Raw genomic sequence first — 72089 nt, forward strand, 5'->3', positions numbered from 1 at the left:
TCTGAATTTCTATTTATTATATTGGCTACCATTTCCCTTATTATCATTAAAAATTCTTGCTTCCCTTTCCCTTTTTTCCAAATACTGTTTCTTTCAATAATTTATTCACTTTATTTTCCAGTCTCATCTCCATTATTTTCATAAATATCTTATAATCCACATTCTTTAACACTATTTTCTGCCAGTTCCTTATATATTCTTTTTCTCTTTTTAATATAAATTTTGTAGCTCCAATGCATATTTCTTCATCTTCCACCCATTTTTCTAACCATTCATTTAACACCTATACAAAATACTTCTGCCAATCTAACATGTTCTTATACATGGAATATTCAATCCCACCCAGCCCTGTAGCAGATTCCATGCCCACTGTCTTAAATACACTTTCCATTTCTTTCACGGTTAAATTCTTTTCTATTTCTTTATTATCTTCGATAGTTAGTTTTTCCACTCTTCTCTTATGCCCTCTTTCAATATTATATATATATATATATATATATATATATATATATATATATATATATATATATATATATGTGTGTGTGTGTGTGTTTAAAAGTCTTATTTATATAATGTTTTATTGAATTAATTATTTCCTTTTGTGTTTTGGTAATCTCTCCTTTTTCTTCCATTTCTGTTATTATTCTTTTCTTTTCTTTTACTACTTTGTTTAAATATGTCACATCTTCTTTCTTTCCCTGCAAGAAATACCTTTGGTTAAAAAACATTGTTTTTAATTTTTAATGATTAATTTCATAAGCCATCATCCCCATATCCTTTATTATATTTTTAATCTCCTTGACAGCTTTCTGATTAACTTCTTTATACTTTTGTTTCTCTTCTATTTTTTTTGACTTTTACCATTCTATAAAAAAGTATTTATACTTTTCCTTAAAACATATCCACCAATCTGTCCAATTATCATAAAACTGTCTAATACCTATGTGAAGGCTGCCAGCCCAGCCAGCTAGAATTTTGTAAATAATTCTATGTCATCTGTGAATAGTAATATGATCTGTATGCTTGCCTTAGAAATGTAAGAAAACTATATGTTCTGTACTGATCTTCAAGACTGCAACCACAGTGCACCCTGCTGGAAAAGAGCAGAAATGTGTATAAACTATATGCCTATGCAAATGTATGTGCTGATGGCAAAGTCTGGAATATACAGAGTTAACTTGCAAAACTCTAAGAAAATAAAAAGTTTTATGATATGCTATAAAGTTAGTTTATCTCAGCTAAGTGACAGAATGTCTGCCACTAGAAATTCTGTCTGGAAATAGAAATAATTACAGGTTTATAAGGTAAAAGTTTTACAATTCCCAGTTCCAGGCAAGTGTCTAAGAGATAAGTGTCAGCTTCTAAGTGATATGTATTCTTGACACTGAGGTGTTATATTTTAAGTTCCTGTTGGCTTGGAAGCTAAAAAAGCAGAGTTAACAAGAATTATGTAATTTGAGATGACCAGGAGTGGCCTTAAATCAACTGGTATCCAAGCCAAAAGGGCTCCATGGTGTCCCCACCACACCACTTGGTGTCCTATCCTGGTCTACCTACACCAAATAAATACTGGAAAAATGCCCCTGCTAGAACAGTGCCCTAGGTGGCCACCTAGTTGGCCTATGCCTAAGGCTGGCTATTAAGATGACCCAGCAAAAATGTTTAATAACTTAAGAACTACCTCAGAGAGAAAGTCAGTGCATTTTGTATCTTGCTCTGGACCTGTAAACATCCTGTCACCAGCACTTGTCTTTGCTCTGCAAGTAAGACTTAGATCATAGTATTTCTTTTAGAGATAGATAGAAAATAGTAAGATCAGTCTAGATGTTTTCTGTATTTATGTGAGACTGTCCTGCAATGTTGTTTTAAAGTATTCCATGTGATTCTAAACTCTATTGTCACTATATTGAGTTATTGAGTACTGTCCTGTTCTTTTATTTATTATTAAATATATTTAACCCTTTTAATTGTAGCTGGTTTTGTTTAGAGATATTTAAGCTCATAGAGTACTTGCATGTATTTGGTAACACTGTACAGGCCACTCTTAAATAGCCTTAAAGTCTTGGACACATTTGGAAAACAGTAACATTACACAGTAGAATTGGTAACCCTTTGGGAAGGACCTTATTAATAGCTGATAAGTAAGAGTGGTTGGTGGCAGCTGGCACTAACTTGTAGTCTGGGCAGAAGGGGGCATAGTTAGGAAACTGTGCCAGCTTTCCCAGAAGTGTATGTGTGCTTGTATATAAATCAAATCTCAAAGAGTGTGTGTGCATGTGTCAGCTACTTGGGCAGGGACATGAAGTACTGGTTGGACAGAGAGGGTGCTAGATGTTTTGGCTTGACAACTCGGCTGAGATCTTAACCCTATCGATGTGCCAGTGGGGAGTCATACTGGGGATCTAGAGAGAGAGAGAGAGAGAAACCAAACCCAGACTGTAATTTCTGTGTGCTCTTAAGGGAAATTGTACTTTACTGTGTGTGTACTTGTTATCCTCCCAATGTGAATGTCCCTCAGTTGTGTTAGTGGTGAAGATTGAAGCTCCTTGATTACTGGGCCAGTGCAGGGGCATCTCAACCTATATGATTATCTTCTAAATGTCTAATTATTTGCCTACCTTCCTCATTTAAATCAGTTTAATTTATTGTTTTAATACCTCTACCTATTTTATATACCCCTCTTTTTCCTGAATCTCTTTTCAAATTGCCACATGATTTGAAAAAAAAAAACTGTTGCTCTTATTCCTTTTTTTTTTTAAATTTTAACCTGTCCAAAACAAAAAAGTAATCAATTTCCATTCTCGGGTTTCCTCTTTTATAAGTCCATTGTTTTCCATCCCATACATATAATTTTCCACTTTTCAGCATCTCTTTTATTACCTTAACATCAGCCCTTTCTTTTCTCATTTTCTTAAATCACAATTGAAATCCCCTCCTATTATAGTCTGCATACTGATGCTCACATAATCAAGTATTTACTTAAACATTAACTCTCTTTCTTTTTGCTTGACATATGCATTACTTCAATAATTCTATATACTTGCTTTTTCTATTTAACATCCAATACTGTTATTCTGCCTAATAAAACTAAAGTAAAATCTAAAATTTCTACTGAGTTTTTAATTAAAAGTCCAATGTTTGAACATGTTTTGATTCCTATATTCCAAATAATACTTCCTTCCCATAATTCCCTTACTTGCAATCTCTCCCCACTGACAAAATACTTGTCTTCTAATATTATAATATCCATATCAAGCATTTTACACCATTCTAATACACCTAATCTACTTTTAATATATATTTATACTATTTACATTTACAGCTAGAATTCTCACTTTAAATTATATTATGTACTTATTTCATCCTTTGACATTTTTATTTTCTCTCAAACGTGCATTCTTAAGTTTTCTTTTTCTGTCCTTCACTTATTTATCAATTGAATTCTTTTTACCTTTATACATCACCCACATACTATATACTTCTTTGCTTGAATTTACTATTGTTTCCTCCTGTTCTTTGTCACCTCTTACGTAGTTATCATACTTTCCTTGTCCCTTATTCACTATCTTTGTATGTATTTCTTATATTTCTTCTTGTATCGCTTCTATTTCTTGCATACCTTCTTGTTCATGTTCTTCCCCTTTTCCTACAGTATTTTCTTTACAGTCCACACATGAATGTCATATTAATTCACATTTTACACATTTCACTTTACATTTTTTACTTCATGACGTACTTTACCACAAATATAGGATTTCTCTTATCACAGTAACTGACAAAATGATCATTTTTACCACACGAGAAACACATTTTCGGTTGCTCCCAATATTTTGCAAACCTTCTATTCCATTCTACATTTATCACACTTGAGTATGAAATATATTTTCATTTGCAATATGACTGTACATTCCCAGCCCCAGTCCATAAACCTTTATTATCATATATTTTTGTAATGTTCATAACTTCTTTACATATAGTCTTTAGATAGTCCTTCAATATTTCTTTTTCTACTTCAATTTGAAACTGCACATGTATTTTCTTATTTGTCTCTTTATTAAATGCTTGCATGACAAATACATTCCAAGGACTATCATTTTTCTTAATTCATATTGTTCTAGAAATGGTCCCTATCTTGTTCTGATTCAAACAAAATGTCACAAAAAGTGTGTTTATTAATTTGAAGAACTGCTCTTACCTCTTTGTGAGCAATTCCCAATGGTACAACAAACTTGTCCCATATTTCATACATATTGAGTTCTTTCTCATTCTTACTGTTTATCCTTACAAGGTAACTCTTCTTTCTTTCATATATTTTTTTCTTCCTTCTTCTCTCCTTGTCTCATGTTTGTGCATATGGCCTTTTCACTTATTTCCTTATCTCTTCTACTTCTTCTTCCTGGATTCTGTCCCTAATTTCTCCCCATGATGATGCTGAATTTTCACTTTCTGGTTCACCATAAATACATGACTCCTTAAGACCCACGTCTCACAACCCTCCCAATTGGAGGATTGTAATCATACATTTTTGTTGTGTTCCACCATCTTCCTCACTTAATCTTTCCTGGAATAAACATTCAGAGTCTTGTTAATGTTCACTTACCTTCCCTTCCTTCTCTTTCCTCTCTCCCTTTTCAGTCACTTTGACTTATCCACTAACTTATCCACTCCTCCTGCTATTTTCCCCCTCTGCTATCAAAGCTGTTTCAAAGGCTCTTTTGCCTTCACACAAACACCTTCCATCTCTCGCTGCATTATTCCATTGTTGACTTCTTACACAAAACACCCACCCACCATACTCCTTCTTGCTTCTCCAAGCCGCCTCTGTGCCCAGACCATAAGCAGGAAGTGTCACCAAAAGCATAGTCCCTATAAGCTAAAGAGTAGTGGACGTTCCCCACTGCCCTGGCAAAATTTTGTGTATTAGTATAAATACCACTTCTGGTCAACCCTAAAAATAGGCCACTAGCCTAGAGGCACTAACCTGGTCAACAAATGATAACTAAAATAATAAATAGATAAAAGTAAAAATAAAAAAAAGTACTCAGTTTGCTTTTGGTTAAACCACAATACTTAAATTTTTGCTTAGAAGCTCTTGCATTAGTTTTATTTGTATGTAATAAATTGCATTTTTATGGCTGTTGATCCAAGTTGCTATAAATATGCACATTAGTGGATTGTGATTTCACTGGGCATTTTGACACAAGTTATAAAGTCGTGAGACTACCCTTATTCCTACCTATTTGAGAATAGGTGAGAACAGAGAAAAGGAGGCAGACAGACAATCTTGTGGTATGCTGGTATTTTGGTATGTGTGGATCCCTGTGTCAAGATGGGTATGGCAGATTGATTACTGCACATCATAGCAGCTAAAGCCATGATTATGTTAATTGATGAATACCATAAGAACAGTACCACCATTTAAACAACTTACCAGGAAGGAGGAATTTGAAGTCTGTTTTACTACCTTCAATGATATGCCCACCAGGAAGGATGGGACCCAGTCGACTTGGGCAGAATCTTATCAACCCAATTAAGTAGAGAAACATAGACAGTATTCATGAACATGAAAGGGTGACTGGATAACAGTTCTATGATAAAGTTAAAACGCCTTTACCTACCAGGGCTGTTTTTACCTTAGAGAGACAAGCTCAAAAGTTTTACATCTGAATATTTTCTCATAACAAAATAATAATGTCACAATAATCTGATTTAAAGCATATAGTTACTTTGTAAATTATATCAATTGAAAATTTTAAATGATTTTATATACTTCTTTAAGAAAGTGGGTGTGTCAAACTGACCTGAAGGACTCTGGTAGTTTTGGTACTTTAGTAGAAAGAGAGCTGTACCATAAAACTGTGCATATATTTGAGCAGTCTAGATATGAGGTGAAACACATATCAAACATTTGTAATAAGCCTGAATTAACAGCTGTAGACATACTGTTTTTAAATATGAGAAGAAAAGATGAGATAGCTATATTTTGTACTAAGCATAGTAACACTGCTACATCTGACAAAACTATTACTTCTGAAAAGCATCCTACTAGTTATGTTAGGCCTATGGAATGTGGTAAATTATATATATATATATATATATATATATATATATATATATATATATATATATATATTATAATATACGTTGTATATATATATATATATATATATATATATATATATATATATATATGCACATATGTATTATAATATATGTATGTGTATACACACACACACACACACACACACACACACACACACACACACACACACACACACACACACACACACACATATATATATAGATAGATAGATAGATAGATAGATAGATAGATATGCATATTTTATAATATATCTTTTGTTAATAGCAGGTGTCTTGAAGGACATACTAGACTCAAACAGTATGATCAGACTTTTAGAGGGACAGTATGAAGGTCTAAAAGAAATCCTTACCAAAATTTAATTGAAGTAGTATGCATTAATGGAGATACGTAACAGCATGAATGGTATTAAATTACTCTGACAGATGAACAAATTGTGTTGGGGAAGGTGGGAAGGTAGTTCATCTTGTTGTGGCCATTCACATTTTGACACACCATCATTATAGGAAATATATCTGACTTTATATCTATAAATCTGACTTTAAAGAATTGTGGAGACAAGAAGAAAGTAGGTCTTTTGATTGGCAACCTTATCAGTGTAGGGATAGGTAGCAACAAGGGAATAAGCCTACATATGTGTTTCTGTGTATCTTAAAAAGAGGGAAGAACCACCAGCTGCATCTATTAGAGTGTATGAATTCAAGAAAGATGAAAGTTTGCTGTTAGAAAGCCATCTTCTTCTTTTTCTTTCAGCTTTTCCCGGTTAGGGGTTGTCACAGTGGATCACCTGTCTGCTCATGATTGGCAGTGGAGTTTTACAGTGTCGAGTTGCCAGCCCAGAGCACAACCTTCCACAGAAGGCACACACGCACACACTCATGCCTAAGGCCAATTTAGAGTTTCCAATCTACCTACAGCATGTCTTTGGGATGTGGGAGGAAACCAGAGCACCTGGAGGAAACCCACATGACCACAGGGAGGACATGCAGACTCCGCACAGAAGGCACCACAGCTGAGAATTGAACTGGAGAACCTCTTGCTGCATCCATTAGAGTGTATGAATCCAAGAAAGATGAAGGTTTGCTGTTAGAAAGCCATAAAGGTACAAAATGTTGTCAGTGGACAGAGAGAGAAATGAAGAACATACTTAAAAAGATATGTCAGCTTGCATCTATATGACTGATACACAAAATTATTGCAACATACTATGACGGAGCAGCATGTAAAAGCAGAAACAGCAGAAAGAACAGACTTACAAACTATAGATATAGAAGCCTGAAAGTGTTGCCAAGTACATACTAGAAATGTCACTGTGACCTAAAAATATTGCAAAACAAACATTAAAAGTTGTTAGCACTGACTATGAATGTTGCAAAGCTGGAAAGAAAATTGACTAGAAGCAATGAACAGAAGGAATCACTCTCTGAGAGGGTTTTTTATAAGGGGTTGAAGTTGGAAAGTGTGGAAAACACACATCTTGAGCAGAACTGTAAACTTTCAATCAAGCTAAAACAAAATGCCCCAGAATGGAGAATTCAAAGCAACAGGTAAGTGTTGAGTAGATGAAATGTTAAAATAAAACAGAATTAACCATAACAGTCAATGAGGGAGAACAGATCCTGGTCAGAGCCCTAAACCCACTTGTGTCAGCTGGCACATTGGGTTAAAGCTGTGAGCTGTTGTTTTTGTGGTACAGGGTTTTAGTCCCTCAGCCCTCATTTGTCTACTTTGCTACCATGTGCAACTCACTTAAACAGACATTGCTCTTGTGTTGTCCCTGAAATGGGATTTTATATGTATGTGTGTGTGTGTGTGTGTGTGTGTGTGTGTGTGTGTGTGTGTGTGTGTGTGTGTGTGTGTTATTATTATCATCATTATCATTATTATTACAAAACAGAAAACTAAAGTGAATGAACACTGTAGGTGACAGGTATTGTCAAGTAAGGAAAAAGTAAAAGTGTAGACACAATGGCTATTATTCATTAAGGTACAATGACATGTATGCCTCTGTGTACATGGCACTGTACCGTTTTCTGATTCAAAATGTAACAAACACTCAACACCACTGGTGGACACCATTATTGATTTAAAACTGTCAGAAAAATTAATTTACACCTGTTTTTTTTCAAACAAAAGGAAACAGTTATGTACGTAAACACTTCTTTAAGTTGTAGTAGTACATTTAACCCCCACAACCACACCCTCTTTTAGTAATTTAAAAAATTACGTGAATTTGAATTCAAAGAAACGCTTACTGGTGGTTTAAGTAAGAAAATCAACAGTCTGACAGATGGTAAATATTTATTATTAAAGAATATTTGTAATAACAAAGAAGTGAGGGTGATGAAACCTGATAAAGTGGCGGTAAAGTGGTCATGAATAAAAATCATTATTTAAATACAATGAATAGTATGTTAGTTAATGAAGTGTATGAAGAGGTGTCTAAAAACTGTGTTCAGTGGAAGATTTTTTTTACTTATGGTCAAATTGCTAGAGAGGCATATTTAAAAGTTTAGATGACCCACCACTTACACTCATAGTAAATGCAGGTAAATCTGGGACACACCCATTAACCAAACACATCAAAGTTAAGTTACAAGGATTTATGGGGACATTTGATCATTTATTGAATGATTCCTGGGATTTTTTTAAATTAAACTAAGGGGAATAATTCCAGGCTCAGGAACAAATTTATGTACAGTTGATGTTATTGATTTAAGTAACATGATGCCACATGAGGAAGGTTTAAACATTTTTAATGAATTTTTAGTAAAGAACACTGATTTAAGTCAAAATGAGATTAATATTTTAAATACATTGATGGAGATTGTACTAGAACACAATTATATTTATTTTGAAGGCCAATACTTTTTGCAAAAGAAGGGGGTTGCAATGGGAACAGCATGTGTCTCCTTATTTGTGGATATTGTCATGTTGCAATGGGAGAAGAAAGTGATTTTGAATAGTATTTTTAAGCAGAAATGTATTTTATACTGTAGGATGATACTCATGCACAATTAGAAGCATTTATTGATTATATGAATTCTAGTACAGATTTTTTTTGAAATTTATCCACAATATAAATTTTGACAAAATCAACTATCTAGATGTGGAGATTAATAAAATGGGAACAGGAAAGGATTAATTTCAACTATTTGTAGAAAATATACTTGTTCTAACACTTTGCTGCATTATAATTGTGGGCATTCGATATTTCAAAAGAAAGGTATAGTTAAGGGACAGTCTGTTCATTCAATCAGAATAATTTCTAAACGTTAATACTTTTTTATTGAATGTGATAAAATGATTGAGCACTTTAGCACTAGGGACTATCCACAGGATTTTATTATTAAGATTTATCAAGAGGTGGTCTCAAAGAGGGAATCAGGTTTTTATAAACCACTAATTCACTCAGGAGAAATTACTAAAACTAGAAGAAATTATATTGTTGCAAATTGTGTTTTGATTAAATCATTTATAATGACTTTCAGTTAAGACAGTGAGATTATTAAATGCATTATGCTAAAAATGGACTATGTTCCCTACAAATGAGGAAGCAGGAGAAACAGTTTGGAAAAGACCAACATTTGTCTGTAGAATAGACAAATCTATTAAAACACTATTAGACCAGTGTGATAATAAGGACAAAAAAAAATAGAAATAAAAGTGGAATTTTTAAGTGTGGGTGTTTTTCTCAGTGCTGTTATTTAAAAGAAGGAGATATAGTGAAAATATATAACAACACTGTAGTCGGCAAAATTTTATTATAACTGTAATACAGTAGGAATTATTTAGTTAGCAGAATGCCAAGACTGTCCTGCTTTTTATACAGGAAAACTAAATGAAAATTTAAAGAATGCCTATACGAGCATACCCACAATATTGCTAAGAAAATAAGAATAATGCTCTTTGTAAACACATTGAGCTAAACATAGGACATAAGTTTTTATTTTTAGGCTACACAAGATTGGTATAGACCCTAGAGGAGGGCCTTGGAATGATTCTTTAGAATTAATTCAATTACAGTGGCAAATTTGATTGAATACATATAACCCTCTAGGTTTGAATGAAATGTTGTCTTTAGGTAGTATTTTAAGAATTAAAAGTTATATTAGATAAAAGGTTTTATATTTATAATAAGGTATTTTGAATGAATTTAAATAATATAGGATTTTTTTAGGTTGAGTTATATAATATTAGCACTTGTGTTAGACTATGTTTTATATATATATATATATATATATATATATATATATATATATATATATATATTTACACTTTTTATGTATATGTTTTTTAAGAATTTATTCTTGCTTTAAGTATTGTTGACATCAGAATGTTATGTGAGGATTTAAACTGCATAATGGAAGTGGTTGGTTATTCTGAGGAAGTCCTTGGTTTAGGAGGAAAGCACTAAACAATTGATAATTTTTGCTTTTTAATTTTTAATTGTGTGGAGATACTGTCCAATAAAGCTCAAATTTTGTCAACCCAGTGGAAGTGGTTTTCATCTGGTTCCTTGATGTTCAGTGTTTGTTGCATTTTGGTTCCTGGTTCTACCTTCAGTGTCCTCTTTCTGATTCAGCAACTGCCCTAATATGGTGCTGCACACTCTTCTATCATGAAGATGTGCAAAGTCATGTAGGGTTGGCCTTGCACCCACAGTGAATGTTAATCAGACATGTCAGCTGAGCGGCATATGCTATTTAGTGATGTGATCTCTCCACAGAACCACCTGCAGGAAAGCATCTACATGGCTGTGCAATTTTAGATTAGCACAGCTGTCCCCAACACATCGTGGTATTGAAAACTGCCAAAAGGCTGTGCTCCCTTGCATACTATGTTTGTGGTATGGGGAATGGGGAGTGGGAGGTTGCATTAGACCACCAGAGATTACTCCTAAAGTGCCATACCAGCACCGATGACAGTACAGAAATTGAAGTATATAATAAACCACAATGGATTATTAATGGAAGTGACATACCAGCACCAATGTCAGTACGGGAACTGGGGATGCATTAAACCACCAGGGATTAATCTTAAAGGAAGTGCCATACTGGCACTAATGGCAGTATGAGAAATGAAGAATGGAGGAATCACTAGACAGTAAGGATGCCTTACACTGAAGTGCTGTACTGGAAATGACTTCACATCAGGGGCCAGTGGGTGGGGACACACTTGACCAGCAAGGCAGAATAGATACTTCAACTAATACAGTAGTGGGGTGAACCACAGGAGGACATATAGGTTAAGGACAGGCACTGGAATTGTAGTGTGTATGTGTGTGTGTGTGTGTGTGTGTGTGTGTGTGTGTGTGTGTGTGTGTGTGTGTGTGTGTGTGTGTGTGTATGTGTGTGTGTGTGTGTGTGTGTGTGTGTGTGTGTGTGTATACATGTATTTGTGGGAGAGTGACTGGGGTGGAATGACGTTGCCTGTATAAGCAGAAGTTTATTAACACAACATGCAGGTTAGCAATGATTTGCATGTTGTAGTAGTAAATGAGATTCAGAGACATGCATATTAGCTGATAATGAGATCTTACTTCACTAACATGTCTATGAATCACAAACGGGCACATCATCTAGAAGGCCAGTGCTTGCTTGGGCTAAAGGGAAGTCTCTGTGTTCACCAGTGGGAGTGGTTAACACTGAACAGCCTGCCTGTCCCTGGAGGAGTGGTTACTGTCTAGAAGCTGTAGTTTTATTGGCCATTTTGGGTCAATTCTAAACTCCTTGCGCTGTCTCTCTTAAAACCCAACAACTCTCTTTTTGCGCAGTTTTGCACACTGAGCAGCGTCGGGCAGTGCCACCTAAACAGGTTTAAATTATTCCAGGCTCCACAAAGTCTGCTCTTCACTTTTTCCCTTAGAACTGTTCAAACTCTCAAAGTAATCACTCTATTCTCTTTCTAAAGCCCTGCACTTGCTCAGCTCTTATAAGGAAACACTAACTAAAGCACTACACCCTCCTTGACTTCTCATAAGTATTAGGCTCCTGATTGGTCCTTCCTGATCAAGTGAAAAATCAGTTCCCTTCCCTAATCTGATCAGTAAAAAACAGTTCCCTATACTAATCTGGTATGTCCAAGGGTCAGTTTCAAGGTTACTCTCCAGTCCAGCTGGTGAATCTGGGAATTTTGAGGCAATGTTACAATTGCCTTATGTACACAGACAACCTTCTCCTTCTTCCAACAAACTCTAATACATGTAAGAGATGCAGTTACACAGCCAAACTGGAGGCAGAGCTCTCTCAACCCAAGACTGGCACAGGCAGTCAGGAGGAAAAGGTAACCACCCGCACCACAAATCCAGTCTCACACAGACCTATTGCATCTGCATACCCAACACATAAACACACAAAAACATACTTGGAGGCTCTAAATAAAAATCTGCCTAAACAGCAAAGACCTCCTAAGCAGATATCCAAGCAACAGCCACCCCTCAACAATACCCACGAATCACATATCTCACAAAATCAATGTGCCTCACAGTCACAGCCCTTAAGGCCAAACAACACACCAAATACACTTGTTATAGGGGACTCTATTGTCCGGCACACTGACATCCCACTCACCAGACTGAACAAGGAGAAGGTCACTGTAAGCTGCCTGTCGGGTGCCAGGATCCGCCACATAATGCAAGCACTCAGGTCACTCCAAAGCAAGTACAAGTATGACTCCATCATTGTCCATGCTGGTGTGAATGAGAGACGTACCTCCCTGGACTACATGAAAAGAGACATAGAGGAGCTCTCTGGCCATGTAGCCCAGGCTGGTATGACCCTGACCTTGAGTAGCATCTTGCCCTCACCAAGAATGATGCCCCAGTATAAAGACAAAATGATCAGTTTCAATAATTGGCTAAAGTATTGGTGTCATTCAAAGGGGATCCAGTGTCTGTCAGCCTGGGATGACATGCTCGACAAGCCACGACCTGTCATCCTTAGGCTTTCGTATACTGGCCAAGGCTCTTGCCACCCCCATAGTCCCTTTTTTAGGCAAGGCTCAAAGGACAAACCCACCTCCATAGACAACCCAAGGATAAAAAAACTAAAGGTAATGCTACTCAATGCCAGAAGTCTAAACCTCAAGATGCACACACTCGAGGCTCTCCTCAGTATGGAGAGAATCAATGTCTGTGCAGTAACAAAAACCTGGTTCAAGGCTACTGAGAGCACCCCAGCACTACCAGGTTATAACTCATACCATGCGTTTTGGCCCCAAAACTCAGAACAAAACACAAAAGGAGGGGGAGTATCTATATTCATCAAAGATACCTACACCTCCAGGTTAGTGGCTCTGCACAAAGCATCGGAAACCATCCATGTGCAACTAATAGAGGGCAAAACTGCCTTTCAGTTTGTAGCCTGCTACAGAACACCCTCCCTTTTACAGGAACCCCACTTGGCATTCCTGAGAACACTGGAGAATATGAAGGTCTCTCCAAACACTATGTTATTGGGTGACTTCAACTACCCAAACATTGACTGGGAAAACTACTCAAGCCCAAACATCCTCACCCAATGGTTCCTTGAATTTATAAACTCTAACGCGATGGAACAACTGATCACCACTCCCACAAGAGGGAACAACATATTGGACCTGGTCATCACCAGCATGGGGACTCTATGTTCCACACCAGAGGTAAACCCCTCATTGGTAAGATCAGACCATAAACAAATTTCCCTGGACATCCATATCCCGTCCCCACCCCCAGCCAAGGAAATCACTGTAAAGAATTTCTCAAAAGCCAACTTTGCACTTCTCAAGACTGAGCTGGAATCCTTCAAAGTCCCTGGGCCCGAGGATAATACAGCCCAATCCGCAGAATCCTTTACAAATGCATTCTATGAGCACCTGCAGGAATGCATGGATCGTGCTATCCTAAATAAAACCAAGACTCACTCCTCCAAAAACAGGAGACCGGTCTGGTGGACCCCGGCCATAAATAAGCTATACAACATAAGGAGGAAGCTACATGACAGAGCAAAATCTCAAAAAAGGAAGGCAACTCTGATCAATATTAGCAAGAAACTTCGATCCCTCATAAAATCATCAAAGGCCAGTTTCGAAAGAAAAATTGCCCTAGACACTAAAGATAATCACAAGGCCTTCTTTAGTTATGTCAGGAATATGGGTGGAAACTCCCAGATATGCTCTGAATTGTTGCATAACGGTACAAAATATACTGAACCTACAGACATAGCCAACATCCTGGCAGACAGATTCAGTGCAAACTTGCCCCCCCCCCCCAAAGGAGCAAATGTTTATCCCAACTGAATGTAACCTCCCTGACATCACAGATGCACAGGTGAAAGCTGCTCTCTCCAAAGCAAAAAACACAGCATCTATGGGACTGGACGGTGTCTCAGGCTGTGTCTTACACGAGCTCCAAGAAAAACTGAACCCTCATATTAAGTCACTGTTCAAACTTAGCCTTACTACAGGATATGTACCCAAAGAATGGCGTACAGCTACAGTGGTCCAACTCCACAAAGGTGGTGCCACAATGGACCCCGGGAACTATCACCCCATAACCCTGACTAGCCTGGTCTGTAAAGCTATGGAGCGTATTATCATGGAACTCATAAACAAAGACATTGGGAGCCTCCAGACACTGGACCCTACCCAATTCAGCTTTGTTAAGGGCAGATCTTGCCTCTTAAACCTAGTTGATTTCTTTGAAACAGTTACCAAAGCCATAGATGAGGGCAAGGTAGTCCACACAGCCTACCTGGACCTCGCAAAAGCCTTCGACACAATACCTCACTCGGGCATCATAAATAAGCTTACCAGCTTAAATATCAACCCCTGTATCACAAGATGGGTTGCAAACTGGATCAGAGATAGAACCCACACGGTCAGAATTGCAGGTGCCATGTCCAAATCCAAACCAGTTACAAGTGGTGTCCCACAGGGCTCAGTTCTGGGACCTCTCTTGTTCGGTATATACTTCTCTGAGGTACAGGCTAACACGGGGGTGATTATGGTTGACAAAGTTCGCAGATTACTGCAAACTGGGGGCCATAATCGAATCTCCAGCTGACACAAGTATCCTCCAAGAGGGTCTCACAGAGACGGATGCTTGGTGCCAGAGCCACGGCCTCAAGCTAAATGCTAAAAAGTGCATAGTCATCCCCTTTGGGAAAAACAAGGTGCCCACAAATTACCACATCGGTGGTAATCCATTAAGTACGGAAGAAGTATTTAGAGATTTGGGGACCAACGTAGATAGTAATCTCTCCTTTGATAATCACGTTGCCAAAGTGGTTAGAAAGACCTTCTATATAGCCCACCTTATCATGAAAGGGTTCGCATCTAGTTCAAGAGAGGTCATTGTGTCACTCATTAGGCCCATAATTGAATACAATGCCCCTTTTGGGATGTACCTTACCCGACACCTGCAGCAACTTGAGAGACCCCAAAAGTACCTCACCAAGAGGATCATGGGCTACAAATAGATGTCCTATGCAGCTCGACTAAAGAAACTCCAGCTCTACTCAGTTGCTTACCGCCTACTCAGAGGCGATCTATGCCTGATGTACAAAGCCATGTCAAACCCAAAATTAATGGACATGCTCCACCTTAAAAAATCAAAGTCCCTTAGAGCTACACGCTCCAGGGACTTAAACCTCAGCACAAAAATAAATAGGACAATCTGGAGGGACAGATTCATTTCCCAGAGGCTCCCCTCACTCTGGAATAGAATCCCAATTCATGTTAGACAGAGCCCCTCGCTGACCCTCTTCAAGCGAAATCTGGATGCGTGGATGGGAAATCGGAAATTCACCCCTGGGATCTCTTCTGTGTCCGTGCTACACAGAGGCACAGTAAACAAATCTTAAAAGAGTACCTTCTGTGACCTACTTTATGGAGGCACAGTAGGCTAATCTAATAGGGAGGCGGAAGCCAAATACACTCTGGCTAGGCTTATAAATGCCCTACGGCAGATAGCCTAGTATCTACCTATGAACCTATGAACCCATCATGGGAGAAGGGCCATTTGGCCCTTTAAAAAATCCTTGGAATTGTTCCTTAATGTGCCTTTTCAGAGGGAAAACAATCCAGAGAAGAATAAAAGCCAGCAAAATTGTGTTGTTCATTTACTCTGAGATAGGGGAAAACAACATAGTAAAAGCAAATTAAAGAAGAAGGCAGTATAGACTAAGGGACAAGATAACCTTGAACAGAATCCTAATAGGTTCGTAAGTTCATAGAAGGTTACTAGGTTAGTGGTCCTAGAGCCCTTACAAGCCTAGCCATATTTATCCAGAGTTGCTGCAATTGGCTATGGTTAGATGAATGACGTTTGCAGAGTTAAGGCTCTATAGTAGTTAATACTGACTTCCTCTGTCCAGGAAGGACATGGGTGCCACCACAGGAGTGAATTTGTGATCACCGATCCATTGATTTAGGCTGCTTTTGAAGCGGGTCAGGGAGGGTTTCTGTTTCATGTGAATTGGAAGTTTGTTCCAGAGAAGTGGCAGTCTCTGGGAGATGTATCTGTCTCTCTAGCATGACAGGTTCATGTCGAGGGCTAGGTTAAGGTCCCTGATGTGAGTGACTCTTATGCAGTTTGATTTATGAATGTGTAGCATTTCCATCAGGGCCAGGTGAGAGACTGCCCTGTAAGCAAAGCACAGGTCACCCCTTAGCAACCTGTAGGAGACAGAATACAGAAACAGGATTTCAGCACTTCCATGTGAGACTTGTTTTCTGTACCCTGTAATTTCTTGGTGAGAAACCTCTGTGGTCTCTCCAGTTGTTACATGTGTCTGGTGAGGTACATGCAAAAGGGAGAATTGCACTCAGTTATTGGTCTGATGAAGGCAGACTATAATGTAGTTATAACATACTTACATATTGTTGTGATACCTTTAATTATAAGATGCGCCACATAGAAGGGTTTCCTTACTACTGTGGATACATGATGGATAAAATTCGGATTGCAATCACTCTGAGTACCCAGATAAAATACCACTAAACTTAGGAGTGTGCTGTCTATAATGTAATTAGCAGTGATATCAACTTTCCCAAAGGGAGCAATAATGCAATTTTTTGCATTTAGCTTTAATCCATGGCTTTGGCACCAATCATTTGTCTGTGTTAACCTTATCTGCAGTATATTAGAACAATTGGGGGACTCAATGATTACTCCCAATTTGCATTCATCAGGGAACTTAGTCAGCCACAGGCCATCAAAGTTTGCCTGGACTTCTGGGAAATAAATTCTGAAGAGTGAGGAGCCCAGCACAAAACCCCGTGGTATATCACTGGCAACTGGCCTTTTGCTAGAAGTGAGGTCACCCTCTTTGACAGTATGTGATTCGTTGGTCAACTAGTTGGCTACCCATCTGGTAATGTAGGGGTTAATTCCCAATTGGGAGAGTTTCTCTATAATACCTGAGTGAGAGATTGTGTCAAATGCTTTGGCTAGTTGAGAGAGGCAGTATGCACTGTTTTTCCCTTGTCCAGGGCCTTGGAGACTTTCTCAGAGAAGTCAACTATGTGTAACAGGCATGATCTACCTTTAACAAATTCATACTGTGTTGGGTCCAGTGTTTGGAGGTTCCCTATGTCCTTGATAGTAAGTTCTCTCCCTTTTTCTAATTTCTCCAAATCTTTTGGGTTTCTAATACCATCACGGGAATGGACCCCATTCCTAAATCAAAGTATGATTAAAGTTCATGAAATTAGTATTGTTTCAATCATGGATGTCAGCCAAAAGTGCTCTTTGAAGCACCCACAATGTGCCCAGTAATGACTCCTTCTGCAATTCGTGCGGGGTTACATAGGTTAGTAACATATCTAAATATGACTGTACATTCTTTTTTATAAGACCTGTTGTTCCTACTACTATTGGAACTGTCTGGGTATCTTTCTTCCACATTGCTTTCGTTTCTGCCTGCAGATCCTGGTATTTTATGACTTTGTGTCTCTCTGTATGTAAGACACTGTAGTCACTGGGTCTGGCAATTTCAATGATTAATGCTACTTTTGTCTTCTTTTCTTGGACCACTATATCTGGTTTTCTATCATCTTTCTTTGAACTGGTGTATTGGGTGATCCCATGTGATATAAACTTCCTCATTTTCTATGAGTCTTTGTGGCTCATGTTTCCAGTGTTTTTCAGCCATTTTGATGCATTAATGTTTGCACAATCTCTAGTTCAGCAGTCTCACACCATTATTATGCCTTTCAGTATACAGTCCTTCTGGCATTAGTGTGTTGCAATCACCTGTTTCCAATTCAGTTTTACAAAACCTACATTTGTCTGTTTCTCCCACATGTTCAATGGACTTTGTAAACCAGCGTTCATAATGATTACTTCCATGGCCTTACAGATGAGACTAGTCAAGTTTATGGGCCTATAATTTCTAGGGTCTGTCAATGTTCCCACTTTGTGCAGAGGGATTACTGTTGCTGTCCTCCATTCTGCCAGAACATAGTCAGTTTGCAGGCTGTGGTTAAACAGGGATCCAAGTTTGTCTTCTAGGTCATGTTTTAAGTTGCTTAAAAGGCAACTTGGGACATTGTCTGGTTCCATTACTGCCATTTTTTTGGCCTGGAAGAATGACAAGATGACCTACATTCTTGAGATAATATGCTGTAGAATGGTGGTAGGTATGCATACCTTGGAGGATGACAGGAATGGACAGGGGGCTGAAGTTTGATCCAAATCTGTAAGATAGCAGGTTGGTTTTTGCCTCTGGTTGAGTATGAGTGGTGACATCCACAACCAGTTCAGCACATAGATGGGTATTCCCTTTTAGATTTTGGATGTAGTTAAAGAATGCTTTGTGATTATTCTTAGCTAGGGAGGCTAGTTAGTTTTACATTGTAACCAGCTTTGGAGGACTTGACAAGATCTCTAATTTGTTTAAGCTAGAGAGGGATTTCTTCCTCTGCTGAGTCAGTTCCCTCTTTTTCCAAGGCATTAGTTTCTTTGTCTTGTTTTATAGCCTGTTTATACTAGGGGTCCACCAGGATGGCTTGGTTTTTTGGCAAGACTTGGTTTTAAGCTGATCAGGTACAGCAAATTCTATATAACTGCTTAAGTGGTTAAACAAGGCATTGGTGTACAACTCTGCATAGGAGTCCATGTTATCTGGGGCATTTAAACTTCTTTTACCATCACTTAGTAGGAGGTAATTTGTCTTTGAAAAATTCTTAAACATTTTGGAACTTGGTGGGGTATCTGGTCTTATAATTACTTTAAACAAAACTGATTTATGGTCTGATCTTACCATGGAGGACATCACATGGGGGAGGGGCAATGCTCTCCCATGTTAGTCAGTAATATGTCCAGGACACTTGAACCTCTTGTGGGTGTTCTGACTAGCTGTTACAGACCATTTGTATTTACAAAGTCCAAGAACCTCTGAATCAGCATGTTTGTGGTTATGCATGTTTCCTAGTCGATGGTAGGATAAGTAAAATCACCCATGGGTAAGGTGTTGGGCTGTATGACAAGTGACTCCAGTAAGTTCAGGTATGCCATATGCTTCCCAATTTCATGGTGGGGGACCTATAGCTAGCTATGATGTGGTAGGTAGCTTTGGTAATAGTTAATTGGACAAGGAGTAGCTCAAGAGAGTCATACTGTTTGACCAGTCTAGAGGTGTACTTATCCTTAATGAAGATGGATGCACCTCTTCCTTTGGTTCTTTCATGCTCAGTTTGTGGTCTGAACATATGGAAGGCATTGTAACCTTGAACAGCTGGGGTATTTTCCACGCCTTTGATCCATGTCTCTGTGTCTCAGTGACTATACAGACTTCTGCATCTTCCAAAGTAAGGAAGACTTCCAGGGAGTGCAGTTGCTTGTTTAGACTCCTAGCATTAAGCCTCAGTACCTTCAGTTTATCTACAGAGGATTGTGTTATGTTGGGAGGTTGGTTATTTTGATGCTGCTAAAAATGTGCAGTAGGAATGGCTAATGCATTTGCCAGTATCCAAAAGCCTACAGGAGACAGCTGTGGACCATCACTGGCAAAGTTGCATGGCCTGACCACCATGTCTTCCCAGGCTGACAGATATTAGATCCCCTTGGACTGACACCAGAAGCTAAGCCAATTTTTTAAAGTCAATTATGTTTTGTTTGTATTGTGGTATCATCATTGGAGAAGGTAGAATGCTGCTTAAGGCTAGACTTATAACTACCTGTGACACATAATCTGAGAGCTCAGTCATGTCTCTCTTTATATAGTCCAATAAGGTACTTCTCAAATCATTCATCACCACATGAACTATGATGGAGTAATACCGGTACTTGTTGTTGAGTTACTTGAGTACTTGAGTGACTTGACAGATCCTGGCACCTGACAGGCAGCTAACTGTAACCTGCTCCTTATCCAGCCTGGTGAGGGGAACATCTGTGTGTCTCACAATGGAGTCACCTATGACCAATATATTAGATTTTGTGGTGTTACACCTTATCGCCTTACTTGCTGAGACACTGGTGTGTGATTATGTGGTGTGTGCGTGTGTGTGTGCGTGTGTGTGTGTGTGTATGTGTGCACTGACAACGTGTTTGGCATTCGATTTGCCCTTATATGAGAGTCTTGCTTCGAGTTTTATAGTGTAACTACATAGATTCCTAGATTCCTAGATTATTATTAGGCTAGCTGCCCTCATGGACCATTTTTAAGCCTAGCCAATTACCCCCTTTGAGAATCAAACCCTGCACCTTGTGCTTCTAAGGTAAACACCTTAACCATTACACCATCCTCCCACATCTCTCTCATGAAGTATTTGTTTCAGGAATAAGTGGTTGTCAGTATATATGAGACAATTGCTACATTGCTTCAGGAAGCCCATGTCTATCAAGCTGGCCAGAGAGATGACGGGAAACTGAATGCCCATGATAGCAGGCTCTTACTGTATGTTTTATTAGGAAGAGAATGGGTTCATTTAACAGAACTGTGCTTGTAGTGCCGAGACTACAAGAGGGATCTAGACTTTGTGTAGGCTAAGGATGATCAATAAGGCAATTCTTCTCAGTGCAGCAGAAAAGCTTGGAAGGGTTTCACTGACAGCTGTTTAGACTTTTGCATCTATACAGGGCACTGCTAATCACTGCTGCACAAAGAGCAGCACCACACAAATGTGAGGCTTAAATATGAGCAAAGAGAAACAAGTTTTAAGCTAACTGTCAATCAGAATAGCAAAAAAAAGCCTTCTACCAGCAATCCCCAACTCAGGCAAGTTAGATCAGCATACTTCTTAATATAGAATAGCTGATTTAAAGCCCAAGTGTAACAAAAGACCACACAAACTACCTACAACAGTCCTACAACTAACAGAAACAATGACATATGATGCAATTAACTCATTAAAGCAGCAGCAGACAGTACAGCTTTTTTTGAAACTATTAAAGTACAGTCAAAGTATATCAGAAAATTGTAAACAAATATACTTAGAGCCCTTTTGTGTGCCTCCCAGCTCAGACAGACCCGGTAAATACAAACTGCAACTAGATGAATAATCCCAGTTCTCCTAATGTAAAAGCACAGCAAAGGAGTGTCTGGAGTGAAATGCTACCACAAACAAACTTAAAAAATATGAAATGCTACCACAAACAAATATAAAGAAATGGATACAGCAATGCATTTTAAACAACTTATAAAAGTGTGATTATTCAACAAAAGTACTTTGCTTTATATAAATCAGACAAGAGCCACTCAACTGTATAGAATTTAAAATGGCAGTAAAAACAAGATAGCTGATGAATAAGCCCTCCAGCCAATAATACTACCTGCAAAAATCTTGTGTGTCCCCAACCTAAACAGACCAGGTTACCCCCCAGTGCACTAGATGGGAAATCCACTGACCTCTTGATGGGAAAACAAGTGCATGCTAGAGTTTTAAAAACACTACTTTATCCAAAAGCTAGCTAGATAATGAATTCAGATAAAGTAAATTAGTCGAACAGACAATGAGAGGCAAAGTGCACTTTTTCAATAAAAGCACAAGGAAAGGCAAATAAATAATTCAAGATTTCAACAGCAGCGTAGAAAGGGAGGAACTTATTAAGCTCAATTTATAATAGAGGTAGACAGCTTAAAATTAGCAGGTTTAAAAAACACATCAACGAAGCCTGGAATCACCAGCAGTACTTTAGTTTATGTAGGCTCCTGGCTTGAAATAATTTTTAGAAAAGAAAAAGGTCAAGAACTTCACTGTGTGTTTAAATATCACTCAAGAGACAATTTAACCAATGAAAAGATATGAAATGTGCAGCCTAAATAATTTAAGTGTCTATCTCTCACATAGTTCAAAAACAACAAGCCACACAGATTTCTTAAAACAGAAAACAGAATGGAACAGGTAAATCAGAAAGCAGCTCTATCAACAAGTCAGAGACAAAGAATATAAGTTTACTTTCCTCATCCAGCAGGGAATCACCAGTAGTCATTTGGTTTATGCAGACTAATAATCTTTTTAGAAAAGACAATTGTGCAAGAACTTCACTGCTTAAGTATCATTCAAGAGACAACCAATGAAAAAACAGTGAAAAATGCAACCTAAATAACTTAAGTGCCTCTCTATTACATTGAACAAAAACACCAGGCCAAGAAGATTTCTTAAAACAGAAAACGAGATGGAGCAGGTAAAACAGAAAGCAGCTCTATCAGCAAGTCAGAGATAAAAAATACGTGTTTACTTTCTTCACCCAGCAGGGAATGAACAGCAGTGCTTTAGTTTATGCAGGCTTGAAATCTTATTAGGTGATATTCCTCTTAACCAAAATACATGAACTTTAGGCAAGACAATGAGATTTAGGTACATCAGTTTCATAAAGAAAGAGAGAAAAATAGATAAAGATGGTAAATGACACGAGTATTGATTTGAACTGTGTTTTCTAGGTGAAGAGTTAGATACTGAGATCCCAGTGTCTGTTCTGGTAAGTGAGGAGGCAGGTCTTTCTATTTCAGGACAGGCTAAACTTAAAGAAAATTTCATAATGTGCTGACTTCATATAAGCTGGTTAAGTTTTAAGAAGGCAGAGTGGACAGATGAAGGGAAACTATATCTGAAGTTGTAGAAAAAGAAACTGAATAAAACTTTCTTATTTCTTACACATACTTCAACTTACATTGTGACTCACGTATAACGTGCATATAGAGTTGACTTTCCTACACAGAAAAGCTTGATAACTCATATTTTCAGTGTAACCAATCCCTGAGAACAACAACAATGGGGTTGATAATCAGAAAAATGAAAAATCAAAAGTGAGTAATAACCCTTTTTTATTGCATACAGGCCTAAACATTTTAATTGACATGAAATAAAGTATGAAAGCCACAGACATTCACAATGATCATAGTAAAGTATTTGACAAAATAGGCCAACATGAAGGTTATAGAAATTTTAGGCTGTGTGAATCCATAAGCTATGCAAAGCAGCATCAACTGTGTTAGAATATCAGCAAAAAGAAAAGAAGCACCATGTGAATTGGACCTGCTTGCCTCATTTGGAACTGATATGTATAAAACTGAGAAGTTATTAAGCAGGCATTGGCATATTTTACAAACTGATATAAATCTAACAAAGGTTTTGACTAACATTTACAAATGTATTTACAGAACAGGGAAATCACTTGGACAGTGGTTTAGTCAGCACAAATGATATGAGTCTAAGAGGCTAAAACAAAGTTCATTCTAATGTAATGAACCAGAAGAGATTACTTCCATGGTAACTGTGTAACGTGCAAATAGGTACTGAAATGTAAATATGTTTCATCAGTTCCCCACTCTTGAAGTTTATGAGATAAGAAATTCATTTACCTGCTTTAGTGGATGGATGAGTTATATGGCTATATTATCATGTCAAGAAATTTAAATTGGAATGACCTCTAGGATATTCAAGACACTAATTTCAGAGCGACTAAGTGAGATACACAATAAAAAGCTACTAATACGTTACATCAGAATGCACTAATTCATCCAACTACCAGTTTCAATGTTTTAGGAGTAGACACAATGGTAAAAAAGAATCAGATTGACTGGATGGCAAATGCTGTTAACAAATAAGGAAAGAGCATGGATTGTTCAGTTAGGTGCATTATATGCACCAGGACATAATGAATACTTTACATATTTATGCAGCTGTTTAACAATGCCATTTATATTCTTGTGTTTCTGTCATGATAATTGCATGACAAAGTATAGATGTTTTATCATTGGTTGAAGTACATGATGATACAATTTGAGATGACATTTTTGGAGACAGGAAATGACTGTCAGATATTTTAAAGCACCAAGGAAGTTTTAATATAAAAAGAGAAAACTTGCAGAGAAAACCAGTTTAATAAAAAGCAAAGCTTTCGGGCGTAACCCTTCTTCAATACTAATACATTCAAACACTAAACTCTAGAAGCTTAAATACAGGTCTAAAATCACATGATCAGCAGCCAAATGAAATCATGTGACAGGAAACAAATTATAAATTAAAGACATATACATATAAATATATTAAAAGATGTGTAGATACACAGTATAAAATATTTACTTTACAATATTGTAGCTTAACTAACACAGGTTTAAACTGACAGTGCTATTTAAACCAGGATGAGTGTCAGCAGCTAATCTCAATATCCATTCAAATTCTTTGAGCTCAAGGCGGTTGTTGACATCACCACCTCTTTCATTTGGACATAGAGCATCAATCACTCTAAACTTAAATGTATGTGTTTCACCACAAGTTTTAATATGTTTACATAGTGCATCATTGTCACAATTTCTCCTAATTTCAGAATTATGGTCTATAACATGTTCCTTAAGCTTACGTATTGTTTTTCCCACATAAAATGAACTGCATGAGATGCAGGTAGCCAAATAAACCACAAAAGTGGTATTACAAGTAGCTGTAATTTTAAAATTAAATACTTAATTAAAAACTTGTGGTGAAACACATACATTTAAGTTTAGAGTGATTGATGCTCTATGTCCAAATGAAAGAGGTGGTGATGTCAACAACCGCCTTGAGCTCAAAGAATTTGAATGGATATTGAGATTAGCTGCTGACACTCATCCTGGTTTAAATAGCACTGTCAGTTTAAAACCTGTGTTAGTTAAGCTACGTAATATTGTAAAGTAAATATTTTATACTGTGTATCTACACATCTTTTAATATATTTATATGTATATGTCTTTAATTTATAATTTGTTTCCTGTCACATGATTTCATTTGGCTGCTGGTCATGTGATTTTAGACCTGTATTTAAGCTTCTAGAGTTTAGTGTTTGAATGTATTAGTATTGAAGAAGGGTTACGCCTGAAAGCTTTGCTTTTTATTAAACTGGTTTTCTCTGCAAGTTTTCTCTTTTGAGTTCGTGTTTTGCAGCAAGTTTTAATATAACATAGCAAAAAACTTTAGATGTTTGTGTGGGATATGGAGATATAAAGCTTTATGTGAACTACTAAAGTGTTTTTTTTTAATTGGAATTATGAGTGCTTGAATTTCTTGATCGAGATGGGTCATGAGCTCTGAGTGAATGGATGGATTCAGCTATTTGGAAGAATATTTCATTTTTTTTGCATATAATAAATTGCATTTTTTATGGTTAGTGGTGTCATCTGCTTAAATTTTCCTATATCCTCTGTCTCTCTTTACATGTACTAGTTTGCAGCTAATCCATTTTTTATTGAGCAAAAAATTGAAACCACAGCAAAATTGAATCTGTCTAGACATTTTTTTCAGAAATTAAGTGAAGGCCACAAAAATTATTTACTTTAACATATGCATTCTCTTATTACAGGCATACTCAATTCTACAAGAGTGGAAAAAAGCTTAATTCGGGATAACAAAACTGTGATATTTTTTAAAACTATGAAAAAGTGAGTCTTTCATTTGCAGTCATTTCTCATACATAGACTTGATGAGACTGGTATGAAACATAGACGTTTTCTTCAAAAGTGAATAACACATTGGTCAATTGGAAAACTGCTTGCATGATTTCCATACGTATTTCATGATTTCTTTTAGTCTTACATGTTTGTTTTTGAATGAAAAACTGCAGCTTTTTTTCTGAAACTGGCTAGAGATGTGGTTCTATATATTGTGCTTATCTTCAGAAGTTATTCACTGCAGTGGGAGAATTTAATTCATTGTAGTGATAGATTTTGATCTGACTTCTCCAGTTAAATATTGGCCAGCTAAGACTATTCATAAAGAGTCTGGCAGCCTGCATAAATATGTTCTTTGTACACTTTTATAAATTGCTTTTATGGAGTAATAGGATCCAATACTTTCTGAACAAAAGAGAAACCTTACAAATAACATGACATAATGCTCAGAAACAAATTCTGTACTAGAAACCAAGCTTGGAACATCTAAAGATTGCAGTCCTATTACTAGATCACTAGTAAAACAAAAAAAAAACAAAAATATATGGACTATATACTAAACTCAGAATGCAGAAACAATCTATGTATGATAGATGAGTGATGATAAGCAAACTTGACAAAAAATGTAAATCGCCAAAGAAATATGTACTGGAAGCCACTCATTAAAATTAATTAAAACAGTAAACACTTTTAACAAATCGTCTCAATTTATAGAATCAGTACAGCCTGAAAAATTTACTTTATCCATAGAAAAATACATTTCTTATCAACATTGCAACTAGTTATATGTTGGTACAGTTTATTCACCATTTTACATTCATTGAGGACATTTGGCCAACAAACGTCAAATCAATTTTTATTAAAAAGAGGTGCAGTAATTTAAAACTTGTCTTCCAGACAGAAAATACAACCATTTCTGATTATGCCTCCAAAAAGTCTTTTTTTTTTTTTTTTTTTGTGGCTCCTGTAATCAGTGTAGATGTATCTTGTAGAATATATTCTATTCTATTATAATGATAGGATGGCCCAAATCTTTTAGTGTGCCACAATATTTTAAATGCAGTTCAGTTTTTGTCCTCTACATTGCTGAATGTAGCTGGTGTGGAACATTCTGAGAAGGTAAAGCCCAATGAGTATGAATGTTATCATGATATTTCAAGTGTAATACACTGAATGCACTGCACTGACATATAAATGGTTACAGTGCTCACAAGACATTATTTATTTTCCGTGTTGTAGATTGTGAAGTTAACAAAATTTGGAGAAGTTATAGGGAAAATAAATTGGGTAAAAAAGAATATTATTAGCACATTTTTATATGTCAACAGTATTCCACTGTTGAATTGTTCTGTCAGTTTTACATGTGTACTAAAAATAAACCTTTAACATATATGTAGGTAGTTTGTATTGCTGTCATGTGATTTTATTGCATGGTATTTAAGGAGTATATCCAGGTCTGATTTCTTTAACAGTCTGATGAAGTCTCTGCTGACTATGACAATTTAATAAAAGCACTTAGTATTTCAATTGAAATTTCAACAAGTGGTTTCCTGCCTGCATTTCTGTGATAATTTACAATTGTTTTCTAACATTTAGAATGGTCAAAATTTCTTGCTTATCAAAAATAAATAAATAAAAATAAAAAAATAAAATCTTTTTGAATGGGGGTACCTGCTCTGCTCAATGTTCCTACTGTGATGAAATTGAAATGCTGATGAAAAGATAACATATGTTTGCTTATATAGCTAGTACTTAAGTGTGACGCTTACTAGCCAATTTCCCCAAATTATTAAAATGTAATTCATACAACCTTTACCGTTATCCGTACTAGTTCAGTGGAAATCGAATGGTTAATGTGAATAATAGAGCCCAATGGCTTTGCAGAATCTGGTCTTTACTTGTTATATAATGCTAAACTCGCAGTCATGCTTATGAAATGTCATTTATAGCAGTGCCAGTGATCTCTTTACATAAAGGGGAGAATCATGAATCAGCTGTTAAAAAGAGCCAGGACCCTTTCTATTGCTAAATAATGAAGTAGGCTACATATTTTCAAATGTATGCCATGAAGGTCATTGTTTCAGGATTCATTAAGTGATTTGGATAGCTGACAGATAGGGAGGTCGGTCCATTAGTCAGATTTTGTCTGGTGGCAGATGTCCTCTAGCTCACAAAACTGCTTTCTTAAACCTCAGCTATTAAAATATGACTGCCTTATACTGAACAGCAAACCAAATGCTCACCTCATTTTTTTTTTGGTCACATGAAGTAAGCATGACACTTTGGCCTTTTTTTTTATCTTTTCTTGTAGTCATGGATGACAACTTTCTTTAGTTTCTCTTCAAAACAGTGCAGTTTTTGAATACTGCTGTCCTTTAGGAAAGTCACCACTGTGTTCTATTGTGACAGGTGCTACTCTTCAGTGTAGTTTTCTTAGGTGGCGAGCACAATTATAAAACTACACCTGCTAGGCTTAATTTACTAAATATTATTAAGAAGGAAACATAATTCAGTTGCATTTATTGTGCATAAATATTAACAAACTACTTCTATGACATCTTCTCAAAGTCTGCAGTTAATTAAATTTGTACAAAAGCATAACATCAAAAAGCATTTACAGACAGCTAAGAAATGAAAAGTTAAGAAACAGTTTAAATCTGTGGAACCAGCTAAGTTTGTTGAGTGGCAAAGGACAGGTACTTCCTGGTATGGCTTCTCTATCAAATGCTAGAGATAATATTTGCCTGATTCTTTATTCTCCATATTTGCTGCAGTACCTCAAGAGAATCCAAAGAAGAGGGCTTTTAATCTTTGCCAGTGTTTACTAATATATATATGTGCTCAGACAAAGAATGACAACTCTGAGTCATTGTATTTTTCTTGCAGCTGCACCCTTTATTGGCTCTTGTGAAAGTTCTCTTGAAATAAGAGAATGACCAACATCAATGAAGCCTGGCAGATTGAAGAGAGAACTTGAGGAGCAAGTTAATTAAATGTATAAACATCCTCGGCCTGACTCAGCTACAACTGGTTTAGAATTACATAAAGTGCCAGCTATCACTCTTGCATTAAGATCACTTCCAAGAAATCAGAGAATCATTTTGATATAAATGTCCAAACCTGTGCCACTCTAGAGGTTGGACTCATAAATAGGAACACTGATTTTCCATTTTCTCAGGAAAATACTGATAAACCATAAACTTGGGACCTGTTTACTGGGAAAATCTGATGGGCCATGACAGGTCCCTTTTCAATGGGGGTCTGGGGAGAAAAGCTCCAAAGTCAACATATATTGCAAGATTTATTACAATGCAATACAATACAATACAGAATACCAAATGTTAAATATCACGTGAGATACAAAAAATAGTATATATTAAAAAAAAAAACCAGAAAGATCCTAAGTATCATTATATTCCACAGAGATACAATTCAGTTTTGCTAAGTAGTGGTAATAATGTTAAGACCTTCCATTGGGTTAATAGACAGGTGCAACAGAATATGTGTACGACATTATTACATGACAGCAGATTGTTTGGTAAGAATTTCTGTACTGCTAAGCTACTGGGTCTTCTGATGGATGGTAGAAACTTAAATTAGGCATGAAAAGATCAAAAAAGACACTACAGATGGACAGGTCTGTAGCATTTATAGCTAGGAAAAGGGTGGCATATGAAGAATACACTGCTTAACCATGTCTATTGTTAGGTCTATGCACTTTGGAAAGATATGTGTCCTGAGACCTGAAAGATCTAGATGGCGAGTGCTATAGTATTACTGGCTTCAGTGCTGGACATTTGTCTGGGTGATGTAGCATATGTTGGGACAGTTTAAATTAAGTTGGATGCATTTTTGATAGTTGCTAAATTCCAACCAGTTTAGTTGGGTGAGTGCTATGCAATGATGGGTTTTACTTGGAAGGCGGGTTACAAATGTTGCTATATTATTATAGCATTGTTCCAGTTTTGTTAAAAGGGAAGAGTTGACATTTGTGAGTAGAGGAGAGGCACAGGAGAAAGTTGTCAATAGATATGAGAGAGTAATCATCTTTTCAGATTACAAGGCTAAATAGGAAGCTGCTTTGTAGAGGAAACCTAGTTTTATATGGGTCTTCTTGATAGCAGTTTGATATGTAGGTCAAAGTTTAGATTATCATCTCTGTTGATCCTAAGGAATTTATTATGTGTCACAACTTCAAGTCTAGCATTTTGTGGTAATGCTAAAGTAAAAGTCTTTTGTTATCAGAGTATTGTTTTTGGATAAAAAGTAGAATTGTTGTTTTGTTTGGATTCAGCAGAAGATTAAGTTGGTTCAGAAAAGATTTGAAGGAGGAGTACTCATAATTGTCTATTCAGAGGCGATCTCTGCTTAACATACAAGGCCATGTCAAACTCAAAGCTGTTGGATATGCTACACTTAAAGAAATCCCAATCACTCAGAGACACACACTCAAGGGATCTAAACCTTGTCATCAGAATGAACAAAACATACTGGAGGAATAGGTTCCTGAACCAGAGACTCCCCAGACTCTAGAATAGACTGCCCATACATGTCAAGCAGAGTGCCTCACTGGTCCTCTTCAAAAGGAACCTTGATGATTGGATTGGAGATAATAAATTCATCCCGGGGATCATGTCAGTCTCCCTGCTAGACAGGGGTCCAGGGAAATAAATACTATGGGAATAAATATCCAGGGAATTGTTATGGCTAGGCTTGTATAGGCCCTAGGGCCGATAGTCTAGTACCAACCTATGAACCTATGAACCTATGAGTAGGATTGTTGTGTGTGTGTATATACACACACACACACACACACACACACATATATATATATATATATATATATATATATATATATATATATATATAAATGCCCAACAAATCTTTAGCACTCTGTAACAAAATAAAGAAAAACAGCAGCTGTAAATAGAAGTTTAATTCAAGCAAAGCCTGCATCAAATAACACAGACCACTGACCGGTTTCGCCTAAAGCGTCATCAGTGTGTGATTAGAAAGGCATCAACCCGGATTTAAATGCAAAAGGATACAACCGCAAACAGCAAAAATTTAAAGGTGCAGAACCATAATGTGAATAACATATCCCCCAATTATTCAAATATCTTACGTGAATAAACCTCTAAACATTATATACCAAAACATATATATATATATTTTCCCCCTGAGTTAATATAATGAATTTAAAAGTATATAAGTATTGTTTACACATTTCAGTATATAAGCATTTGTAATATGGTGATGGTATTTTGATATATTTCTACATATGACAATACATACATTTATTTATTCATATTTGTATGCATTTGGCTATTTTTTCATACAAATTGGTCGGGAAACTATCTGGTTATATAATGACATGTGTTTACATCTGTATTAGGTTTGTGTATAATAATGTATAATACCCTTGCTGAATGACATAAGTCAAGGTTCTTTATGATATTGTGTAATAATGTCTCTTTTAAATTCATTGTATTAACTCAGGGGGAGAATATATGTAAAAGGCCTTGAACAGGTCCCAGTGTGCTGCATGTATTGCAGAACCACTCTTTTGATGAATTTATCAAAGATATTAACAAGGATAAAGGGATAGGACCTGCCTTTGACAAAGCCAAACTGATTAAAGACCAAGGGTAAGAGATTTTTAATGTCCAGATTAATAAAGTCTGAGATAATACATCCCATAGCTTTACATATGAGGCTAATAAAGCTAACATGTCTATAGCTACCAGGGTCTATGGTTAGGCCACTCTGGTGTTATGACATTGCAATGTCTGTTTTCCAGGCTTTGGAATTTAACTAGTGTTGAAGCTTAGACTAAAGGTTTTAAGCAGGGGTTAAGAGCAAACATGTTTGGTAGTGATACTCAGGCAAACTGGTATTTTATTAAGACCCATTTATGAGATGAGCTTAGCTTTACAGAGAGCTGATAGGACTTGTTCCATAGTAATTACAGGGATGATCGGAACTCTTAAATCTGGGGAATGGTTAAATCTTTGAGTGCGCTAAATTCATAAGCTAGTATTTTATCTGTTTCATTTTGGTCAGAGTGGGTGGTATAATAGCTCCAAGCACTGATGGGTGTTAGTTCTTAACCTCCTGATATAGTTAACTCATTCAGTCAGGGGCAGCAGCAGTTGGCTAATTAATACTCTTGATTTCAGAAATATTTTAAGCCAGGAACCAACTTGCTTTATGAGAGGTTTTTCTCCAAAATATGTAATTAACATTGTACCTCATATAATTTGCAGTATTTCATAAATGGTATGAGCTACAAAAAATGCAAAATAAAAAAAAAACTGTCATTAGACAATGGGCTACATAAATGAGTTCATGTTAAGAGCTTGCCTAGTTATACAAATTATATTGCAAATTTATAAAATAAAATTTCTATTTTACTTCTCAAAAATGATTAGCTTTGAGGTCAAATAAAGGGTCACATTTCTGTAAGCATGCAACACAGACCTAATATATCAGTGAGTGAATTTTCTAAACATCTTTATTAACATCTCATATTATAATATATAAGGTTAAGGATCTTTAACCATGGATAGGCACTTTCCTGCTATATCTGCATCTAGTTTTGTGGACATGTGAATGAGGCAGTATAGTAATTGCCTCATGTACACTGACAACCACTTCATTCTGAAACATACTAATATAGTATGTGCGAACAGTATTTACATAATGTCACTGGAGTCAAGAATCTGACATGCAGACACAAAAAATGCCATATAGATTGTCAGTGACACACATCCAGCACTCATTGCACTTACTAAAGACCAGACACATAGACCCACATATGCATAGGTACTCACATGTAGTTTACCCAAACCTTTGAGTTTTAAGTTGCATTTTTCCACTGCTGTAAGGGATGTTGTCCTACAGCTGACACGCTCTAAATACATCATATCTGCTGTTTTGAGGTGCTTTTAGGTATCTGTTTCTGTGGTTCCCTAACACTTGGGCTCCAAACCTCTATGAATTTATGAACCCAATCATATTACATTAAGAGTGTCAAAGTCTACACTCTTGTGGAAGGAGAGGGCTGATTTCACCTATCTGAGCTGGGAATTGTTGGTGGAAAGCTCATTTTATGCTTAACTGATTGGCCTGTAGGCATACCTACTTTAAAACTTGTTTTTTTCTTCTTTTATATAAACCTCACATTTGTGCTAAGTGCAGTAGCCATTAGTGGTGCCCTATATATATATGCAATCACTAGAGGTTGTACTTTCCCTATAAAAACTACCTATGACATTTTCCACAGTCACACACTATTCGAAGAACAGCTAGTTTGTGCACTGAGCAGCATTGCTGCACCTAGTTAGCTCTAGATTGCATTGTTATAGCACTCAGAACTAAGAGAGCAAATGGTTTGCATGCTGGGCAACATAGTAATTTACATTAACTGTAGATAAGCACTCATCCCTCATCCCATTGCTAATACCCCCCCCCTACCATTCTATTCCCTTTTAAAGCACATGTTAAGGATCTGCAACCATAGATAGGCATGTTCCTGCTATTTCTGCAGCTAGCTTTGTGGACATGGGAATCCTGAGGCAGTGTAGCAATTGCCTCATGTACACTGACAACCACATAATTCTGAAACATACCAATACTGTATGTGCGAAATGTAGTTACACGATTTCACTGGAGGTAAGACTCTCATATGCAGGCACAAAAAATGCCATATAGATTATCAGTGACACACATGAACATTCATTGCACTTAATAAGGACCAGACACATAGACCCACAAATGTGGAGGAGCTCACATGTAGCTTACCCAAACCTCAAAGGCCAACCAGACATAGTCATCAGCATACACACAAGCAGGACAACTTCCACCACCACGCACAAAACTACATCTCATAATGTCTCAGTTACCAAGCCCATAATGGATAGCATTACACAATCCAATATTATGGACATAGGAGACTGCATTGTGAAACACAGTGATGTCCATCTCACCAGACTGGACAAGGAGAAGGTTACAATTAGTTACCTGTCAGGGACCTGGATTCACCAGAGCATGCATGCACTCAGATCACTTAACCCCAAATACTGGTATGACTCATTCTTAGTCCATGTCGGTGTAAATGACCTGAGGTGTGCCTCCTTGGACTAGATGAAGAGGGACATGACTGAGCTCTCAGAATATGAGTAACAGGTGGGTATGAGACTAACACTGAGCTGCATTTTACCATCTCCAAGCATGATGCTACAATACCAACAGAAAATGATTGAATTTAATAACTGGTTTAGCTAATGGTGTCATTCCAAAGGGATCCAATATTTGTCAGCCTGGGTGAACATGATTGACAGACCACACTGGTTTGCCAGGGCTGGTCTTCACCTATCACCATTAGGCTTTTGGATATTGTCCAAAACATTATCTACCCCTTTAGTGCCTTTTTCAGGCATTGGTAAACAGACAAACCTACCAACTTAGCAAAATCTACTCAGGATAAGCTAAAGATATTCCAATATTCAGAATCCCAACAAGAAACCACACTCCCTGGAAGCACTCTTCACCCTGGAGAATACTGACATATGTGGAGTTACTGAGACATGGTTCAAAGCCATGGAAAGTACCCTGGCAGTGCATGGGTATAATACCTTTTATATGTTCTGATGACCCTCTGCTCAAGAAAGGACAAAAGGTGGAGATGTATCCATCTACACAAAGGATAAGTGCACCTCAAGACTGATCAAACAATATGACATGCTTGAGCGGGTTAAAAAAATTTTTTGGGGTTTAAAGACACCTCACAGGAAGAGGTTTTCCCATTCGAATCTTGGCTGGAGTGCCTTCTGTGTGGAGTCTGCATGTCTTCCCCACGGTCGAGTGATGTTTAAAGACATGCAGGTAGGTGTGTGCATGAATGGGTGTGCCTTCTTTGAAGGTTGAGCATCGGGCTGTCAACTTGGCACCATAAAAAATCCACTGCCAATCATTACCAGACCGGTGTTCTGCTATGGTGACTCCTAAATGGGAAAAGCCGAAAGACATTAGTTTTTATTTATAAAATAATTGGGAACCATATCAATCTATATTCTAAAGTCTTTTTGGCAAGACTACTAATGAGGAAAATCCAGTGCTACTTAAGAAGCTGGTGGAACCATAAAGATCTGGCATTAGAATTCCATCCTTGATCAAGGAGCTTCATGAATGGGTACAGAAGTGGCTGTGAAACAAAGTTTTCCCTTCCTCCACCCCTGCCAAACAAGCCTTTAACTAAAGATGTCTGTATTTGTACTTGGAAATCCCATTTTCAGCCCTGTCAAGTGCACAAGGGGCACAAATTTAAATGAGAAGTTAGTTGTTCTTCTGCCAGGAAAGTCCTTCTAGATAGTTCTTCAGACATGTACCTTGCAGACAGCAACAGACACCACTACTGTATTGGAATACATAAAACATCAGGCAGGTACTCAATCTTACCACTTACCTGTCGAGGTTTGCAATGATAATTTGGGAGTTAGCAGGTTAACTGAATATAGGTCAGCAAGTAAGCTACATTTCACTTTAACATAACAAAATAGCAGAATCTATCAGCAGAAAGATGACAGTCTTGGAATGAATGTGATCTGGACAGGGTTATATTTCTGGACACAGTAAAGATGTGGAGCTGGTCAGAAACAATCATTTTGTTTCACATGTGAACAAGCACATTTAATGCTTTACTCAAGTTTGCATAACCGCTTACCACTGGTAAAAATATTTTTTGATATTTTGATTTCCAGGTCCCTCTTCTCTTTTTCTGATAACAAAAGTACTTTTGAAGTTACAAAAATATTAGAAAAGGCAACCAGTAATTCTAATTGAACCATTCTGACCAAGGCCACCATGGTTTACTCATTCAGCTAACAAGTATGCCAGTAACAGTTCCCTTGAGGCAACCTTTTACCAGCAATCTCCTCTCATAGCAAAGAGAGAAAGTTCTCCACTCTGTTCCAGAGATCTCAGTCTAACAGTGTGCAGGACTTCCAGTTAAGAAGTATTTATTCTGTAATATGGCTTTGCGTAATGTGAAAAAAAATAAATAAATAAAAAATTAGACACAGCATAATATAAAGTCTTATTTTTTAATTGAAATGTATTAACCATATGGTGTAGAAGTATACCCATCAATGTAGAGAGCATATCAGTTCCTGAAGTGCAGGAGTTCCTGATGTCATTGTTCAAGGCTGTCTTACTCACTTACTCAGGTACATCATTCAACCACGATAATCTGCTTAAACATGAAAACACCTTAGATTAGGAGGTTCATAGGGAAAAAAGTAGACAATAAGCCTACCAACCTTTACAAGCCTAGCCAATAAACCATAACTCATCCATCCTCAAGGAAACAGCAGATGCAGACTGTCCATCTTATTATCTAGGTTTACCTTCAAGGTGGCAAAGATGTTAGTCTGTCTGACATGTAGTAGGGGTTATTTCTAGAGGGTCTATATTATATCATCAAATGCTTAAAAAAGCGAATGATGAATAATCGAACCCACGTAAGCGAAAGTTTACAATCTCGAAAAATCAGAACAGAGATTTTTTTTCCAAGGGAAAAAAAAATTGCTATTCAAAAAAAAAAAAAAAAAAAAAAATTGAAATAATACATAAAGCACCCCCCCCCTACTTAAATATACCAACTCCAAGTTTGCACTACAGTGCCGAAAATGGTGAAGTAATGGAAGTGGCCAAGCAAATTCTTTCCCTGGGAAAGAATTTGCTTAAAAGCTGCTTCACTGTTTTGCGTTTTTGTTGTTTTAAGTTCGACCAAGACGCATTCGATATAATGCATCTCTGGTTATCTAACAGGAACCCTTTCCAGAGATAGGGGATACATTGGGATATGAATCTATTACACCAATACATTGATTTTTGTTTATGAAGGTTTGATCCTTTAACATTGTATTTTAGGAGCCATGAATTGGAGGTAAAGGAGGATCAAAGCTTTGATTGCTCAAAAGGCTTGACTCAAATCACAATGGAGGAGTCTGTAAGAGACCAAATAAAGAGAGAGGGAGAGAGGGATAGAGAGACAGAGAGAGAGAGAGAGAGACAGAGAGACAGAGACACCAGTCTGTCTTGATAACTAAAGATCTTGAGGCCATTGACCTTTGTAGTTAGGAATCTGTAAGGTTTATCAAGCTGAGTGATATGTTTAAACACATCCATTCTAAAAAGGGCATTATATTCAACAATGGATCTGATCAGAGAAGAGCAAAGGGAAAGTAGACTTCTTTGGATATACAGGAGATGACGTTGGAAATTAGATGAGCCAAACAGAGGGTTTTCGAAAGTACTATGGAGACATGATGGTCAAAAAATAAGGAATTATAAACATGAGTGTTTATGTCTCTTGACAGTGTCTGTTTGGATGGGTGTGTCACCTATAAGGTATCCCATGCAAAAGATATTTCAGTGAACTATAGTATGTTTGTTCATATTTTCTTTGAGACCATTGCCCTTGCAATAGTTGTTAACATAATCTAACCCATGTTGGAGCAATACGAAGTCAGTGGTGGAATAAGAATAACACCCAGCCCACAGTCATCTCTACACTTAGGTAAGCATAGGCCTGGGGTGCTGGCTTGAAAATCTGAGAGATAGATGCCAAACAGGAAAAGTTGCAATATTAAGCCATATGATATACCACTGGCAACTGCTTTGTTTTCCGAAGTGACACCTGTGATCACATAGGATCTGTCAGACAATCAGTTAGATTTTCTTCATACAATATATTGACACATTCAGCTTTACAGGTATGTCAATAATACTTGTGAGGTGAATAGTGTAAAAGGCCTTGAACAGGTCCCAGTGTGCTGCATGTATTGCATAACCACTCTTTTGATGAATTTATCAAATATATTAACAAGGATAAAGGGATAGGACCTGCCTTTGACAAAGCCAAACTGATTAAAGACCAAGGGTAAGAGATTTTTAATGTCCAGATTAATAAATTCTGAGATAATACATCCCATAGCTTTACATATGAGGCTAATAAAGCTAACATGTCTATAGCTACCAGGGTCTATGGTTAGGCCACTCTGGTGTTATGACATTGCAATGTCTGTTTTCCAGGCTTTGGAATTTAACTAGTGTTGAAGCTTAGACTAAAGGTTTTAAGCAGGGGTTAAGAGCAAACATGTTTGGTAGTGATACTCAGGCAACCTGGTATTTTATTAAGACCCATTTATGAGACGAGCTTAGCTTTACAGAGGGCTGATAGGACTTGTTCCATAGTAATTACAGGGATGATCGGAACTCTTAAATCTGGGGAATGGTTAAATCTTTGAGTGCGCTAAATTCATAAGCTAGTATTTTATCTGTTTCATTTTGGTCAGAGTGGGTGGTATAATAGCTCCAAGCACTGATGGGTGTTAGTTCTTAACCTCCTGATATAGTTAACTCATTCAGTCAGGGCAGCAGCAGTTGGCTAATTAATACTCTTGATTTCAGAAATATTTTAAGCCAGGAACCTACTTGCTTTTTGAGAGGTTTTTCCTCCAAAATATGTAATTAACATTGTACCTCATATAATTTGCAGTATTTCATAAATGGTATGAGCTACAAAAAATGCAAAATAAAAAAAAAACTGTCATTAGACAATGGGCTACATAAATGAGTTCATGTTAAGAGCTTGCCTAGTTATACAAATTATATTGCAAATTTATAAAATACAATTTCTATTTTACTTCTCAAAAATGATTAGCTTTGAGGTCAAATAAAGGGTCACATTTTTGAAAGCATGCAAGACAGACCTAATATATCAGTGAGGGAATGTTCTAAACATCTTTATTAACATCTCATATTATAATATATAGTGACATTCAATAAAAGAGAAAAACTATTACAAGGATATTTTTCATGTCTTATAGAAATATCATTTCTGTTTTAACAATTATTATTTAATTTAACATTACAATAATTGTTCATGTCCCACCTTCCCTGCAATATAACTCCTCCTGATGTGTATTATTCTTTATGAATTGCTCTCACAGATTCCGCTTGTTTTCCTTTTCTAAAGATCCCACCTGCAATCATTTTTCTTTTTTTAAACATTCAATAATTTTGTTATATTAAGTTGTTTTTTTTAATGTCCATGTTATATTAATTGCTATTTTTGCATCCTACATCATTAACCTTAGCATGGCCTTACTGTGTTTAGGCAATTCAATTTCTATATCCCAGCTCAAAATAATCATTCTGTAAGTAAAATATTTGATCTTCATGCATTTCTGATAAAGTACCCTGCAGAGAAATTCTAAAGTCAATCATCTCATTGCATTCCCAAAAATATGTTCTCAGGTAATCACTAGAGGTTGTACTTTCCCCTATAAAAACTACCTAGTTAGCTCTAGATTACATTATTATAGCACTCAGAGCTATAGCTGCTCAAAGAGAGCAACTGGTTTGCATGCTGGGCAGCATAAGCATTCACCCTCAGCCCATTGCTAACACCGTCATTCTATTCACTTGTAAGGCACATGTTAAGGATCTTTAATCATGGATAGGCACTTTCCTGCTATATCTGCATCTAGTTTTGTGGACATGAGAATGAGGCAGTATAGTAATTGCCTCATGTACACTGACAACCACTTCATTCTGAAACATACTAATGTAGTATGTGCGAACTGTATTTACATAATGTCACTGGAGTCAAGAATCTGACATGCAGACACAAAAAATGCCATATAGATTGTCAGTGACACACATGCAGCACTCATTGCACTTACTAAAGACCAGACACATAGACCCACATATGCGTAGGTACTCACATGTAGTTTACCCAAACCTTTGAGTTTTAAGTTGCATTTTTCCACTGCTGTAAGGGATGTTGTCCTACAGCTGACACACTCTAAATACATCATATCTGCTGTTTTGAGGTGCTTTTAGGTATCTGTTTCTGTGGTTCCCTAACACTTGGGCTCCAAACCTCTATGAATTTATGAACCCAATCATATTACATTGAGTGTCAAAGTCTACACTCTTGTGGAAGGAGAGGGCTGATTTCACCTATCTGAGCTGGGAATTGTTGGTGGAAAGCTCATTTTATGCTTAACTGATTGGCCTGTAGGCATACCTACTTTAAAACTTGTTTTTTTCTTCTTTTATATAAACCTCACATTTGTGCTAAGTGCAGTAGCCATTAGTGGTGCCCTATATATATATATGCAATCACTAGAGGTTGTACTTTCCCTATAAAAACTACCTATGACATTTTCCACAGTCACACACTATTCGAAGAACAGCTAGTTTGTGCACTGAGCAGCATTGCTGCACCTAGTTAGCTCTAGATTGCACTGTTATAGCACTCAGAACTAAGAGAGCAAATGGTTTGCATGCTGGGCAACATAGTCACTTACATTAACTGTAGATAAGCACTCATCCCTCATCCCATTGCTAATACCCCCCCACCATTCTTTTCCCTTTTAAAGCACATGCTAATGATCTGCAACCATGGATAGGCATGTTCCTGCTATTTCTGCAGCTAGCTTTGTGGACATGGGAATCCTGAGGCAGTGCAGCAATTGCCTCATGTACACTGACAACCACATAATTCTGAAACATACTAATACTGTATGTGCGAAATGTAGTTACACAATTTCACTGGAGGTAAGACTCTCATATGCAGGCACAAAAAATGCCATATAGATTATCAGTGACACACATGAACATTCATTGCACTTAATAAGGACCAGACACATAGACCCACAAATGTGGAGGAGCTCACATGTAGCTTACCCAAACCTCAAAGGCCAACCAGACATAGTCATCAGCATACACACAAGCAGGACAACTTCCACCACCACACACAAAACTATATCTCATAATGTCTCAGTTACCAAGCCCATAATGCATAGCATTACACAATCCAATATTTTGGACATAGGAGACTGCATTGTGAAACACAGTGATGTCCATCTCACCAGACTGGACAAGGAGAAGGTTACAATTAGTTACCTGTCAGGGACCAGGATTCACCAGAGCATGCATGCACTCAGATCATTTAACCCCAAATACTGGTATGACTCATTCTTAGTCCATGTCGGTGTAAATGACCTGAGGTGTGCCTCCTTGGACTAGATGAAGAGGGACATGACTGAGCTCTCAGAATATGAGTAACAGGTGGGTATGAGACTAACACTGAGCTGCATTTTACCATCTCCAAGCATGATGCTACAATACCAACAGAAAATGATTGAATTTAGTAACTGGTTTAGCTAATGGTGTCATTCCAAAGGGATCCAATATTTGTCAGCCTGGGTGAACATGATTGACAGACCACACTGGTTTGCCAGGGATGGTCTTCACCTATCACCATTAGGCTTTTGGATATTGTCCAAAACATTATCTACCCCTTTAGTGCCTTTTTCAGGCATTGGTAAACAGACAAACTTACCAACATAGCAAAATCTACTCAGGATAAGCTAAAGATATTCCAATATTCAGAATCCCAACAAGAAACTACACTCCCTGGAAGCACTCTTCACCATGGAGAATACTGACATATGTGGAGTTACTGAGACATGGTTCAAAGCCACGGAAAGTACCCTGGCAGTGCATGGGTATAATGCCTTTTATATGTTCTGATGACCCTCTGCTCAAGAAAAGACAAAAGGTGGAGATGTATCCATCTACACAAAGGATAAGTGCACCTCAAGACTAATCAAACAATATGACATGCTTGAGCTCAATCATATCTAACTAACCATAGGAAAAAAATATCTTGCAATATCCTTGCTAACTATAAGTCCCCCACCATGAAAACCATACCTTATACCCGAATTTACTAGAATCATTTACCATTCAGATCAATAACGTACTCATGTGTGATTTCAACTACCCCACCATTAACTGGAAGACATACAGGACCACTAACTTGCAGGCTGTAAGATTTCTAGACTTTGTTAATGTAAATAGCCTGCACTCCATCTATGGGTACAAACATCCTACATCTGGTACTCACAAACATGGGGGAGCAAGATCACAAAGCAGTCTCCTTTGAAATAAATATAAAACTAGTACCCCCACCTAACCGTGACACCTTTAAGAACTTTTCTGAGGCAAACTGTCTCCTATTAACCAATGGCATAGGCAATTTCCAGTCTCCCCCAAACCCAGAAAACAATAAAGCCTATGCAAAGGCTGTGTATGACCATATAAACAACGGCATAGAAACAGCAGTATCAGATCAAAATAAGTCTAGGACAAACTGCAAAAACTTGCTACCTTGGTGGACCTGTGATATAAATAGGTTGTAGACCAAAAGAAAGAAAACCCTGCCTAGAAGTAGGAAAGAATGCGCACAACAGACAAAAACTCACTCATTGGTCTAAGCATGCAAATTAGGGGACTAGTCAAGTCTTCAAAAGAGAACTGTGATACACAAAATGCTCAAGCTAAAGATAATTATAAGGAATTTTTTCAGTTATGTAAACAATCTTAAGGGCAACACCAAAAAATGTGCAAAGTTAGCTGTATATCGCATCACCTATAGCCAGTCAGAAGATATACCTAATCTGGCTGATAAATTTAACTCAAATTTCACCTCCCCACCACCTCTGGTTAACCCCCAAGAAATACCCTTCTCCATTCCTCTACAAGTTATCACCAAAGAACACGTCACCACTTTATTTTCTAAAGCTAAATACATGATTTTGATGGGTCCCGACAATGTCGCAGGATACACCTTAAATAGCTTTAAAAAGGACCTATCGGGGCCACTAGAATTTCTGTTTAACCACAGCCACCAGACTGGCTTTGTCCCTGTGAAATGAAGGACAGCAACAGTCATCACTTTGCATAAAGGGGGACCATCAACAAACCTAACAAATTAAAGACCCATATGTTTGACTAGTCTTGCAAGGCAATTGAAAGAATAATCATGGACCTGATAAAGAGTGAAACAGGAAACCTCCAAACACTGGACCCAACCCAGTTCAGATATGTCAAGGGTAGGTCCTGCCTGCTCAATCTGGTGGACTTCTTTGAAAAAGTCACTAGGGCCATGGATAAGGATGAAACAGTGCATACTGCCTACCTTGACCTGGCTAAAGCATTTAACACAGTTCCCCATTCATTTTAGATAAACTCACCAAACTGGACATAAATCCCTGTACCACCAGATGGATAGCCAAATGGCTCATGGACAGTACCTGTTGTTAGAGTGAAACAATCCAGATTCAGCAAGAGGCTAGTTACTAATGGTGTACACAGGGTTCACTGCTGGGGCCTCTTCTGTTCAGAATATGCTTCTCTGAAGTTAAGGCTAATGTAGAAGGCCTTTCACTAACCAAGTTTGCTGATGACTGCAAGCTGGGCAGTAATTAATTAATCAATCCCCCGAGGATGCAGATATCCTTCAGAAGGATCTAACTTGGACAAATGATTAGTGCGAGAGGCATGCCCTAAAACTAAATGCAAAAAAAAAAATGCATAATCATACCCTTTGGGAAGTCAGATAACCCTGAAAATTACAACATTAATGGCACCCCTAAGAGTGGTCTCCGAGGTGAGCAATCTAGGTACACAGACATACAGTAGCCTGAATTTTTGCCACCATATGTCCCCCAAAAAAATACACTTTATGCATTGCTGCTTAGCTAGGGTTAAACTATTCCTGGTGCTATAAAGTCTGCTCTTCAAATGTTCCCTTAGAACTAGCCAGTTTTTTAGTTTTAGCACTCAAATCTGTTTCTTTGAGCTCAGCACTTGTTCAGAACTCATTGTAAGCACTAAATAAGCTACAAATTACAACAGCACTCAACTTTTCTCACTTGTCTAGAGGAAAACAATTTTTAGTACTTAATAAATAAGCACCTATCCAGGCATGTCTAAGGGTCCCTCCTGGTGTTTTCTCCTATCTATCTGATGAATCTGGGCATCTTGGGGCAATGCAGCCATTGCTTCATGTAAACAGACAACTCTCTCCTCCTACCACCCAACACTACAACCTCTGAGAGATGCACTTATATAGCCAAACTGGAAGTAAAGCTCTCTTCACCCAAGACTGGACTAGTCAGTCAAGAGGAGAAGGTAAACACGTGCACCACACCATACTCATCACATAGTCACTCAAAACCTACACCACCAAAACACACACATAGCAACACAAAACACACACTTACATTCACGGAGGCTCTCAATAAAAATCTGCTCAAGCAACAGAGACCTCCAAAGCAGAAATGCATGCAACCTCCACCCTTCAACACAACCCAAATGGCACATAGCCCACAAACTCAGTGTGCCACTCAAACACAGCCCATAAGGCATAACAACGTACCCAACACTCTAGTCATAGGTGACTCTATAGTCAGTCACATTGATGTTCCACTCACCAGGCTAAATAAGGAGAAAGTTACTGTTAGCTGCCTGTCAGGTGCCATGATCCGCCACATAATGCATGCACTCAAGTCACTCCACAACAAGTACAAATATGACTCTGTCATTGTCCTTGATGGTGTGAATGACCTGAGATGTACCTCCCTGGACTACATGAAAAGAGACATGGAGGAGCTCTCCGATCTTGAAGCCCAGGCAGGTATGATCCTAGCCCTGAGTAGCATCCTACCATCACCCAGAATGATACCACAGTACAAGGACAAAATGATTGACTTCAACAATTGGCTAAGCTTCTGGTGCCATTCTAAGGGGATCCAGTATCTGTCTGCCTGGGATGACATGATTGATAGACCACGATGCTTTGCCAGAGATGGCCTGCACCTGTCGCCCTTGGGATTCCAGATAATGGCTAAGGCTCTTGCCACCCCATATTGTCTTTTTTAGGCAAGGTTCAAATGACAAATACACCACCATAACAGGTACAAGCAAGCAAAATTTGAGGGTAATGCTACTCAGTGCTAGAAGTCTAAACCTCAAAATGCATTCACTCGAGGCACTCCTTAAATGGAAAACATCGACATCTGTGCAGTGACAGAGACCTGGTTCTAGTCTCCAGAGAGCACCCCTGCATTACCAGGCTATAATTCATACCACACCTTTCTGCCACCTAACCTGGACTGAAACACTAAAGGTGGAGGCGTGTCCATATTCATTAAAGATATCCACACCTCCAGGCTAGTTGCTCAGCATAATGCATCCGAGATTATCCAAATGCAACTAACTCTGGGCATTACCGCAATCCAAATTGTAACTTGCTACAGATCCCCACCATGTCCCAGGATTCCCACTCCTCATTTCTTGATACACTGGAAAATATTAGGGTACAACCCAACACCCTAATGATGGACGATTTCAACTGCCCCACCATTAACTGGGATGACTAATCATTTACCAACTCTTTTGCTCAATGTTTTCTGGAATTCATAAATTCCAACGCCTTGGATCAACTTATCCACACACCCACCAGGGGCAACAATATCCTAGACCTGGTCATTACCAACATGGGTGACCGGTATTCCACACCAAAGTTGTTGTATTCCTTGTTGGTCAGATCCGACCACAAGCTAATCAGCCTAGACAGCCACATCCTGCCCCCACCCCCCATTAAGGAAATCACTGTAAAAAATTTCTACAAAGCCAATTTCACGCTTCTTAAGACAGAAGTGCCAAACTTCATGACACCCATGCAGATGGACAATAGAGGTACAACTGCTGAATCCTACATAAATGCACTTTATAAGCACTTACATGAGTGCATGTATCATGCTATCCCTAACAGAACCAAGATGCTATCTTTCAAAAAAAGGAAGCCAGTCTGGTGGTCCCCTACCATAAACAAACTCTACAAGAGAAGAAAGAAACTGTTGCAAAAAAGAGTAAAATCCCATGACTGGAAGAACTCCCTGGTCAGCCTCAGAAAGAAGCTGAGATCCCTCACAAAATCCTCCAAAGCTAGTTATGAAAACAAAATCACCACTGATTCTAAAGACAACTACAAAGCATTCTATAGCTATGTCACGAATCTCAATGGCAACACTCAGATCTGCTCTGAGTTACAGCGCAATGGCACTAAATATACAGAACCAACTGATATTGCCAACATCCTGGCAGATAGGTTCAGTGCTAACGTTACCACCCCCTTATCCCCTAAAGGGCCCATCTCTATACTGGAAGAATGAAAAGTTCCTGTAATCACAGCTGCACAGGTAAAAAACACACTCTCCAAAGCCAAGAACACAGCATCAATGAGACCTGACAACATCCCAAGCTGCATTCTACATGAACTACAGAATGAACTGGCACCCCACCAAAGCACCATGTTCAATCAGAGCCTCACCTCAGACTTTGTGCCCACTGAATGGTGCACAGTGACAGTTATCCCACTCCACAAAGGGGGAGCCACCATGGACCTTGGGGAACTACCACCTCATTAGCCTAATGAGCCTGGTCTAAAAGGCCATGAAATGTATCATCATGGAACTTATAAACAAAGACATTGGTAATCTCCAAACTCTGGATCCCACCCAGTTTGGGTTTGTAAAAGGCAGATTGTGTCTCCTAAACCTGATAGACTTCTTTGAAGCAGTCACCAAAGCCGTAGACAAAGGTAAGGTGGTTCACACAGCCTATCTAGATCTCACCAAGGCTTTTGACACCATCCCCCACTCTGGAATTATAGATAAACTCACTAAACTAGGTATAAATCCTTATGTCACGAGATGGGTTACCAACTGGCTCACTGATAGAACCCACACTGTGAAAGTAGCATACTCCAAATCCGACTTCAGACCAGTAACAAGTGGAGTACCACAGGGTGTCTACTTTTCTGAAGTACAGGCTAACACAGAAGGTCTTTAGCTAATGAAGTTCACAGATGACTGCAAACTAGGAGCCATAATTTAAACTACTAACGATGTGGGCATCCTACAAAAGGGCCTCACTGAGACAGAAGCCTGGTGTCAAAGCCGTGGCCTCAAGCTCAATGCCAAAAAGTGCACTGTCATCCCCTTTGGTAAAAACCCTGTAACCATGACCTACCAAAAACCCTGTAACCATGACCTACCACATAGGTGGTAGTCTACTTAACACCGAAAGTTTGATAAGAGACCTTGGGATACAGGTGGACAGTAGTCTCTCCTTTGATAATCACATCACCACAGTAGCCAGGAAATCCTTCTACATGGCAGACATCATCACAAAAGGTTTCTCATCCAGGAAAAAAGAGGTAATTGTTCCCCTCTACTCATCCCTCATTAGACCCATTATAGAGTACAATGCCCCTTTTGGTATGTACCTCTCAAGACATCTACAACAACTGAAAAGGCTGCAGAAATACATCACAAAAAGGATTACCGGCCTCAAACAGATGCCTTACGCAGACCATTTAAAAAAACTCCAGCTTTACTCCATCACATAGCACCTACTCAGAGGCGATCTCTGCCTAACACACAAAGGCTATGTCAAACCCAGAGCTGTTGGACATGCTCCACTTAAAGAAATCCCAATCCCACCAAGCTACATGCTCTAGGGACCTAAACCTTGTCACCATAATAAACAGAACATGCTGGAGGGATAGATTTCTGTCCCAGAGACTTCCCCTTATTCTGGAACAAACTACCTATCTATATCAACCAAAGCTCCTCATTAGCACTCTTCAAGAAAAATCTTGATGATTGGATGGGAAATAGGAAATTCACCCCAGGGATCACCTATGTGGCTCTGCTTGACAGGGGCACAGGAAAATATTTTACTTGGGTTGCGAAAGCCAGGGTACCTTTTTGGCTAGGCTTGTATAGACCCTAGGGCCGATAGCCTAGTACCTACCTATGAACCTTTGAACATTGTTTGTCAGGCTGATTTATATGCAGCTGTTGTTTCTCAGCTCTGTTTGGACACGTCACATTTTCCTAGATATTTCAATTCAATAAAAATATTCAAAAAATGCTATGTAAAATTGAATTTTTAACCCCTAAGCCATTCTAACTCATATCAGACACACACAACTATGTATGTGTTCCAGAAAAGAAAGTTACCCCTCCATATATGGGCAGATGCTCCAGATAGACCAATGCACTCTTAGGCTTTATCTAGTCTAAAGTTAGGCCTAATCATGTTGAAAATGCAGGTTAAAGCCTGTGCTCCATCCTGCACCCACAGAATCCATTCAAAATGAATAGTTTCTGCACTGTAAATGTTAATGAGAAGATTAATATTACCAGGATGCATTTGCTTGTATTCCCTTCAATGTATCAAACTTCATTTATTTTCACTGAACTGTTTCTCACTTCCCCTTTAAGTACTGTTTATAGTATCTCCCCAGACAAAAACAGCAAACAGAACCAACACTAAGATTAACCATTCTTGGAAAACACAGTTCAAAACAGAAAATGTAAAAACTTCAAGTATTGGACACGCAGAGTGTATTCAATAATAAAAAAAACAGTTTATTCCAAGTCCACAAAGTGTTCGGGCATAACCCTTCTTCATTGTGTACATCCACATACAGGTATCTCAAAGTACACATTTCAGTTATTTCTTGATTAATTGCCTGTGCCTACAGACAGTTTGCTACTGCAAAGCTCTGCTGATGATTCTGCATTTTCCTGGCGTAGTTGATCTCAACCACTAGAAAACTATCACGTTACATAACTTTCAAGAACAGTTCTATCAGTGTGCATAACACCAGGAAAATTAACATAATTTAATACACACATATGATAGTTCACTTCAAACTATTTCCCTTAGAAACCCCAGATCACAACCTTATACTGCTAATATCCAGCCTTTATCTTCTACAGTAGAAATTCCAGTTTGGAGGGGAGAGTACTTCTTTTAACATCACTGGTATATTATCAGCAGTCACTGGTTTTACACCCCTACCTTACATTTAAAGTGGCTCTGCATACTGTACAGAACTACATTACAGTGTAACATGCACTGGACTTCAAGAAGTTTATTTTACGCATATTACTAAGAAAAGAAACAAACTTTTTTACTTAAATTCCTCCAATGTCCGTTTAAACATTAATGACAAATTGAAAATTGTATGTTAAAATCCTCACAACAGTTTAACAGTCCAACAACTTCCGATCTTTTTCTTTCCTCCGCTTTTTTTTGCAGAAGCATAGCTGTCATGTCCAAACTGCATTGGCCATTTATTTCCTACATTCACATTTTGGCTGGATTTCTTCTTTTTCATCATTTTGACTACCTAAGACTGGTCCCTGGTTTAAGTCCTAGGTGCTCCATTTTTTCTATACAGCTCCTGAGATTTTTTTCAGTCAATCAATATAATTTTCCTTTGGACCACTGAAAAATGTTTTATTGGTAAGTTCTGACAATGGGCAATGTCTGTCAAAGAAATGAGAAGCAGAATCCCCTTCAACTTGTAGGCTCACTTTCTGCTGGCAAACTTTTTTTTTATTTCTTTCTTTGCTTGTTCTGCATCCAAAAATGTCTTTGCTCCTTTTGAAAAAAATATTCTTAAGACAGCTGCATATAGCAACTTGAATCTCGTATGTGCCTCTTAACACTCTCTGACTACAGGGATAAACCTACTTCTCTTCTGCCTGATATACAGTGAGTAATCATTTCCACAAGCACTCTGATCTCCACAGTTGATAGTAGTTTACCCTTCTTACACATGTTTTTTGTTGAAAGAAGTTTCTTCTGCTGGTACGAATGCATCTTTACTACTATACGTCTTGGCTTCTTTCTCATGGCCAAATCTGGAGCATGATGTGCCTACTCTATTAACAAATTCTGTTGTGGAATACCAGTCCAGTTGCTTATTTGTACTATCATAAAACTAATGCAATCCATTCCTTCAAGTATCTCTGACAGAGCAGAAAATCTTTTCTCTGGATGTGCTCTGTCTTCTAGCTGTACTATTTTTGGAAGTGGTCCTTCTTGAGAAGCTTCATATTCAGACAGTATTTCCTACACTTCAACCTCTGTCTGTAGTTTTATCAGCACATCTGAATAGTCATTTAAAGCTTCTTCTATTGTTCACATAATTTTTTCAATTGATTGTATTTCTCTAGCACCTCACTTATTTAAAACACCTCTGAATAAATTTGACTTTTTTTCTTGTAAATTACTGGAAGACATCTTCTGTACTGAGGCTGAAACCTGATCTACTTTTTGCTGAATAGCTTTTATTTCATTTATTTTGTGTTTATCCTTTTTGATCAAGGAAGTCCCTCTAGGCTAGCATTTACTTTTCAGGAGAGAACAGAGCTACCAAAGCAGTTGCCCTGGGCCAACTGGTTTTGAGGGGGCCTCTGCTGGCTAGGATGGGGCCTGCTCGCTGAGGAACTGTCCCACTTCCTTTTTTTAAAATTAAAATACCTGTTTTTGAGGGCATTCCTCTTTGTGACCAGTTGCACACCACCTGTTGAGTCTGTGTATGCGTCATCGCACAGACTGTTCTTCCTTTCCACACGTGGAATTTAACAGTTCTTTCATGTATTAATTCTGTGGAATGCATGTAAATGCACTCCTGGATGGATTTGTGCTGCTTCTGCATAATGAGGCTCCATCTTCAGCAAGTAAGTTTTTTTTGTGTGTGTGCATGTGTGTTTTGTGTGTGTGTGTGTGTGTGTGTGTGTGTGTGTGTGTGTGTGTGTGTGTGTGTGTGTGTGTGTGAAATGACCCAAATAGGCATAACTAGTGGTTAATTAATTTGTTCATTCTCAAACCATATACCTTAGGTAGGGGAAGCAAGAGCCTGAATCCTCTACCCTAACTACCAAGATGTTAAAAAATATGAGTTTTAAGGAATTGAATCAAGTGTCAAGTGCATTTTACAAGAAATTAAGTGTCAAGTGCATTTTATAAGGAAGTGAGAACTTCAAGGGAAGAGAAGTTTAGTGCTGCTTATGCTAAGTCTGTTTATAATATGCAACTGTTGTTTAGCAAATTGTATCAGCATTGTGCTAAAGAATTTAAAAGCATTGTTAGTAGCACAACAGGTAGCATGCTTGTTTTTGATGCAGGAGGGTGAGAATTCTACTCCCACATCATGTAGATAGATTGCTGATACTGTGTTCTATTTAAGGGGGTGGGGTGCTACAGTCCTGAGTATGTCCTCTGTGAAGATAGGTGAAGGCTGCCAGCCTAGCCAGATATAATTTTGTAGATAATTCTATCATTTGTAAATATTAATATAAGCCACAGGCTTGTTCTCTTAAATGTGAAAAGACTGTATTGGATGTTGAACTGCAAAAAATGTAACAACAGTGCACTCTGCTGTAAGAAAGCTGATAAGTCAAGCATTTCACGACTGTCTTTGATGTCAAAACTCGGAGCCAAGATGTCTAGATAAAGGCATTCTGCCTTTTGTTCTGAGGCCAGAGTTAATGGCTAGAAGTTACATGTATAATTTCTTTTATTGCTCTGGCTTCCTGACCAGCTGCAAGATCAAAAGAGCTATTAACCTCTGAGTTTCTGTTAGCCTGGGAAAACCAGAAAATTGTTAAGAATGATGTAATATGAAGCAACATGGTGTTATCAATTTAAAGAGAGAGAATCAGAAAGCATTTAGCATTTTGTCTTGAGAACATCCAACATCACCAGCACTGTCTTGCTCTATATGTGAGTTTATTTTAGAACTGTGTTTTCTCTTAGAAATAGCTAGGAAATATGAAGATTAGACAGTTGTTTTCTGTATTGATGTCAGAACTATTCTACTGCATTATATTATGCATTTTCCTGTGTCTGAACTCTTGACTAGCACTGTGTAGTAAGAAGTATTGTCTTGTGTTTTTATTATTTATTATTAAATATTTTTAACCCTTTCAACTGTGGCTGTTTTGCGTATAGATAATTTAAGCTCTAGAGTACATTGCATGTATATAGTGATACTGTCCAAGTCACTCCAAATAAGCCTTGACTGTTCAGTTACACTTGCCATTTGGATAACAATATTGCACGGTATAATTGGACACCCTTTCATAAGGGCCTTTTGGTAGCTGATAAATATTAGTGGGTGGTGGCAGTGATTTCTATGTATAGTCTGGATAAAAAGGACACAGCTGGAGAACCTGTGCCAGCCTTCCCCAGGAGTGTCTGTGTGGTTGTATATAAGTCTTATCTCAATGTGTGTGTGTGTGTCAGCTACTTGCGAAGGGAGATGAAGCACTGGTTGGATAGAGAGGGTGCTGGAGGTTTTTGCTTGCCCACTAAACTGAGATTTGGATTCTATAGCTGTACCAGTGTGCAGTCTTATTGGGGATCTGGAGAGAAGGGGAGAAACCAGCCCAAGACTGACTGTGATCTCTGTTGGTCTTAAGGGAAATTGTACTTTAGTGTGTGTGCATTTGTTATCCTCCCCTATGTTGATGCCCCTCACTGGTGTTAGTGGTGAGGATTGAGGCTCCTTGATTGCTGGGCCAGTGCATGGGTGTCACATCCTCATTTGGAGGAGATGCTTAGTAACTATGAACCTGTTGTCAGTTTGCCATCCATTCTCTATTGCAATATTGCCAGGTTACCATTTATTTAATGTAACATAAGCAATTTATTATTCAAGGACAGTAGATACTGAATTTGTCAATGAAACACTGAAATATAAAGTTGTTTGTTAGTAGCAACTTCTTCATTAGTTACAGATCTCTAATTTGGAATTATTCAGATGACTTTTACTTCTGTAGAGATTGTGCATATTTACTGATATTGGTGGATTGTAATGACAGAGGTTTGAGTAGAGTTTTATTGATGAAATGTTCTGAAATGGGCAGTTTTATCATTATTGGTTCATACATTTTGTTTCAGTGCTTACTGGAAAAATGTTCAAAACTACAAATTTAAAGATCTCCCTAACAAGTGGTGCTGTATTATACAAGTAATTTAATACAATCAGGGACGTGAATCAAAGAGTACATGTATATATGCATGGTTCTAAAAATGTGTGCGAGGGATCTATAATTTTAAAACAGTCCAAAGGTAAACTTTATCCATCACTGGCCAGATGCATTTTCTTTGAATGTGGATTTCTATGCTGTTTCAAGGTATGTGAGTTTCAAGGGCAGATAAGTTTTAATGCTAAGTCTGTTTTCATTGTGTGACTGTATTGCTTTGTTTAGCAAATGTCTGTCTGTGTTTCAGATATAAAATTTGAAAGAAAAGTTTTAAATTAAATCCAAATAATCACTGTAGAAGTAAAGCAGAAAACAGTATGCATACTGAGAGTTTTGAACAGTATGTATGTAACTGGGGAGAAATAACCAAGTAATGGGACTCTGGAACGGCTGTGGGGGTATGTATGGGGGACCCCACTCCATTACCCTGCCTAGGGCCCTGTTTGACCATGAGCTATCTCTGGGGGAGAAACAAGGTGGTATACTACTGGGGGAAATTTGGTCAGTGTGTTGAGGAACCCTACACTTCTCTCTAGGTGTGGTGGAGTCTTTTACTAACACTTGAGATACTACCAACTCAGGCTAATGGGGCTTTGGTTTAACATTTCATCCAAATGATAACACAGTCTGAAGTGCAGCACCCCCTTATGTTGTAGTGCCAGCAATTCATCAGCCTGGTGTGGGAATATAACCCACAACCTTCTGTATCATGGGCAAGTGTGCTACCAGCTGTGCCACTGACACTGAATTAACCTGCAAGGCTTTTTCCCACCCCAATTTTTTTCTTCTCCATTTCGAGTTCATAGGTTCATAGGATGATACCAGGCTACTGGCCCAGAGGCCCATATAAACCTAGCCAGGGATTTTGCCCATGTTCCCACAAAGTCAACACCTGTTTCTTCTGTCCAATAGGGACACAGGTGGGATCCCAGGGTGTATTTTCTGTTTCCCATCCAGTAGAACAGTTTCCTCTTAAAGATGGCTAGAGAGGTAATCTGCTTGACATGGAGATAGATTCTATTCCTCAGATGGGGGAGTCTTTGGGATACAAATCTATCCTGCCAACAAGTTCTGTTAATGTCACAGACCAGGTTGAGGCCTTGTGTGCTGGTTATGTGAGTGGAGTTTGACTTACAGATATGCAACAACTCCATCAAGGCTGGGTCTGAGATGGTCTTGTATGCCAGACACCAGTCACCTCTGAGAAGTCTGTATGAGACTGAGTAGAAGGACAGGGCTTTTAGCCTATCTGTATAGAATAGGTGTTTGAGATGCCAGCTTTTCCTCATGAACCTCTGTGGTCTCTCCAGCTGATGCATATACTTGGCAAAGTACATGCTGAAGGGGGCATTGTACTAGATAATTCTGATAAGGGAGGACTACAGGGATGCTATGACCTCCTTGTTCCTTGATAAAATACCCTTACTTATGAGATCAGCCATGTAGATGCCTTCTGCACAATGAAGGCAATATGGTGGTCAAATGTCAGGTTGCTATCAACCTGGGTGCCCAAGTCCCTCATGACTGATTGCATGCTTAGTACATTGTTATTAATGTGAGAATTAGTGGAGATGCCATTTTCCTCAAAGGGGATATTGATGATGCATTTCTTGGCAATCCATTTGAGGCCATGCTTCTGGCACCAGTCATTAGTTTGGGTAAGGCCCTCTTGGAGGATGTTCACATCACTAGGGGAATGTAAGACATCGCCCAGCTTGCAGTCATCTGCTAACTTGGTCAGCCAAAGACCACTGGTTTTGGCTTGCACCTCAGAAAAGTATATCCCAACAGCAGAGGCCCCAAGACCAATCCTTGGGGTACACTGCTCATTACGGGACTACTACTAGAGGTGCCTTCCCCTATTTTGACTGATTGGGTTCTATCAGTGAGCCAGTTAGCTACCCATCTGGTAACATATGGGTTGATGCCTAGCTGGGAGAGTTTATCTTTTATGTCTGAGTGGGGAATAGTGTTGAAGGCTTTGGCTAGGTCAAGGGAGGTGGTGTGCATCGTCTTCCCCTTGTCCATGGTTTTGTGACTGTTTCAAAGAAGTTGACCAAGTTTAACAGACATGATCTCCCTCTGACAAAAACAAACTGTGTGGGATTAAGCTTTTGGAGGTTGCCAATGTCCTTGTTTATAAGGTCCATGATAATGTGTTCCATGGCCTTGCAGATCAGGCTAGTTAGGCTGATAGGCTTATAATTGCTTGTGTCATTGGACACTCCTCCTTTGTGTAGAGGGATGACAGTGGCTGTCCTCCATTTGCCTGAGATGAAGCCCTTGCTCAGGCTTTGGTTGAATAGGGTGCCTAACTGAGCTGAGAGCTCATGCCTGACCATGTAGGATACAGCCAGGAATGTTGTTGGGTCCCATGGAGAGTGGAGACAGTATTTTCTGCCTTTGAGAGAGCATTAAAGACCTGGTCCCTGGTGATGAGGGGAGGGGGGCATGTGCTGGGGATGTCCTGGTTTACTGATGGAGGGGATGGGGGGTGAAGTTTTTACTGAATCTGCCTGCCAGCAGGTTGGCTATATCTATGGTGTTTGTGTATGGGGTGTTATTGATCACCAGTTCAAAGCAGATTTGGGTGTTGCCTTTGTGATTGTGGATATTTGTGAAAAAGGCCTTGTGATTGTCCTTAGTGGATGTGGCCAATGTGGACTCGAAGTTAGCCTTAGCGGACTTGACCAGTGACCTTATTTACTTGTTCAGACAAAGGAGAGATTGCTTCCCACTTGGCACCTGCTCCTTCTTGGTCCTGGACAGCAATTTTTTCCTTTTATTATAGAGTTTGTTTATTGCTGCTGTCCACCAGACAGGTTTACTCTTCCTAGAGGAAGATGATTTGGTTCTGTCAGGTATTGCTGAGTCCATACAGCTATGTAGGTGCTCATATAGTTTTTATGTGTAGGCTTGGAAATGAGTGCTAGTTCCAACTGAAGGGGCGGTGGTTCTGAAGCTGCTTATACCTGCTCTCAGCAGATTGTAGTCAGCACTGGAAATTTTTTTTTTGCTTGACCCTGGCAAGGGGGAGCATGAGAGATGGTGACTTCGAAAGTGATCGCTTTATGGTCAGATCATACCATGGAGGATGACACTGTAGGGCTGCTACAATGGTTACTCATATTGGTTAGGATCTGGTCCAGGATGTTTTCACCTCTCGTAGGGGTGTCAACCAGCTGATCCAATGCATTGGCAGTGATGAAGTTGAAGAATCTCTGGGTGTTCATGTTTGGGCTAAAATAGGTCTTCCACTCAATGGTTGGGTAGTTAAAATCAATCAGGATCAGGGCAGAAGTTTGAATCTTGATGGATTCTAGTAAGCCCAGATAGGTGGAGTGGGTGTCCTGAGTCATGGTTGGGGGTCTGTAGCTAGCTATGATGTGAATAGGTGTTTTGTCAACAGTTAATTGTACTTGGAGTGTCTCCTGTGTGTCATACCGTTTGATCAACCTGGAAGTGTATATTGTCTTTGATATATATTGAAACTCCACCTGCTTTGGATTTGTAGCCTTCCATTTGGGGTCTGGTCTGAAAGTATGGCAGGATGAGTAACCTGGTAAGGCTAGGGTGCTCTCCACAGCTTTGAACCAGGTTTCAGTGGCTGCACAAATATCAGCATCCTCCAGGGCAACAAATGCTTGCAATGAGTGCAGTTTCATGCTAAGACTCCTAGTGTTTAGCAGCATGACCTTTAAATTTCATTTAGAAGAATTTTCATGTTGGTACTTTTGTGCTCATGACTTTGCCTAAAAAAGGCACTAAGGAGGAAGGCAAGAGCCTTTGCCACAAGCCTGAAGCCCAAGGGAGACAGATGAAGGCCATCCCTGGCACAGCATCGTGGTCTGTCAATCATGTCCTCCCAGGCTGTCAGGTACTGGATCCCCTAGAAATGACATCAGAAACTAAGCCAATTGTTGAAGTCAATAATTTTCTGTTTGTATTGAGGCATCATTCTGGGTGATGGTAGGATTCTGCTTAAGACTAGGGGCATACCTGCCTGGGACACATATTTAATGAGCTCACTCATGTCTCTCTTCATATAGTTGAGAGAGGTATGTCTTAAGTCAGTCACACCAACATAGATTATGACAGAGTCATAACAGTACCTGTTGTTAAGAGACTTGAATGCATGCAACTTGAGTAGTTACTTTTATCTTACTTTCTCCAGATGTCTTTGTTGTTAACATCCAGGTATTGTAGTGACTATCTAGTAAAGTATTTTACCCCAAATAAATTGCCTTTGCTAGATGCTTTCCAAAACTTCTGTTTTTTACACTGGAAGAGCTCTAATCAACTTGTTGATCAATGTACAACCATCTTGGAAATCACCCTGCCCCCACATCTAAACCAGTGAGTGAACTGTTGTTTAATAGCTTTTCAATAATGTATGAATAGACTTTGTGATGTTGCACAATCAATGCAAATTACTCATAGATTCATATATTCAGAGATATTCCAAGACCTTTGAGTTTTATGATCATTTTCATGTTTCCAGTACCGTCCTTCTAGCTGCTTCTCTTTTCTCTTGAATGCGCATCTGGCCATCTAGGTCATGTTTAAAGAAAAATAGCAAGTCACATCTTTCAATATACAGGGGAACCTTATTCCAGAGGCTTGGGAGGCAGTGGGTTTTAAACTGTTCCATCCACCTTGTTTTATTTATCTGTTGGTGAAGATTTAGGTCTCTGGTGATAGAAATGGAACAGCCCTTGCACTTGTGGAGATACAAAAGGCCCAGAGCAAGTAGGTCTCTAATGGCGCTGTAACAGAAATGTGATCTCCCATCAAAAGTTTATAGGACACAAAATAATAGAGTATCCAGCCTCTGTTTATAGTGCAGGGACTTTAAGCCTGTGATCATTTTACTTAGGATCCTTTGGGATCCTTCTAATGGTTTGGCATGTTTAGTAAGATCCACCCTGAAGGGAATATTTCACTCAAATAATTTGTCTGATTAATGTGGAGGATAAGGGAGTTTTGACCTTTAAACTATTTATTTGTCTATTAGCTGTGTTAAATAAAAGGATTTCCTGACAACCATCATCACATGATGATCAAATAGTGAAAATTTTTAACCCAGGTTCCAACATCCCTGACTACATTTTCATTCTGAAGTGGTGTGTTGTTTATACACTGTGGTGAGAGTAGACATTGCCTACCAAACATGGTAATACTGCACTTTTTAGCATTTAATCTGAGTTTATTTTAGTACACCAAGAGTTTATTGGGAATGCTCATTCTAGAGAGTAGAGTCTGGGTGTCAGAGGTTGACAATAACAATCCCTAGTTTTCAGTAATTTCCAGAAATCTTGGCTCTGGTTGTAGAGCTGAGAAGTAAAGGATAAAAAGTAGCTCTAGCACTGAGCCCTGAGGGACACTGCTGGTCCCTGTTCATGCTTACATTGATGAGGCCAGTGCAACTTGAACTGCATGGGTTCTGTCTTTCAGCCAGGTTGTTATCCATCTTGCCACATATGGGTCAGTTTTTTAGGTATTTGGCTTCTCTTCTGTTCTGTATGATGCCAGCATGAGGAATGGTATCAAAGGACTTGAACAGGTCAAGATATGCCATGTACTGCATGCATCTAAAGCCTCCATAACTCTTTTAAAGAATTTTACCAGATTCACTAAACAGGATTTGTCCTTCACAAAACCAAACTGTTGGTGGTCAAGTTGAGTAAGATTCTTGATATTGTAGTTTATGGGGTCAGTTATAATACAGTCCATGGCTTTGCAGATGAGGCTTGAAAAATGTATAGGTCTGTAATTACCTGAATAGGTTGGATGCCCACCATTATCGGCAGACATCATAGCAGCAGTACACCACTCATTAGGGATGAAAAAGTAACTAAACAGGTTAAAATGTTTAAGGAATGGGTCTGAAAGTGCATATTTAGCACTGGTAATTAACCAAGTATATTATCAAGTTCCATTGTTGAAGTGTTTTTGGTATTGGTTAGCACTTAAAATAAATGATCTTTAAAGGTCATTGGAGAAGTAATAGATGTGGTTATTCACTAGAATACGTGGGTGAAGTTGGCACTAAATTTCTTTGTAAGGACACTGGCAGTGACTATTGGGTCATAGTAGAAGGCATCATTATGGATAAGCTCAGAGATATATAGAGTATTGTTTTTTTATTTTTGTAACACAACTAAAAGTGAATTATCTTTGGCTTCAAAGGCCAGCCTACATTCACGGGCTGCTTTAGTGGATCAGATAGTGGTCAGTTTTTTGTTATGAAGTGCTTTTGTTATTTTCCATGAGAAGTTGGGTTTTAGTTCTGTTCTATAATTTAATAAATGTCTTTCTTTTGTGGAAGAGTTTATTTATGGAAGTGGACACTGAGGTGATTTATTTTTGAATTTCTCATGATGTGTGGTTCTGTTAGGGACTGATAGCTCTATGCATTTTTTCTAAATGGGTGCAGGATTTCTTAGTGGAGCTTACTGCTGCATCAAGAGATGGGGGGGGGTGCAGTCATAAGTGAATTTTGATGTTTCATCATGGAATATGCTGGAGGTCAGTATATTAGTAGTATTTTATTTTATTTTATTTATTTATTTTATTTTTCATTTGTTGACTGGGAGTGTCCAGCTGAGCTATTGCCGTTTTTCAGCTCAGGCCTGGGAAGAAAAGCTCCAAAGATATACAATGCGATAAAAATAGCAATACAGATGCATTTCAATAAAAATAGCAATAGAGAATTTTGGTAGTTAAAATACATAAGCAACATACATGTATATTATTGACAATAAAACAGTACTATAAACAAAAAGGAGAATGTTAAAAAAGTAGAATAAGTTGTATGTTTTGGTTTAAAAAGAGAGTTGAGTAAATATAAGATTTTGTATGCAGAGTAGTAGAAACTTAAAAGGTTCCATAAGAATTTCAGGGAGCAGAGTATAGAAGAAGCTTTGGAGATTGCATAGGAAACATAGGATGATGTAGTTAATGGTAAGTTTTAATAAGTTAGTTTGACTGCACTGTAAAAGGTAAGTAAGAATTAGGGAGGGTGAGTACAATGGCAGGACCAGTGTTTTTAAAGTGGTCTTTGGTTGCTAGCATAAATTGTTTGGGGTGAGTCAGGGACCTTATTTCTAGTCGGAATTTGTTCCATGCAATAGAGGGATGATAGCTATATAGGTTGCACCCTGTGTTGGATTTGGGTTTATGGATTTTTAGTAAGTCTCAGGTTGAGGTTCAGATAAGTCTGGTAGGGGAGTAGGGAGAGATGAGAGAAGATAGACTTGGGGGCAGAAATCAGGCTGATATAGGATGGAGTGTATGATTTGGTGTTGAGATTGTAGGAATAGGTAAGGTAGTTCGGGCCAGTTCAGGTATTTTAGGGAGAGACAGTGGGGAGATTTATATGTTTGTTGACATGCACATCTAGCGATTTTGTGGGAGGTTGATTCTAATTTGGTAAGGAGAGAGGAGTTCAGATTTGTGAGTATTTGGGATCAATAGGTTAAGCATGGTAGAAGGTAGGCAAGGGTAAGATAAATCCTAGCTTCAGTAATTAGGAATTTGTTGTTTCTGTACAGTAGTTCTAGCTTTTGATGTTTTTTTTTGATACAGATGTTAATGTGAGGATCGAATTTTAGTTGATCATCAATGGTAATGCTAAGGAGTTTTGGGCTAGTTTCGACTTCTATAGGAGTATTGTTTAAGGACCTTATGGAGAAGGAAAGTTTAAATAATAAAATAAGTTTTGCTGTAGGACTTTTGGGAGTTTAAAATATAAGTTCACATGCTTGTGGTCAGACTTCTCAGGGCAAGGAGATAACAGAGGAGTAGTGCAACAAACAGCCATATTTGTAAGAGTCAGGTCAATAATGCTATATTATCTCGTAGGCTAGTTTATCAGCTGTTCAATGGAATTTTTGGTTTATCAAGTCTAGGAATTTTAGACATTTCCTGCATTGGATATATATAAGTGTCACAATTTATTGAAGGGTAGTTAAAGTCACCCAAGTTAATGAACTTTTTTTTAATAAGGAAATCACTTACAACACTAATGAGCTTAAATGATCATCAGGAGGCAAATGAGGTATTCTATAATAAGCTGTTTGTTGGTAATTGATGTTATCTAGAATGACCTGTAGTTCAGTGAGTTCAGTTTGCAGGTTTCTATGGATCTGCCTAGAGTTAATATGCTCCTTCACAATGATGGACTCCATCAGAGATGCCACTGGGTCTGAAGACATGAAAAGTGGAAAATCCAGATGTAGAGGGAGTGCTGTATTTACATTCAATCCAAGTCTCGGTAACTGCACAGACATTGATACGTTCTAAATGCAGGAGTGCCTGAAGAGCATGCAATTTATTGTTTAGAGTTGTGGCATTGAGAAGAGCTACCTTAATGGTTTACAGTTTTGGGAGTGATATGTTAGCTATACTGGAACGCCCATCAACTGGACTCTGCCTAAAAAGGCATGGGAGGGCAGCAAAGGCTTTAGCCACTATATGGAAGCCTTGGAATGAGTAGTGTAGGCCATCCTTATTGAAGGAAGCCAGACCATCAAACATCTTGTGCCATGCTGACACATAATGCATCCCCCTAGAATGACAACAGCTGTTCAGACAATTATTGAAATTGATTTGCAGTGAAGAAGTATTCCACTCTGGCCCATTGTTTTACTGGCATTTCTAACATACGCTGAAAGTTCTGTCATGTCTGTCAACATGTCCCTCAGAGTCTTACATCTCATGTTGTGCACTCCTCTGTGTACTACTACAATGTCGTCATCATATTTGTTAAGACTTAGGTCCCCTAGCACCCTTATAATGTCAGTCTTCCTGGTGCCTGAAAGGCAACTCACCACAACCCTGTCCTTATCCAGTCTTGTAAGTGATAGCAATGAGTTCATGTGCCTGACAGTAGAGTCACTTATCACTGAAACACTTATGTTACTTCTGTGGATCAGACTGGTAGATTTGGGGTGTTTTTTCTTAGGATGATTCTTTATGGTAAGTGTGGATGAGTGGCCTGATTTTTACTGAGACTTAATTTTCTTATTTCTAGGAGACATTGGGAGTCATTTTTTATAACCTCAGCATGATACATTTTACCATGATCAGTGAAATATTGTGGTGGAGATGTATGAAGTTCACAGGGTAGTTTTTTAGGTGACAGGGAATCCTTCAGCTTAGGTATTTACACCTCTCACAAATTTTCTGTGAGCATAAAATTAGTATACTTACGGCTTAAAGGCTGGCAACAGAGGTGAAACAAGTAGGCCGACTATCCATCTTGACAAGTGCTTAGCTATTTAGATGAGTAAAGTAAATGCAACAAAGACTGCATATAATTATGACAGAATGTACAAAATATATAGAAAGATCTCCAGTGAATGGTATTATTGACTAGGATGTTGTAGATTTTAAAAGAAGGATGAAAAATGGGTTAATACTTTGAGATATTGCAGTGTGCACTAAGCGGGCAGGAAGGTATGAAAAAGCGAGAAACTCAGGTTTTAGCGATCTAAGAGGAGGACCTTGACAGTTTGATCTTCCAGTGTTCATTAGTATGAGCAGATAGGATGAGACTGGGAAAAACTTCCAAACACAGATTTATAGTAATGACAGGCAACTAAAGTGCCACTAAGTACAAAAGAGCAATAAGGGATAGTTGGGTGGGAGCTCACTATTCTAGATATGTGGAATACAGTGGGAAGGTGAAATATTTAGATGGCTTAAAAGGAGTGATGTCACAAAGCGATACCTTGGTGATTACTAACAAGAGCAACAAAATAGAAGGGGGAGGGAATTTTGTATTCAAATTAACATAATTGAGGAACAGCAAGAGGGACACTGTATTTAAGAACACAACATGAACAAGACGGGAAGTTTGGGAATATGTTAGCCACAGCTAAACATATCAAATTCTTCAGTCCCTGTTAGCTAAAGAAAAATACATCTCATATTTCACAATAGTTCACAACAGCAGTATTATCCTACAGAACTGTGCTTCTTAGTTGGTAACTATGAGTGGCAGCATTGTGCGCCATAATGCTATCTATAATATGCCAGCAGTTGTCTGCTTGTAGGCCACATAGGCCACACAGCTTTTACAATATTACTTATAACATGAAATACAGTTAATATTCATAACTGCTTTGCCAAATAAGCATGTATATCACTGGACCCCTTCATATTACCCACCATGTATTAATGTCAGTTTTTAAGTAACATACACAGCTAGCATATACCATCCCAACATGACAATGTCATACTAAATTTCTCCATAATTAATGTAAAAACAGATATGTCAGATTTTCATAATTTTTGGCAAACAATAATAGTAGCTGTGTATATCCCACACTGTTTGTTTCACTCTGCATGTCCAATGTATCATATCAGGTTTTAGACAGCAACTTAGGTTCATAGGATCATAGGTGTGTACTAGGCTAATGGCCCTGGAACCTTTGCAAGCCTAGCCCATAGGATTACCCTGGCATCATGCCAACCAACCTTAGCTCCCAGTGCCTCTGTTGAATAGAGCCACTGTAGTGATCCACGGGGTGAATTTTCTATTTCCTATCCACTCATCAAGATTTCTCTTGAAGAGGGCCAGTGAGGCACTCTGCTTGACATGCATGGGAAGTCTATTCCATAGCATGGGCAGTCTCTGGGTTATGAACTTGTCCTTTCAGCTTGTTCTGTTGATTGTGGTAATGAGGTTGAGGTCTTTGCAGCATGTGGTGCAGAGGGACTGGGATTTCTTTAGATGTAGCATTTCTAACAGAGCTGGATTAGACATGGCTTTGTAAGTCAAGCAGAGATCACCTCTAAGTAGGCGATATGAGACAGAGAATAGTTGGAGTTTTTTGAGTCTGTCCATATAGGACAAGTGTTTAAGGCCTAGGATCCTATTTGTGAGGTACTTTTGCAGCATCTCCAGTTGTTGCAGGTGTCTAGTGAGGTACATGCCAAATGGGGCATTGTACTCGCAAAAGTAATGAGATATTCAGCATAGAAGGACTTTCTGACTACAGTGGCAATGTGGTAGTCAAAAGAGAGGTTGCTGTCAACCTGTGTTCCCAGTTCTCTTATAATGCCTTCTTTGTTCAGTGGACTACCATTGAAGTGGTAATTCGTGGGAACTAGGTTTTTCTCAAAGGAGATGATGACACATTTTTTGGCATTGAGTTTAAGACCATGGTTCTGACACCGGTCATTGTTCTCAGTGAGGCCTTTCTGTAGGATGTCAACATCACTTGGGGAGTTAATAATAGCTCCCAACTTGCAAATGTCTGTGAATTTTGTCAGCCAGAGTCCCTTCATGTTGGCCTGGACTTCAGAGAAGTAGATACCAAACAGTAGAGGATGCAGGACTGAACCCTGTGAGACTCCACTTGTGACTGGTGGGCTGTCTGACTTGGAGTCAGCTGCTTTCATACTGTGGCTTCTATCTGTGAGCCAGTTTGCAGCCCACCTAGTGATTTAGGGGTTGATGCCTAGCTTAGTGAGTTTTTCTATGATTCCTGAGTGGGGAATGGTATCAAAGGCCTTGGCCAGATCAAGGCAGGTTGTATGAACCACCTTGCCTTCATCCACAGCTCTGGTGACTGACGCAAAGAATTTAACGAGGTGGAGCAGGCATGATCTACCATTCACAAAACCAAACTTTGTGGGATCCAGAATTTGGAGATTTCATAAATCCTTGTTTATTAGGTCCATGATGATGAATTTCATAGCTTTGCATAGCAGACTCATCATGCTAATGGAGCAATAGTTTCCAGGGTCTGTAGTCACTCCTCCTTTGTGTAGAGCAATGACTGTAGCAGTGCACCATTCAGTAGAGACAAAGCTTGAGGTGAGGCTGTGATTCAACAGGGCACACAGGTGAGGTGCCAGTTCACTCTGTAGTTCATGTAGAATACAGCCAGGGATATAGTCAGGTTCCATAGAAGCTGTATTCCTGGCCTTGGACAGTGCTGTTTTAACTTGTGTAGCAGTAATACTGAGTGCCTGGCAATCTACTGGTATTGTGATTGGCCCTTTGTTGGGGGATAGAGGGATAAAGTTGGCACTGAATCTGTCAGCCAGTATATTGGCAATATCTGTTGGCTCTGTATAGGAAGAACCACTGTGCAGTAGCTCTGAGCAAATCTGGGTATTGCCATAGAGATTCTTTACATAACTATAGAAGGCCTTGTTATTGTCTTGACTATCTGCTACAATTCTGTTTTCATAGCTAGCCTTAGAGCATTTGATGAGGGATCTCAACTTTTGTTGAGGCTGATAAGGGAGTTTTTCCAGTCTTGGGACTTTACCTTATTCCGCATCAGTTTCCTCCTTCTGTTGTAGAGTTTGTTTATGGCAGGGGACCACCAGATTGGCTTCCTGTTTTGGAAGTAAGCATCTTGGTTCTGTTGGGTATGGCGAGATCCATGCATTTGTGTATGTGTTCATAGTGGGCATTAGTGTATGATTCAGTAGTCATGCAACTGTTTTCCATTTGCATGGGTGCAGTGAATTTAGCCACCTCTGTTTTTAGGAGTCCAAAGTTAGCTTTGGAGAAGTTTTTCATTGTGGTTACCTTTGCGGGGGGGGGGGGGGGTCGCCCGTGTTAGTAATGACTAGGTCAAGGATGTTGCTACCTCTAGTGGGGGTAAGAAAGAGCTGGTCCAGGGCACTGGAATCCATGAATTCCAGGAAATGTTGGGCAAGTGTACTGGTACATGAGTAGTTCTCCCAGTTAATGGAGGGGTAGTTGAAGTCGCCCAGTATGAGAGTGTTAGGTTGGACCCTAATATTCTCCAGGATGCTTAGGAAAATGGAGTGTGAGTTTTGGGACATTGTTGGGAACCTATAGCAGGCTACTGCCTGAAACGCTGTCTTACCCAATGTTAGTACCTCTGATGCATTATGTTGGGCTGCCAGTCTGGAGGTGTGTGCATCTTTTATGAATATGGAGACACCAGTGCCTTTGGAGTTTTGGTCCAAGTTCTGGGGCTGAAAGATGTGGAACGAGTTATAGCCTGGTATTGCAGGGGTGCTTTCTTCTGCCTTGAACCAGGTCTCTGTTACAGCACAAATGTCGATGCTCTCAGTTTAAGGAGTGCTTCGAGCAAGTGCATTTTGAGATTTAGACTTCTAGCATTGAGCAGCATGACCTTCAGATTGCATTTGTTTGTAGCTGTTACAGTTATAATTTGGTCTTTGGAACACCACCTAAAAAAGGCACTATGGGGTGACAAGAGCTTTGGCCAGTATTCAGAAGCCCAGGGGGACAGATGCAGGGTATTGTGGATAACCTGCCACTCATCAGATATTAGTCTCAGTATTAGAACATTATTAATATTTCTACAGTATACATCAAATATTTATTCCTAAAACATTTCTTGCTTTAACATGTGTCTAGGATTATTTTTCTTCTAATACCCACTACATGTCTAGCCGCAAACATAATAGTACCACACTCTTTTTTATTTTATTAATGCATTATGTATAATAACTTTCATAACCTCCTGTAAGTACTATTCATAATGCAGTTCCTGTGCATCCTACAATAACGTTTTCACTGCGGGTATCTACTATATCCAGTCAGTATGCGGATGCCACCCTTCTTCCTAATTCACAACTTGTTTTCTGTGAAATATTGGTGTCAATATTAGAGTAATGTTAATAGTAATACAGTGTACCTCAGATAAACATTTATATATATATTTTTTTTGCTGTGTTTCTCTTGCCCAGGTATGTTTACCATCATTAGTTTTCTAAAACCTGCTGCATCACAGGGCTCCCTATCATGACAATTTCATGCATTTCTGATTTACTAATGCAAATATTCAAACTATGTTCTGCATTTTATAACCCTCTTCAGCAATAACTGTAGCCCTGTCATTTTCTGTCAGCCTGCAGATGCCACCTTCCTAACACATTAGGTACTGTTCAAACAATAGTAGAATGAACATCAGAATGAAATTAATATTAATGCATTATACAACATATAACTAGTTGTAAAGCTGACCTTGTTTCCTAAGACAAATCATTTTAGACTCATGTTTTTCTAACATTCACTGCTTCCCCAAGCCTGACAGTATTGCCCTATATTTCTTTTTTTTATTATTTATTAATGTGACAATGTATAATATCTATTTTTTTCATAAACTAAGTCAAGACCTGTATATTCAGCAATAATGGTCACTGTAGATCCTTACTATATGCTGTCAGCTAGTAGATGGCACTCCTACACAATGCATGATTTGCCATTCATGGGAAATTGGTCTCAATATTAAAATGTTGCTAATATTTATATCTTGTCTCTTTCTAAAACAGTTATAGCTCTACTACTGTCCCTCTTACCTAAGTATGTTTAATATAATTCTTTTTAACACCCACTTCATTCTTTGTCCTCCAAATACATATTGCTCCCTTTCATGACATAACATTCTGCAATATTAGCCTTAATAGTGGAATATTGTTAATATCAATGATTTGTGCCTCCAAACAACACTTATATTAATGGGTGCCCTCATGTTAAATGGTACATTTTGCTTTCATTGTTTTAATAAAATCCACCACTTTTATAGGCTCCCAACCATGATGTTACCATACTCAGTTTTTTGACTTATTAAAATTAATAGAGAAGATATTTCATGCATTCATAATTTTTGCAAACATTTCAGCTCTGTAGGTTCTACATAGCCTGTTATACTCTGCATACCTACCAGATCATAACAGTTTCTACATGCTGCCTTGAACCCTAATGCAGGTCCACCGACCATGCAATGTTAGTAATAATATTAGAATGTTGATATCATTAATACTTTCTTACTAAAAAGAAACTTATACCTCTGGATATGTTTATGTGATGCAAATTCTCTGACTGTCACTTTGTCTAACATGATATTATCAGACTCCATGTTTTGCATTATTAATGAAAATATGGAAAATATTTCATACGTTTCAAAATTTCAATGACTCAAGTCCTGCTCATCCCACAGCAATTGATTTACTGTTCAATATATCAAATCATGTCAACTTCGAGATGCCGCTTTCCATCCTTAAGCTGATTGTATCATTCTTGAGATATTGTTATTAAGATGCAAATACTGCTAATAGTCATAATTGCATAGAAAAACAAAGCTATTTGGCTTAGGACACATGCATGTTACCCACTCATTTCTGTATCATGTCTTACTATGATCCTATGCATGCATAGCTCCACAGTTATATTCTAGCTGCATGTAACAAAATATGGCCCTTTCCATTATTTTTCACAGTCTTCAGTATCTCAGGGTCTCTACATCACATGTACTGTTTCATTACACACACACACACACACACACACACACACACACACACACACACACACACACACACACACACACACACACACACACACACACACATGCATACATGGGAGCACTACAAAATCCTGAAAGCCCAAAATCCTGCGACCAACATCTTGAAAGTTCAAAATACTGAAAACTCAAAATATTGAATCTCATAATACTAAAAACACACAGGATACCAACACTTACTGTATTCCAGCACAAGTACATACAGAAACATATTACCCTTCAAGCCCCCCTGCACCCCCATGTTGGGAGCACCACCACACCACACCACCTGCTACTTAAATATATCAACTTCAAGACTGCACTTCACTACACTAAGTGCAATCTCAGAATTTATATATTAAGTAGCAGGGGGGTGAGGGGCACAGAGGGGTTTGCCCCCCCTGCTTATACCTGGAAAAAAGTAATATGGTTTGCCTTTTATTTGTTTCTGTATGTACTTGTGCTAGAGTATAGTAAGTGCTGGTATCCTGTGTGTTTTTAGTATTATGAGATTCAAAATTTTGAGTTTTCAGTATTTTGAGCTTTCAAGATTTTGGTCTCAGGATTTTGGGTTTCTGGATTTTGGGCTTTCAGGAATTTGTAGAGTTCCCACACACATGCATACACATACATATAGTCATTTATATCTGCTTGTATTTGACAGCTTTTTCTCTGTTAGTATTGGGGGGTAGAATCCCACCCATCAAAGCAATGAAAGGCAGTAGTCCTTATAGCTATGTACCATTAGTTGTTAGCAGTAACTCAAAGGGACAGGGACCATCCACTTTGGGAGGTAATAGTAAATGTGACCAAATGGCGAATTGAAAGGCATAGTGACAATATTAATGGATTTTAGCTTTTATCTTGCAGCAAATAATAATAAAGGTTGTCTCCATATAAGTAGAGATATTGAAGATAAAATGTTTATGTGCAACACACAAATATGCACACATGCACATACAAACACAACACACACACACACACACACACACACACACACACACACACACACACACACACACACACACACACATATGTGCACACACACGCACATGCACACACTGTTAACGTAGTTTGCAAATGGAAAGTATGGCTTTGCAAACACCAATGCCTGTGATTCTTTTGTTATTTCAAATATATGTTTTGCTCCCTTCCCTGAGGTGCAGTGACAACATATTTAATTAATGCAGATAAACACGGCATAGACTTTGCAAGGAAAACCATCTTTTCATAATTGCGGAGAGCAGTCAAAACATTTGCAGTTTTCTACTTCATAGTTTCAGAATGGAGTCTACTGCAGTTTTGCTATGATGCTCTAACACAATGCAAAATGGAGCAATGAAGTATATGCAGAGAACTATATAAAAATTGTAAAGTTGAATAATAATAATAATAATTGCGATACTGGAATAGAACTGTGAGGTAAAGCAAAATGCAGCAACAAAATGTTCCGGTGACCTACTCTTAAACTGCATCAGTTTAAAAAGAAAGGAAGATGTCTGATTCCGATAACATTAATGAAGAAATGCATGAACAATGACCACAGTAATGTATTTCATCTTAATGCTCTTACACACAGACATTGTAATACATAATGACCACAGCAATGTTTTTCAGCTTGTTGCTGTTAGACAAATAACACTACAATGTATTTAACATTACACACACACACACACACACACACACACACACACACACACACACACACACACACACACACACACACACACACACACACACGTATGCACACAAAGTTTTGCCTACCAATTACAGAACAGCTGTGTAAACATCAGATTTCTGTTTGTGATCAAAAGAATTATTAAGTATGTAAGCAATAGCCTCAGTAATATATTTTTGTATATTTCTGTCAAAAAATTCCACACAAAGAAGATAAAGGAAACAGGTTTATTATAACTGGGTTAGTGTTTTAATTCATTTCAGGATTTAAAGTGGCAACCCAGTTATAATAATCCCATTTTATTTATCTTGCTGAAGTGTGGATTTTTCATGATGGAGAAACTTGGTAGACAGAGAGACAGAGAAAGGGCTTACCAGACTGCCATCTGATAACACAGGCTCTTTTACATAATTAACTAATATTTATTTGCACAGTGGCATCTGCATATTATATTGATAAAATGGTGTGCGGCACATAATTTAAAAACAATGCTTGAAACATAAGAGCACTAGCGAAGTTTTCATTTTTCAGGTATGATTTATCATCCAAAAAGAGCACACAAGTTTGAGACAGAAGGAAATTGGAGGTAAGATATAACCTATATATTTTTTTTTCCTTATGTGAGATTGACACCTGTAGATAGAGGAGACCCACAGATACACAGATAGTTTAACAACATTTTCTTGTATTTTTCAAATGCAAAGTGTATTTATTTTATACTATGCTTCCACTTCACATAGTAAGTTATAAATATTGCTTAGTTTGTGATCTTGACTTAAACTATTTGAAGCAAATTGGGCATAGTATGTTGTGAATGGTGTACTCATCTTAGGAGGAAAGGGAGCTTTCTGGTTTAAATAGCTATTCTAGATTAAATAGCAACTCAGATTTTCAACCAAGTATACTCATGTTGTAAGGAATACGTTAATGAGATTGACTGATCAGTCCTTGAGTGCCAATAGACCTAGTCTAGGAGGCTAGCAGCTGCCAAGTTAGCCAGTGTCCTTATCTTCTTATGTCATACTGAAAATTGTGTGGTATTATATCCACTAACCCCAGTTCCTGTTGTAAGTCCAAGGACTGTAAATGTTATTCTCAGAATTGTAAAAGTTTAATCATGAATTAGGAGAATATATTATATATTCAATATATATTCAAAGCTGGAGACTCACTTTTCACCAACACAGTAGGAAAAAGCTGGAACCAGCTTCCTAGTAAACTTTCATCTCTTGCTTCCACTCATCTCTTTAAAAAGCATCTTAAAGACTATCTTAAAAATCACTGGCTTTGTCCCTGCTCTAAGTCAGACTGATATACCCTGACTGTTGTCTCTTTCCCCTTTTTTGCTCTCCTTACACTTCTATACTCCACTGTTCTATGTCACATACCTGTAAAAAAAAAAGAAATGTTTACAATTCAATATATTTTTTTCTTTTTTCATTGCTCTCTCTCAAATGGTTGCTCTCAGTATTTCATCTTAGTTTTAACCTACTAAGGACTCTATATAACTTATCTCAACCTTAATGTAACAATGTCCTGTAATTTATTTTGACTAATACTGTATATTGTAATCTTTGTCACTACTAATGCTTGGAGCTTTTCTCCCCGGGCCTCTACTGAAAATGGACATATATCCAGTTAGACTAGCCCGGTCAACAAATGTAAAATAAAATAAATAAATAATATTCAAGTCCAAAACTGAAAAACGATATGGGTCTACTTCAAAGCATTGAAAGCCCACAATATTGAATACCAAATCATCGAAACATCACTTCAGCAAATGACCGGATCAGTGAATCCATTCCCATGGTAAGTAAATAATGATACCAAACCAATGAAAACAAAGCCACACCATCCCCTACCCCCCCTAACTAAATATACCAGCTCAGAGATCATACTACAGTTAGGAAAAGGGCAAAGTTCACCTTGTTGACCAACAAGTTACCCTGGGAATGGATTCACCAATGTGGTCATTCGCTGAAGTGAGGCTTTGATTTTTACGTCTCAACAATTTGGTCTTTGATATTGTGGGCTTGCAATGCTTTCAGGTAGACCCATGTGCGTGTGTGTGTGTGTGTGTGTGTGTGTGTGTGTGTGTGTGTGTGTGTGTGTGTGTGTGTGTGTGTGTGTGTGTGTGTGTGTGTGTGTGTGTAATGGAAAGTAGTTGCTGCAGCATTCATTGACTAATTTCTACTGAAAATGTAAATATCAATCCACAAAGGACTGAAAAAAAAACACTTTTGAAGTGCAGCAAGCCCTCCTCTGTGCTACTCATGTTGGAGGCTGCCTCACACCCCCCCTGGTAATTATATATACATGTGTGTGTGTGAATGTATATATATATATATATATATATATATATATATATATATATATATATAT

The sequence above is a fragment of the Protopterus annectens genome, chromosome 1.part0, assembly GCF_019279795.1.
Source record: "Protopterus annectens isolate FY-2018-M chromosome 1.part0, PAN1.0, whole genome shotgun sequence".
In the NCBI taxonomy this organism is placed as follows: domain Eukaryota; kingdom Metazoa; phylum Chordata; order Ceratodontiformes; family Protopteridae; genus Protopterus; species Protopterus annectens.